The 70,959-nt window shown below is 49.9% G+C and overlaps 2 protein-coding genes and 1 long non-coding RNA gene across 3 annotated transcripts; 1 reads left to right on the forward strand and 2 right to left on the reverse strand.

The window, feature by feature from the left end:
• The first annotated feature begins 610 nt into the window (after positions 1 to 610).
• TICAM1 (TIR domain containing adaptor molecule 1) lies at positions 611 to 16,769 on the forward strand. Its single transcript, XM_069591430.1, has 2 exons — positions 611 to 763; positions 14,032 to 16,769. Exon 2 carries the CDS (start codon positions 14,178 to 14,180, stop codon positions 16,473 to 16,475), a length of 2,298 nt encoding a protein of 765 aa, XP_069447531.1. The 5' UTR covers positions 611 to 763; positions 14,032 to 14,177; the 3' UTR covers positions 16,476 to 16,769.
• Positions 16,770 to 23,403: 6,634 nt separating this feature from the next.
• On the reverse strand, positions 23,404 to 28,287 carry LOC138441053 (uncharacterized). Its single transcript, XR_011257228.1, has 2 exons — positions 25,164 to 28,287; positions 23,404 to 24,549 (listed from the first exon to the last, which is right to left on the reverse strand). It is a non-coding gene; the product is annotated as an uncharacterized lncRNA (long non-coding RNA).
• Positions 28,288 to 32,263: 3,976 nt separating this feature from the next.
• Positions 32,264 to 36,112, reverse strand: FEM1A (fem-1 homolog A). Its single transcript, XM_069591431.1, has one exon. The coding sequence runs from the start codon at positions 35,744 to 35,746 to the stop codon at positions 33,785 to 33,787; it is 1,962 nt and encodes a 653-aa protein (XP_069447532.1). The 5' UTR covers positions 35,747 to 36,112; the 3' UTR covers positions 32,264 to 33,784.
• Positions 36,113 to 70,959: the final 34,847 nt, after the last annotated feature.

Below are 70,959 nucleotides of genomic sequence, written 5' to 3' on the forward strand. Positions count from 1 at the left end.
GACCTTCCAAAAGGTTAGGACCCCTGTGAATTTAATTTTATGTGTATTTTTTATTACTTTTTTTGTTTGTTTGTGTTTGGTTACAGGCTTTAGTTAGTTCTGCTCCTGGTGAATTTTAAAACGTCACGTTTGCGGCTTCAAGATAATGCCCTCTTGCAAATTCCCTGGCGGTCCTCTGATTCCGACTCTGCCCTTTCATTGACAAGGGCCCAGGTTCAAGCCCTGCTGAGGGTACCAAGATCCCGCTGGGTGGCTGTCTGACCCTCTTCCAACCACAAAAGCGTCCCCAAACCCCTCCAGGGCGGCCATGATTCCCACCCTCACCCCTGCCCCCAATTATCCCATCCTTTTTGTTCATTTCCTGGAAAACATTAATTACCCATTGGGATGCACTAAATTGTGGTTCTTTCTCACTAGACTGTGGGTCCCCACAGACAGGGTTTTGTCCCTGTGGAGCCCCGCGGTGGTCTCCCGCGGCCGGGCCCCCGAAAGGTCCCCAAACACGGTCTACGTGGCAGCCGGGGAGGCAGAGAACATTGCTGGGGCGCCTCAGGGACTTTCCCTGTCCCGCTGGGAAAGCGTGATCTCACTCGGTTCCTCCCTCCTCGCCGGACGCGGAAGGGGCGGGCGGAGGCCGTGCGCCTGGGGCTACAGGCGCGCCCTCTGCGCTGTGCCTTGCGCGGGCATCGCCACCAGGCCGTCCGGCCACCAGCCTCCGCCCCGAGGACGCGAGGCGTGCGGCCGGTCGCTCCCACGACACCAGGTAGGTGAGGAAGGGGCGAGGGCCTGGGGGAATGGGAGACCCCCAAAAGCCTGCAGGGGCAGGGGGCCTGGCACCCCACAACCCTCGCCACGGTCAAGGCCAGCTGCCCTCCTTGGGAGCTTTGGACGTCCTGGCGATGCATACTCAGGTCTGCGCCCCAACGCTGCAGCTCCCCTCCCTGGCCCAAGTCCTCCTCCCCCCTACTCTTCCTCAACACACGGAGTCCTCCCCAGCAGGCTCTGTTTCCCTCCCAATACCCCTTTCCTCCTCCTCGTTTCTGATATCTTCTCCAAACGCGGGGCTCTCTCTGCCCCAGCTCGGGTTCCTCCCGCCCCGGGATCGCCACTCACACCGCCCTCTCCTCCAGGGCACCGAATTCCCACTTTTCCTAGCGGCTGCGGGGACCCCTTCCCAGGTGCGGCGCACTTCTTTCAGTGGGTCTCATCCATCAGATGGGTGCCATCCCATCCGGATGGGTGTCCGGGAATGATCAGCTCCTCATTCCCTAGACCTCCCCGCGGGGTACGGGGTTCGTTGGTACTGGCCCAGGATTGGATCCAGGTCTGCTCACTTGTGGCTGCTGGCACCACTCAGGGCCTGGCTGGCCCCAGACCTTCATCTAGGCACCTGCACTCCTTCCCTCTCCTTGTGGCTGAGCAGGGGTTTGGGGGAGGGGCGCCCCCAGTGACCTGGGCAGGCTGAGGTGTGAGTTCTAGAGTTTGGGGGAAGATTGGTGGAAGCCCCAGGCTCCAGAGCCTGCCTGGGCTTCTGTGTCCTCCTCCGAATTAGGGCCATTCTTTCATCCTTCAACAAACATTTATGGAGCACCTGCTGTGTGCCAGTAGACAGGGTTCAGTACTTTGGGCACACAATAGGGGCCAAATAGTGTCCTCATGGAACCACAGTGGGCAGAAACCATGACCCGTGTGTGTGCTAAGTGCAGGGGGCAGGTATCTGATCCCTTCTTTAGTGGACAGGCTTGATAATTCCTCAGATCCAGGCGTGGGAAGGGCACATAGTAGGTGCTCAGTGAATAAAGGGGGCTTTATTCTGACGGCTCAGATGGTAAAGCAATGCAGGAGATGCAGGTTCGATCCCTGGATCCGGAAATTCCCCTGGAGAAGGGAATGGCAACCCACTTCAGTATTCTTGCCTGGAGAATCCCATGGACAGAGGAGTCTGGTGGGCTACCATCCATGGGGTCGCAAAGAGTCCGATAGGGCTTAGCAACTAACACCCGCAATGAATCAAGGCAAGGACCCTGTAGCCAGGCTTTCTGGTTTAAATTCCTGCCTCTTTACTTTCTACCTGTGTGATCCTGGGCAAGTCACTGAGCCTCTCTGTACCTCCCTTTACCCCTGGTAAACAGGCGTTTTTTTAAAAGTAGTCTTAACTCACACGGTTGGCTTTTGCTTTGCAGAATGTGCGGTGTATAGCAGGTGCTGAAGAAACAGTTATTGAATAAATGCCCCTTGAGTCTTTTACACATTTTTCAGAGATAGTCTGGTTATGGTTTAACTTCCATATCTCTTTGGAACTTAAAAAAATTTTTTTCTTTCTTTAAAAAAATATCTATTTATTTGACTGTACCAGGTCTTAGTTGAGGCAGCTAGGATCTTGGGTCTTGGTTGCAGCATGCAGGATCTTTAGTTGCAGCAAACAAAAATCTTAGCTGTAGCATGTGGAATCTAGTTCCCTGACTAGGGATTGAACAGCTCCCTGCATTGGGGGTGCATAGTCCTAACCACTGGACCACCAAAGAGTGCTTTATTATATTGTTACTCTAAACCCTCACACATGACAAGGGCCCCTTTCCTGCTGGTTTTACACACAAGGAAACTGAGGCTGAAAAACAGGCTCCTACAAGCTGGCAGGTGGCAGAGCCAGGTTCCCCACTCCTGTGGCCGCTCCCCTGTCAGGTATGAAGTGGACTTTGCCCTGGAGGCCATGGAAAGTAGGGCAGAATGAAAGCCAGGTTTCCTGAAGGCTGGGGTGACCGCTGGGCAGGGCATATTGAGTGGATGGGGCACATGCTGGGGGAGACAGTGTCTAGGGAGGGGGCACTGAGTCTGGGCTTAGGCTGGCAGACAGGGAGATGGAGGAGAAAGAGGGTGTGATCTTAGGCAGTTTGCCAGGAGGGCTGCTTCTCAGTCTGGCTGCGCTGTATGCTTTCCCACAAACCCAGCCCTGAGCCTCTACTGCGGAGGCCTCTAGCCCGGGGCCTCAGCTGGGGCGGGAGGCCAGGGTAGGGCAGTCATCACGCACTTGAAGGCTCATGGAGCAATCAGGATGTGCCAGGCATTGGTCTATACCATCTCTACGTGGATTAACTCATTAGACCTATGACAGCCCTCGTCGGAAGGGCTTATCTTTGTACCCAATCCACAGAGGAGGAGACTGAGGCACTGACGTTTATACGGCCAGCCCAAGGTCATAACCTGGAGGCAGTACAGCTGAGATCTGAACCCCAAGGGCACGCTGTCTCTGACTGCTCTCTGTTGCCCTGGAGGTGACTCATTTCAGATGGGTGATCTGTAGAAGGGGATAGCCTTTGCTCCCAGACCAGTGCAGTCGGCAAAGTCTCGCTGACGGTCCAAATCCCGAGAGAAACCAAAACATCTGAGTTTCACACACAATCTCCTCTGTTTAATGTCAGCAGCTATTTCAGATGGGCTTCTCACACTGTTGCTGGTGAGGTCGGGAGTTGGTAAGTTTCTTTTTTCAAGATTTTTTTTTTTAATGCGGACCATTTAGAAAGTCTATTGAATGTGTTACAACATGGCTTCTGTTTCACATCTTGGTCTTTTGGTCATGAGGTTATGTGAGATCTTAGCTCCCCAGCCGAGGATTGAACCTACACACCCGTCATTGGAAGGCGAAGTCTTAACCACTGGACCACCAGGGAAGTCCCTCCTTTTAACATTTTATAGACGTAGAACCTGAATTCAGAATAGGACACAGATCCTAAGTATTGAACTTGAATTTTCAGAGTGAACACTGCATGAAATAGAACTTAATGTCCAGCCCCTCTCGTGTCCCAATCTTCACACTCTATCAGCTGTTGTCCTTTATCAGTTAAAAATTAGAGAGTGCATGTCAACACGTGTCTGATTTTTTTATCTTTTTTAAAATTAATTTTTATTGGAGTATAGTTGATTTACAATGTTGTGTTAGTTCCGGGTGTACCAGAAAGTGAGTCAATTCTACATATACATATAGCCACTCTTTTTTTTTTTTTAAGCTTCTGTCCCTGTATATGTCATTACAAAGTACTGAGTAGAGTCCCCTGTGATTTTTTTATTTTTAAGTTACTACACGCACAGCTGTTTCTAGGAGCCACTGAGAGGTGGAAAGAAAGTTGATCCAAGGGTCAAAACTGCAAGTAATTTGGATATTCCCATAAGTTTTGGCTGACTTGTGGGCCCATCTGAAAGTAAGATTATTGTCCTTTTTGATCCCATTTTGCTGATGATGGTAACTCACATCAGAGGTAGGAGAAAGTATACACTTTGCCTTTTTCGTACTGCTCACTCGTGCCTGCATTACAGCAAGTTGTCTGTCTTCCGCTTTCCTCCAGGACACTCTGGCCGTGAGATCATTGCATGGGCTATTTTAATTATAACTAGATAAATCTGTTTCTCAGGCCATGTAACCAGGTCCATGGAAGCTAGACTCTCTGGTGATACACTTTGGAGACCACAGGGTTAGTGGGTTTAGATTCAGGCAGCCTGGGTTCCCGTCCACCTGTGCTCCTTACATACCTTTTCTCATATGAATTCTTCCCCCCCGCCTAATATTTATTACTTATTTATCTGGCTGTACTGGGTCTTAGGACATTAGTTCCCTCACCAGGTATCAAACCCGGGCCCCCTGCCTTGGGAGCACAGAGTCTTGACTGCTAGGCCACCAGGGAAGTCCCATTCTTGTACTAATTCTTCAAGGTCTGGTATGTATTTTTTCAGAGCTCGACTCAAACTCTCTTTTTATGTATATGTATATAGTTTAAGTGAAATCTTAGCCTACTGAAACAAAGTTGGGTTTAACGGGGTAAAATTTTTTCTTTTTTTCACACTGCCCAACTTTTCCATTTTCAGTTTAGTTCAGTTGCTCAGTCGTGTCCGATTCTTTGCGACCCCATGAACCACAGCACGCCAGGCCTCCCTGTCCATCACCAACCCCCGGAGTCCACCCAAACCCATGTCCATCGAGTTGGTGATGCCATCCAACCATCTCATCCTCTGTCGTCCCCTTCTCCTCCTGCCCTTAATCTTTCCCAGCATCAGGGTCTTTTCCAATGAGTTAGCTCTTTGCATCAGGTGGCCAAAGTATTGGAGTTTTAGCTTCAACATCAGTCCTTCCAATGAACACCCAGGACTGATCTCCTTTGGATGGACTGGTTTGATCTCCTTGCAGTCCAAGGGACTCTCAAGAGTCTTCTCCAACACCACAGTTCAAAAGCATCAATTCTTCAGTGCTCAGCTTTCTTTATAGTCCAACTCTCACATCCACACATGACCACTGGAAAAACCATATCCTTGACTAGATGGACCTTTGTTGGCAAAGTAAAGTCTCTGCTTTTTAATATGCTGTCTAGGTTGGTCATAACTTTCCTTCCAAGGAGTAAGCGTATTTTAATTGCATGGCTGCAATCACCATCTACAGTGATTTTGGAGCCCAAAAAAATAGAGTGAGCCATCGTTCCCACTGTTTCCCCATCTATCTGCCATGAAGTGATGGGACCAGATGCCATGATCTTAGTTTTCTGAATATTGAGCTTTAAGCCAACTTTTCACTCTCCTCTTTCACTTTCATCAAGAGGCTCTTTAGTTCCTCTTCACTTTCTGCCATAAGGGTGGTGTCATCTGCGTATCTGAAGTTATTGATATTTCTCCCAGCAATCTTGATTCCAGCTTGTGCTTCTTCCAGCCCCAGCATTTCTCATGATGTACTCTGCATATAAGTTAAATAAGCAGGGTGACAATATACAGCCTTGACGTACTCCTTTTCCTATTTGGAACCAGTCTGTTGTTCCATGTCCAGTTCTAACTGCTGCTTCCTGACCTGCATACAGATTTCTCAAGAGGCAGGTCAGGTGGTCTGGTATTCCCATCTCTTTCAGAATTTTCCACAGTTTATTGTGATCCACACAGTCAAAGGCTTTGGCATAGTCAATAAAGCAGAAATAGGTGTTTTTCTGGAACTCTCTTGCTTTTTCGATGATCCAGCGGATGTTGGCAATTTGATCTCTGGTTCCCTTGCCTTTTCTAAAACCAGCTTCACGTATTGCTGAAGCCTGGCTTGGAGAATTTTGAGCATTACCTTACTAGTGTGTGAGATGAGTGTAATTGTGTGGTAGTTTGAGCATTCTTTGGCATTGCCTTTCTTTGGGATTGGAATGAAAACTGATCTTTTCCAGTCCTATAGCCACTGCTGAGTTTTCCAAATTTGCTGGCATATTGAGTGCAGCACTTTCACAGCGTCATCTTTCAGGATTTGAAATAGCTCAACTGGAATTCCATCACCTCCACTAGCTTTGTTCATAGTGGTGCTTTCTAAGGCCCACTCGACTTCACATTCCAGGATGTCTGGCTCTAGATGAGTGATCACACCATCGTGATTATCTGGGTTGTGAAGATCTTTTTTGTACAGTTCTTCTGTGTATTCTTGCCACCTCTTCTTAACATCTTCTGCTTCTGTTAGGTTCCTACCATTTCTGTCCTTTATTGAGCTCATCTTTGCATGAAATGTTCCCTTGGTATCTCTAATTTTCTTGAAGAGATCTCTAGTTTCCCATTCTATTGTTTCCCTCTATTTCTTTGCACTGATCGCTGAGGAAAGCTTTCTTATCTCTCCTTGCTATTCTTTGGAACTCTGCATTCAAATAGGTATATCTTTTCTTTTCTTCTTTGCTTTTCACTTCCCTTCTTTTCACAGCTATTTGTAAGGCCTCCTCAGACAGCCATTTTGCTTTTTTGCATTTCTTTTTCTTGGGGATGGTCTTGATCCCTGTCTCCTGTACAATGTCACGAATCTCTGTCCATTGTTCATCAGGCACTGTCTATCAGATCTAGTCCCTAAAATCTATTTCTCACTTCCACTGTATAGTCAGTCATAAGGGATTTGATTTAGGTCATACCTGAATGGTCTAGTGGTTTTCTCCACTTTCTTCAATTTCAGTCTGAATTTGGCAATAAGGAGTTCATGATCTGAGCCACAATCAGCTCCCGGTGTTGTTTTTGCTGACTGTATAGAGCTTCTCCATCTTTGGCTGCAGAGAATATAATCAATCTGATTTCGGTGTCGACCATCTGGTGATGTCCATGTGTAGACTCTTCTGTTATGTTGTTGGAAGAGGGTGTTTGCTATGACCAGTGCATTCTCTTGGCAGAACTCTATTAGCCTTTGCCCTGCTTCATTCTGTACTCCAAGGCCAAATTTGCCTGTTAAAATTGAATAAAATGTAATATTTACTTTCTCCTCGGCAACTTTTAGCCACATTTCCAGTGCTCAGTAGCCACACAGAGCTGGGACTGCCATAACAAAGTCCCTCAGGTGTGGGGCTTAAATACCAGAAATTTATACTCTCATGGTCTGGGAGCTGGAAGTCCAAGATGACGGTGTAGGCCGGGCTGGTTCCCTCTGAGGCCTCTCTCCTTGGCTTGCAAATGGCTGTCTTCTCTCTCTGTGTCCTCGAGAGATCCTCTGTCTGGGGTGTCTGTGTCCTAGTCCCATTTTATAAGGACACCAGTCTTATCGGATTGGGCTTCCCAAGTGGCTCAGTGGTAAAGTATCTACCTGCAAGGCAAGAGATGCAGGAGACCTAGGTTTGATTCCTGGGTGGGAAGACCCTCTGGAGAAGGAAACAGCAACCCGCTCCAGTGTTCTTGCTTGGAGAATCCCATGGACAGAGGAGCCTGGCAGGCTACAGTCCGTGGGATTGCAAAGAGTAGGACACGACTGAGCGACATTCCTGGGATTCTCCAGGCAAGAACACTGGAGTGGGCTGCCATTTCCTTCTCCAATGCATGAAAGTGAAAAGTGAAAGTGAAGTCGCTCAGTCGTGTCCAACTCTTAGCGACCCCATGGACTGCAGCCCACCAGGCCCCTCCATCCATGGGATTCTCCAGGCAAGAGTACCCAATTCAACTAATGACAGCCAGTTGGGATTCCCTGGTGGTCCAGTGGTTGAGACTGTGTTTCCAGTGCCGGGAGCAAGGACTCAATGCTTGGCCAGGGAGCTAAGATTCTGAATGCTGCATGGCAAGGCCAAAACAAACAAAAACAACCAGTTATGCTCCGTAATAATTATATGGACTAGTGTTGTTTCAGTCATATTCAGCTCTTTTCAATCCTATGGACTGTAGCCCAGCAGGCTCCTCTGTCCATAGGATTCTCCAGGCAAGAATACTGGAGTGGGTTGTCATTTCCTTCTCCAGGGGATCTTTCTGACCCAGGGAATGAACCCGCGTCTCTTATGCCTCCTGCACTGACAGGCAGGTTCTTTATCACTAGCACCACCTGGGAAGCCCATGTGGGCTCCAGTGACAGGCATTTTGGTTCTCGGATTAGAAACACCAGTGTCATAGCACTGTTCTGCCCATCCCTAGCTGTGCAATCGAAGTTTGCCCCTCTGTGGCATGGAAAAAGAAAAATCTTATACCTCTTTTGTAGCCCAGGTGTTGGCAGGCTTTTCCTGGAAAGGACGAGAGTATCTCTTGTCGTCTGTAGGGGCTACATGGTCCCTGCGGCAGCTACTCAGCGGAAAGCAGCCCTGGGCCCCAGGTCAATGAGTGAGCATGCCTGTGTTCCAGGACAGCTCCACTAAAACAGCCTGTGGCCTGGGCTTTGTGACCCCTGTCCTAGGCGGCTGTACAGTGTCACTGGGGCAGGCTTGACCAAAAATCTGATGGAGAAGAGGGAGTGAGCTGTGGGGATACACAGTGTTCTAGGCAGAAGAGCAGCCCGTGCAAAGGCCCTGAGATAGGACCGTGTCTGGCAAGTTTGAAGGACCACAGGAAGGACAGTGTGGCAATTAAGAAACATAATATACTAGGGTGGGACTTCCCTGGCGGTCCAGTGGTTACGACTCTGTGCTTCCACTGCAGGGGGTACAGGTTTGATCCCTGGTTGGGGAAACTAAGATCCCACATGTGGTGCAAATAAATACACTTGTTTGTAGATTATGTATATATGTGGCTTCGAGGTGGCTCAGTGGTAAAGAATCTGTCTGCCAATGCAGAAGGCCCAGGTTTGATCCCTGGATTGGGAAGATCCCCTGAAGAAGGAAATGGCAACCCACTCCAGTATTCTTGCCTGGAGAATCCCATGGACAGAGGAGCCTGGTGGGCTATAGTCCGTGGGGTCACAAAGGTTTGGACACAACTGAGCATGCATTTTTTTATATACATATACCTACTTTGTTGCCGTATATTACCATATATTTGCTCTTGACAGAAGTAAAAACATTTATGAAAAGAAAAAAGGAACTCTTCACAGTAATATATGGCTCATATTGGGTCTTTATGGAAAAATAATTCAGAAACCAAGGAAGCACATAAGCAATACTCATTCTCCTTTTTATAGTTATGACTCTACTTTAAAAATATATATTTCTTTATATATTATTTATTTGGTCGTGCTGGGTCTTAGTTGCAGCACGTGGGATCTAGTTCCCTGACCAGGGATTGAACCTGGGCCCCTGTATTGAGAGCGTGGAGTCTTAGCCAAGGGACTACCAGGGAAATCCCTTTACTCTTGACAAATGAAGCATGGAAATGTTGACCTTCAGTCTAGTGGACAGAAGTGGTTTTGTTGCTTTGCTTTTGTCATATATTATATATAATAATAGTACTTTATATACAATTTATAAATTGGACTGGATTGTCAGCTCCGAGGGGGAAGAGCATTCCTTTTTTATCCTTCTTTCTGTCCTGATATGATCAGTAGTGTCCAATACATGGCAAATGCTGGAAAATTACCTCTTGAATGAATAAATGAATGTTATGTATCTACAGTTTCCTCCTCTTCACAGACTTCCTTTATTACTTGCAATAAATATGTTTAGAGTTTTTACTTTGTGGATGGCACAATGGCTTGCCTTTTTTTTTTTTATTTTTTAAGCTCACCAGGTCTCTCAAAAATATCTGAATCAATTGCTAACTTGGCACAACTGAACAGATTCCTGAAAATCTGCATTTCTGGCTTGTCTTGAAATGTTAGCAAATGTGGTTCTGCTGAGCCCATTTGTCTTCTTGGAAATATGCATGAGGCAAGGCCACCACATTTAGACAGGTTGAGGTGGTTCTAGGTTTTTGAGTTAAAGCCCAAGTGCCCTCTCCCCGACACCCCCAGATCCACAAGACCCTGCGTCCCCTGCCCGTCCCCTCTCTGCCCTCCCCTCCTCCCTCTCTCCTCTTTGCTCACTCTGCTCCAGCTACACAGGCCTCCTCGATGCTCCTTCAACACACCAGACACAGTCCAGCCCCAGGGCCTTTGCACAGGCTATTCCCTCTGCCTGAATCTCTCTTCCCTCAGATGTTCGATGGGTGACTTTCTCCTCATGTTTGTGTCTCTTCTCATCAAGACCTTCCTAAACCGTGTTGTTTAAAACTGCGCACGGGACTTCCCTTGTGCTCCAGTCGCTAAGACTCTGCGTTCCCAGTGCAGGGGTCCCAGGTCAGGGAAGTAGTCCCACACACCACAGCTAAGACCTGGTGCAGCCAAATAAATAAATATTAAAAACAAAACTGCACACACCCATCCCTTGATTCTTGGGGTCCATGACCCTCCTCCCCTCCTTGTTTCTCTGTGGCATTTGTACAGTATAAATGTGAAATGCCGTGAATTTCACTCATGTCTCTGTTGACCACTTGTCCCCCCCACTAGGAAGTCAGCGCCACTTTTTGGGGTCTCTGTTATTTCTCCATCCCCATAAGCATTTCAACGTGTCAGGCCGCTTCAGTTTTCAGACCCAACCAGACGGCTGCTCACCTCCTGGTGGGTTTCCCCCAGCACCGCCTCATCCTCTGCGCCTTCTTGGCCACTTCTCCTCTGCCCACTCTGCTCAGTCACGTCTCCCTCAACCCTCCACCCTCTGGCTGTCTCTGCTCTGTGCCTGGCTTTCCTGGAATCATTGACCTTTGTCCTGGGCCCTATGACATTTGCTAAAAATGAATTTGCAAAAAAAAAAAAAAAAATGCTGAGTCATTTATACAGTGACGTGTGTGATTTGTCAATCGAGGGGGTTGATGGATGAATCAGCTCTTGATCCAGACCGGGGATCCTCCACGTCAGGGCTTAGCAGCATCTAGGGCCAGGTCACTCTCTTGGGGACAGGGGGGGTCATCCTTGGTGCTGTGGAATATTGAGCTGCGTCCCTGGCACCCACCCACTCAATGCCAGGGGCCTCCTTCGATGCAGTTGTGACAACCAGAACTGTCCCCAGATGTTGCCAAGTGTCCCCTGTGGGGATAGAGTTGTCCATGGTGGAGATGCACTGGTTTTGGCTCTTGGTGGGGGGGTCTCATCGTGGGCACCAGGGTGGAACAGGAAGTAGGCATAGTTGAGGGGCAAAGAAAGTGTTCTTAGCCCCCTGGACTGGGAGTGAGGCTGTGCATTTTTACAGGTCTGAATGTGATATACCTGGAGCACCTGGGGACTTAAATTTGGGGGTTTGGGACACTTTCCATGGTGTCTTGTTCTCTGCCCATGGGAGAAACCTTCTCTCTGTACATGACTTTCTTTTTTTTCGCCACACCATGTGACTTACGGGATCTTAGTTCCCTGGGCTGCTGTGCTGTGCTGTGCTGTGCTAAGTTGCTTCCATTGTGTCTGACTCTTTGTGACCCCCGTGGACTGTAGCCTGCCAGGCTCCTCTATCCATGGGATTCTCCAGGCAAGAATACTGGAATGGGTTGCCATGCCTTTCTCCTGGAGATCTTCCCAACCCAGGGATCAAACCCAGGTCTCCTGCATTGCAGGTGGATTCTTTACCAGCTGAGCCACCGGGGAAGCCCAAGAATACTGAAGTGAATAGCCTATCCCTTCTCCAGCAGATATTCCCGAACCAGGAATTGAACTGGGGTCTCCTGCATTGCAGGCAGATTCTTTACCAACTGAGCTATCGGGAAAGCTGGTGGTTGGGAGGCAGACAGAAAATGTAAAAGGTTTAACACACAGGAAAAGGTCACCCAGTGGCCAGTTCTGTTGTGGGGGGACATGGAGAAGACAGACTGGGATAGAGAACCAGGGTGGTCACGGAGGGCTCCCTGAGGTGGTGTCATTGTACCTGGGGGCTGAGGATGAGATTTGGGTCACCCAGGCAAAGGTCTCAGTGCTCCAAGCAGAGGGAAAGGTGTGTGAAAAGAGCCTGTGGTGGGAACCAACTTGGCATTTTTCAAGAAATGGAGAGATGAGGAAAGAGCCTCCAAAGGCTTGGCAGCAGTGTTAGTCATAGACCTGACCCTTGGTCATGATTAACTTTATAGTAATAATAAAACATGTATCAGTTAGCTATTGCTACATAACAAATTACCCCAGAACTTCATGGCTTCCAAACACAGACATTTATTATCTCACACAGTTTCTGAATATTAGGAATCTGGGGGTCAGATGAGCTGGATGGTTCTGTCTCTAGGTCTCTGATAAACTTGGCAGTCAGGCTGTCTTCCTGGCTGCATCATCTGAAGACTCAACTGGGGCTGGATTCTGAGACTGGCACCCCCATGTGGCTGCTGGTGGTGGTGGTTTAGTCACAGGTGGCTTTTCTCTCTGTACCGCTGTTTGGTGGTGGTGGTGGTTTAGTGGCTGGTGGTGAGAAGCCTCAGTTCCTCCCCAGGTGGGCCCTTTATATCAGGGTTTGCCCCTGACAGAGTGACAGAGAGAATGACTAAGAAGGAAGCTGGTGTCTTTTATGTATTTTTTAAAATTTTTATTTATTTTGGCTGTACCAATATGGCATGTGCGATCTTAGTTCCCCAACTAGGGATCGAACTCACACCCTCTGCAATGGAAACGCAGAATCTTAACCACCGGACTGCCAGGGAAATCCCAAGCCAGTGTCTTTCATAACCTAATGTCACAAGTAACACCTCATCACTTCTGCCATATTCTATCAAACTCACAGAACTCTAGGGCCACATTGGAAGGACCACCCTGGACTGTGAATACCAGGATGTGGGGTCACCGGTGTCACCTAGGAGACTACTTCCTGAGTGACAGGTATTGAGTGCCTGCTGACTTCCATTCATGGGACAGAATTTTCCATATGTTAACGCTACTCAGCTCCTTGAAACACTCCCTAAGTGGGCTTATTAGCATCCTAATAGGCAGTGTAGTCTTGTGGTTAAGCACATTAGCCCCAGCCTCTGGAACCAGACAAGTGAGTGAAGTGAAAGTGAAGTCGCTCAGTCGTGTCCCACTCTTTGCAACCCCGTGGACTGTAGCCCACCAGGCTCTTCCGTCCATGGGATTCTCCAGGCAAGAATACTGGAGTGGGTTGCCATTTCCTTCTCCAGGGGATCTTCCCGACCCAGGGATTGAACCCAGGTGTCCCTCATTGCAGGCAGACACTTTAATCTCTGAGCCACCAGGGAAGCTGAGCAGGGAAGCTGGAACCAGATAGCTGGGGTTCAGATCCCAGCTCTGGGATTTCTCTGGCTGTCCAATGGTTAAGACTCCGTGCTTCCACTCTAGGGGGTGCAGGTTCCATCCCTGTCTGGGGAACTAAAATCCCCTATGCCATGTGGCAAAATATCAAACAAACAACTAAACAAACAAACCGCAGATCTCTCACTGGCTGTGACTTGGGGCAAATGCCTTCACTTCTCTGGCTTACCTTTTTCCTCTGTGAATAGAAAAAATATTAGTTGCTCAGTCATGTCGGACCCTTTTCGACTTCATGGAATGTAGCCCGCCAGGCTCCTCTGTCTGTGGGATTCTCCAGGCAAAGATACTGGAGTGGGTAGCCATTTCCTTCTCCAGAGGATCTTCCTGGGAATGCCTACCCACTCCAGTATTCTTGCTTGCAGACTTTCCAATTGTGGCACTTGGGCTTCCGAGCCTGGGCTCAGTAGCTCTGCTGCACGTGGAGTCTTAGTTCCCCGATCAGGGATCGAACCCACATCCCCTGCATTGCAGGGCAGATTCTGAACCACTCGACCACCAGGGCAGTCCGGGTCTGCTGGGTTTTGGTGGCATTGGGGGGGTGACGTCTGGACTGCCTCTCAGAGCCCCCTTTCTGGTGATAAGCATGTCTTTCTGCTTCACAGGTCAGCTCTACAGCCCCCAGGGGTCCTGGTACCGGTGAGCAGGGTGGAGACACCGGGCCTGCAGCGCGGCGGGGCAGGGTGCGGAACATGACTTCATCATCCAGCGCTTCTCCCGCAGCCGCTGGAGGCCACGCCCACCTGAGCCCATGGCCTGCACCGGCCCTTCGCTCTCTGGAGCCTTTGACATTCTAGGCGCGGCGGGTCAGGACAAGCTCTTGTATCTTAAGCACAAACTGAAGACCCTGAGGCCCGGCTGCCGAGGGGCGTACCTCCTGCACGCCATGGTGCTCCTGAAGCTGGGCCAGGAGACCCAGGCCAGGATCTCCCTGGAGGCGCTGAAGGCGGATTCGGTGGCCCAACTGGTGGCCCACAGGTGGGCTGGGGTGGACAGTACCGAGGCTCCAGAGGAGCCCCCAGACGTGTCCTGGGCCGTTGCCAGGGTGTACCACCTTCTCGCCGAGGAGAAGCTGTGTCCCGCGACTATGCGGGAGGAGGCCTACCGGGCAGCCCTCTGCGCTTTCAGCTCTAGGGACGACCTCCAGCTGGGGGAGCTCCAGGAAGAGGCCCGGGACCGGTGCGGGTGGGACGTCCTTGGGGATCTGGGAGGAGTCCAAACACTGCATTCCGATCTGGGCTGCCTCCCGCCGTCCTCGGCCTCACTTTCCCGGACGCGCAGCGACCCGCAGCCCATAGAGCATCTTTCGGGCTGGAGCAGAGCGTGTTCCCTAAGGTCCACTGGCAGCCCGGCCTCCCTGGGCAGCAACTTGGAAATCAGTCAGTCGCCCACCATGGCCCTCCTGAGCGTGCACCACAGCCCCCACGGGCCCAGCAAGCTGTGTGACCATCCCCAGGCCAGAGTGGTGCCCGAGCCTGCCCCTTTGGGTTGCCAGGAACCCGAGGAGATGAGCTGGCCTCCATCGGTGGAGGCTGCTGGCTCCCCGGTGCGGCCTAGCAGCCCAGGCCCCGGGCTTCCCGAGGTGACCACCGATGCCTGCCCCGCCAGCCCGCACAACCCACCGGAAGTTCCGGAAATCAGCGCCCACTATCCGGTGGAGTGTACGGATGTGCCAGCAGCCCCGAAATCTCTCCCCTCGCCTTCCAAAAACGCCTGCCTAGTCACAGATCAGACGCCAGTCCAACTTTCAGAGGAAGACACCGCTTACCTGTCGGCTCAGCCACGCCCACCAACTCCTTCTGTGCCCCAAACATCCCCATCTTTTCCTTCCCCATCAACGTCTCCCTTTCCTTCCCCATCGACCCCTCCTACGGCTCACCCGACCCCTCCTACGGCTCACCCGACCCCTCCTACGGCTCACCCGACCCCTGCTATGGCTCACTCGACCTCTCCTAAGGCTCACCCGACCGTCTGGAACCCAGAGCCCCCTACTCCGGAGCTGGAGTCCGAGCAGAAATTCTATAACTTTGTGGTGCTCCACGCCAGTGCAGACGAGCACATCGCATTGCGCGTGCGCGAGAGGCTGGAGGCGCTGGGCGTGCGCGATGGGGCCACGTTCTGCGAGGATTTCCAGGTGCCCGGGCGTGGCGAGCTGCACTGCCTGCAGGACGCTCTGGACCACTCGGCATTCATCATCCTGCTGCTCACCGCCAACTTCGACTGCCGCCTGAGCCAGCATCAGACGAACCAGTCTCTGATGAGCAGCCTCACGCGCCAGGGATGGCAGGACTGCGTGATTCCCTTCCTGCCCCTGGAGAGTTCCCTGGCCCAGCTCAGCCCCAGCACGTCTAGCCTGCTTACCGGCCTGGTGTTGCTGGACGAGCACTCCAAGATCTTCGCCAGGAAGGTGACCAACACCTTCAAGCCCCAGATGCTGCGGGCCCGCAAGGCCAAGTGGAGGAAGGAACAGGATGCCCGGGCACTTCGGGAACAGAGCCAACAGCTGGAAAGTGAACGGCAGCACGCAGCGGCGTGGGGCGCGGCGTGGTCGGCTTATGTCCATAGCTACCTGGCCTACCAGACGCAGGTGGAGAAGCTCCAGGTTGCTTTGGCGAACTACATGCCATTTGGAACTCAGCTGCCCTTTGGGGGACAGGGGTCCCTGGGAACCCCACCATCACCCTTTCCCACCCTGCCGGGTCATCAGCCACCGCCCCTACCTCCTTGGCTGGGGGGCACACCCCCGCCGACCTTCCCGCAACCCCCGCCGACCTTCCCGCAACCCCCGCCAACCTTCCCGCAACCCCCACTGACCTTCCCGCAACCCCCGCCGACCTTTCCGCAACCCCCACCGGCCTTCCAGCAACCCCCACCGGCCTTCCCACAGCCCCCGGACTTCTCACAAGCACCACCTGCGCGTCCTCGGAGCCCTGGGCTCCAGCCCCTCATCATACACCATGCGCAGATGGTACAGCTGGGGGTCAACAACCACATGTGGAATCAGAGAGGGACCCAGGCACCCGAGGACCAGACGAGGGAAACGGAATGACCAAGTGACTGGATCCGATGGCCTCGGCTTTAACCACTCCCCTTCATCTCTAGGGGGCGGTGGAGCACGGGGTTGTTTGCTACTTTTAGGACACTGCAGGGGAGAACTTCCATCTCAGGAAATAGGGCAAAATGGGCCCCATGACTTTCTGGCCCTGGAGGTGGCCAGAACTGGATATGAGTTTATAAATTCTCTCTCTTGCCCTCTCTCTAGATGGTAGTGATGGGGAATGACCTGGGGGTATGGGTATGGTGTTTCAATTGTAATAAATATTTATTGAATGCTTTGATAGCACCATTGTACTCAGGAAGGCCTGCTCCTTGCCATTTGTCAAGATAAAAACGTGGCTAGTGGGACTTCCCTGGTGGCCCAGTGGTTAAGACTCTCCGCTTCCAATGCAGGGGGCACGGGTTCCATACCTTGTCAGCGAACTGAGATCCCACATGCCATGCTGTGTGGCCAAAAGCAAAACAAAAAAACAGGTGGCTATTATTGCCATAAAAGGAACAGGAGCTGAAATTTTGGTTTCACTTCATTGGTCAGGATGTAGTCCCCTGGACTACCCCCAGGTGCAAGGGAAGCTGGGAAATATAATCTTCTCACAGGCCATGTGCTTTGCCAAAAGTGTTGGTTCTAATTCTAGAGAAGGTGGAGAGAAAACACATTGAGAGTACATATAGCTGTTTCTGTTGCAGCCCTTTTTTGGGGAAGAAGGGTTCTGCATTGATGCTCTTACCTTGAAGGCTGGACTCAGATCACACTGTGTATTCTTATACAAGTGCCTTCACCTCTCTTGAGCCTCTGCTTTCTCACCTGTGAAATGGGTTTACGAGGCCATCGTTCCAAGGTCATCAGCGGATTGTGGGCGATTGCACTGAAATACCAGGGACAGTGTAAGTGCTTGTTAACTTCGTGTCTGGTATGAAGGGGATTAATCTTTTTAAGGGTCTCTTATTCTCTTTTGAGGAGAAGGCAATGGCACCCCACTCTTACTCTTGCCTGGAAAATCCCATGGATGGAAGAGCCTGGTGGGCTGCACTCCATGGGGTCGCTGAGGGTCAGACACGACTGAGCAACTTCACTTTCACTTTTCACTTTCATGCATTGGAGAAGGAAATGGCACCCCACTCCAGTGTTCTTGCCTGGAGAATCCCAGGGACGGGGGAGCCTGGTGGGCTGCCATCTATGGGGTCGCACAGAGTCGGACACGACTGAAGCGACTTAGCAGCAGCAGCAGCATTCTCTTCTGAGAATAAGAATAGAATTAACGTTTGTTGAGCACTTACTATTTATCCATTCTGGAGGCTTTACATATGTAAACATTCTAATCCTCAAAAATGACCTCCCTGGGACTTTTCCTGGTGGTCCAGTGGTTAAGACTCCAAAGTCCACTGGAGGGGATGTGGTTTCCATCCCCGGTCAGGGAAATAAGATCCCACATGCTCTGGGGTGCAGCAAAAAAAAAAAAAAGACCCTCCCCCGGGAGTAAAAGATTCTGTTACTGGTCCCATTTTGCAGATGGGGAAAACCAAGGCTGAGAGAGGTGAATTCTGGCCCCAAAGCCACACTGATTGTAAATGGGGAGATTGCAATGCCGTGGTCGGATTTCTGAGGGAGGAAAAGAGACCAGCCCAGGAAGGGTGTATGTGGGTCAGGTGTGTAGGCCTTCTCTGGCCCAACAGCAGGATTTGAACTCTGCCTTAGCATGCCCTTTCTTCCACCAGCCACCCCAAAGGGCGGGCCTGGTGTGAGTCACCCAGGCTGTCACGCACCGTTTGCTATTTTAGTAGCTGACTCAGATTTTGTCAAGGATCTGCTCCTAAACCGGCCTTCCCCCAGTGAAGTGAAATCTGGAAAGATTAGGTTTTTGGTTGGGGTGGGGGTCAAGGGAACAGATGGTTTCCCTTTTTTTCTATTCTTTTTGACCCTGCAGCACGTCTTACAGGATCTTAGTTCCCTGACCAACAACCGAACCTGGTTGACCCCAGTGAAAACGCTGAGTCCCAACCACTGGGCCACCAGGGAATTCCCAAACAGAAAGTTTCTGATGACTGAGGCTAGGGTCTGCCACAGTTCATCAGACACTTGCTATTTTTCCAGTTGACCAATATTTATTGAGCTCCTGCTGTGTGCCAGAATCATCCCAGATATTGGGGTGCAGTAGGGGCAAATGTGAACCGTCCCTACTCTATTTTCAGTTGCAGGCGGAGGTGGAGGGGAGGGAGCAGCGAATGAGTCATCAAATGAGGAAGTGAGGTAGTTTCAGTAAGTGAGGAGACTTCAGAGGAAATAAACAGGGCACCTAATGGTAGTGCCTCACGAGGAAGAACTTTGGCCCAGATAGCCAGGAAGGGCTTCTCTGAGGAGGTTGCATTACAGCCAATATCTAGAGAAAGAAAAGGAGCTGGTCATCATGGGAAGAACTTGGAAAGGAAGGTGATCTTTGGGGCAGAGGAAACAGGCTGTGCAAAGACCCTGGGGCAGGACCGTACATACCGTTGCATGAACAGCAAAGACAGACAGAGTAGGTGAGGGGGAGAGAGGGAGGAGGTCCGGGAGAGAGGGCGCAGGCAGGTCGTGCAGGGCTTTGTGGGCTGCAGGAGGACTTCGGTTTTTGCTCTCAGGGAGTTGCGAGCCCTGGAGGGCTATGGGCAAAAGAGGGGCGGAGTCTGACTCAGGTGCTCACATGCGCCCTCTGGTGGCTGCTGCAGGGAGGGCAGACTGGAGAGCGAGGCAGAAGCTGCGAGTCCAGGCCAGTGAGGCTGGGGGCTAGACCCCGGTGGAGGGAGAAGAGGGCACATTCAGAACGTGAGCTTTTATTTCGTCCCTGAAATGTTGTGAGTCACAAGTCACAGCCCTTTTCTGGGCCGCATCTTTCTCACTTGTGCCATCGACCTGGCAAGCTTCGGTCTGGAACTCTGGTAGGTACATCACTGCATCAACCCAAATGTATTTAAAAGATGATCGTTTTGAAAGCCCTGAGCTGAGGGCTTCACGTAGTGGATGGCACCCCAGGTGGCTCAGTGGTGTAGAATCTGCCTGCCAATGCAGGAGACATGAGTTTGATCTCTGGGTTGGGAATATCCCCTAGAGGAGGAAATGGCAACCTGCTCCAGTCTTCTTACCTGGAAAATTCCATGGACAGAGGAACCTGGCAGGCTAGGTCCATGGGGTGGCAAAGAATTGGACATGACTGAGTGACCGAGCTTGCAGGCCTGCACTCACTTCATTCTCTCAATGGCCATGGGAACTAGAAACAGTGTTCCCAGTTTACAGATGAGGAAACTGAGGTCAGGAGGGGTGGCGTCATTTATCTAAGGTCATACAGCTCAAAAGCAGTCTTTGGGGGCAGGATAAGGAGCCAGGTGTCTCTCTACTGGATTTTAGCAGCTTGTGAATTTATGGCCTTGATTTCAAAAAATTGTTTGAACTATTCCTGTTCACTTCATTACTTGCTAATTTCTGGCTTCTCCACTACAGCCTGCCCACCCTGAGGGAGCTTGGGGCTGATCTGTCTTGGTCACTGCAGCATTTTCAGAACCCACCGCAGACCATGGCACACAGTAACTGTTCAGTAAAGTGAATCCTTTTGACTGACAGTTGGTGAGCACGTACTGTGGGCAGATCCTGCTGAGCACTGTGGTCACAGGCCTGGTCCCTGCCCCCATGGAGCTTACTGGGCAGTAAGTGGAGAGGATGTGGATTCTTCCATCCATTTAGCCAACCGACATTTATTGAGCTGCTACAATGTGCAGGCCCTTGGACACAGGGCTGACCGAGTGGTCACCCCCTTAGGTGACCTGAGACACCTCTGTGCTGTCCTCCCAGGGGTCATGGAGCAGTTTCAGAGACAGAGTTACAGGGTGGTCAGGACTGTGATAAAGTGTAGGGGGCTCAAAGGGGATGCTTGACCAGCTTAGGGGGGATTAAGAGGACCTTCTGGAAGGAGGAAGTCAGCTGACACCAGAGGCTTATGTCAGAATGAACCACTGGTGGGCAAAAGTGTCCCTGGGGTTGGGCACAGCACTGGCAAAGGCCTGGAGGAGAGACCCTGTAGGAACGGTCAACTTCACCGGAGGCCACGATTCCTGCTGCTCCAGCGCCCCCTGGTGGCCACCTCCGGCTCAGAGACCAGCCCACCTCGCATGGCTCCATGGGCCTGTGGGTGCTTCCTCTAGGCCAAACAGCCCTGAAGGGAAAACAGAGGAGGGGCTTGCCTGGTGGTCCAGCAGTTAAGAATCCACCTTGCAGTGCAGGAGACACTGGTTTGATCCCTGGTCCGGGAAGATTCCGTATGCTGTAGAGCCACAACTACGACCAGCCACAACTACTGAGCCCGAGTGCTTTAGAGCCTGTGCTTGGAAACAAGAGAAGTCACGGCAATCAGAAACCTGAGTGCTGCGACTCGAGAACAGGCCTGCTAGCCATAGCTAGAAAAAGCTCTTCTGCAGGAGCCAAGACCCAGTACAGCCGCCCCCCGAAAAAAAAGCAAAAGGGGAAGTTTTTCCAATTTTTTTCCCTTTTTAAAAATCTAAAGCTTGAATTTATTTCCTATGAGAGTTATCTTATTTTTCAGTGTACACTTCAGTGGTTTTTAGTATAGTCAATATATTGCAAAGTCATCACCAATTCCAGAATGTTCTCATCACTTCTTAAAGAAGCCACATCCCCAGTAGCAGTCACTTGGCAGGGCCCTCCTCAGCCCCTGGCAACCATGAATCTGCTGTCTGTCTCTGGACGTTTCGTATCAATGGTATCACACAGTATATGGTCTGTGGCGTCTGACTTCTTTCACTCGGCAGAGCGCGAGCATGCATTCTTAGGCCGCCCCTACTGTCAGGAGCACAGGCTAGCGCTGTTTGCTTGGTCTTACTCTTTTTCATGGCTGCATAGTATTCTCCCCCCTCAAAGCCCCTTCATAACCAGTATGAGAAGCACTCTTGGAAGCTGGATAGCTAGAGCAGTGGGGTGCCTCGGGGTTGATCAAGCCATCCATTGCAGGGTGGAATAAAAATAGAAGAAATCATACTTTTATTTTTTATTTTCTGGTTGCACCATTCCCACCCAGTGATGGCTGTGGAGTGTCGAGGCTCTCGCCTTAGGTGAGGTAATGGACAAACACATGCCTGGGCAGAGATGTCCACCAGGGTGCTGGTGTGGAGGTCTGCAGACAGCCCGTGATGAAGCAACCAGTGTCTTGTTTCTTCTAGAAGCATCTGCTTCCTGTTCAGGTCTGGCTCTGTCCTGGGCCTTTGCCAGAGGTTGTGATGCTGGTTACCCTGACCCATAACCAGGCCAGACAGGCCCTCGCTTGGGAAAATGAAAGTCTAGTGGAGTCAGAAGAAGGAAGTTTCTGGAGGCTGTGTAGCCACTTCCTCCCCCTCTCCTCTGCCCATGCAAATGGAGGGCCTTCTAGAAAGGGGGCCCAGGGTGGGGTCTTTCCTGAAGTGCTTGCTCCAGAATCAGCCCTCCTTCCTCCCAAGGCTGCAGAAACTGCCCTAGTCTAGGTCATTAGTACTGAGCTGTTCAGTCCAGCGATCACTTCTCTGTCCTCCTCCCCTTGTCTGAAGTGTCTACGTGCCTGTTGGCCTCCAAGACCTCCGTCCTCACATGGCTTCAGGGCCCATATTCTCTCCCCCCTTCATGCCCCACGCCATCCCTCCCCACTCTCCTGGACCCCCTGGGGTCTCTCCCCTCCTCAGTGGCCTCATCTATGTACTCAGCCCCGTCTCCAGCTCAGACCTCCCCTGAGCTCCAGGCTCCAGAAGCCCCGAAGTCTCCAGGTGCTGGGGGTTCATGGTGGGGGGCGTCTCACACTCAGCATAGCCACGCTGTGTCTGACCAGCCTCCTTAACCTGTTCCCCCCACGTCTCTTCTTTGTGGATGGAAGCTCTGTCCTGGGAGTTGCTCAGCTAGAAGATGGCAGGCACCCTCGACTGACCTGTCAGTTAAGGTTTCAGCTTCTGCTTTCAAAAAACTGTCCAGAGCCCACCCACTTCTGCTCCCACTTGGACCTGCAGCCTGGTTCCTAGACTCCCAGGCTCACTGCCACAGTCTGTCCTCCCTGAAGCATCCACAAGAGGGCAGGCCCTGCCCCTCCTCCGCCCTTGGCCCTCCGGGGTCTCACCTCCCTGAGGGTAAACCTCCAAGCCCTACCTGCACGACCTGTGCACCTGTGCGTTCCCTCCGTGCCCTCCGCTCCTCCCTGTCTCCCGCTCGCCCACTTGACTCCAGCCATACAGACTTCCTTGCAGTTCCTCTAACACGCTAGGCACAGTCCTGCCCCAGGGCCTTTGCACATGCTCTGCTCACTGCCCAGGGTCCTTCCTTCACACTCTGAAATAGCTCCTTCTCTCACCTTCTCCATATCTTTGCTCAAATGTCACTCTCTCAGTAGAGGCTTCTATGAGGTCCCCCCATTTAAAATTCATTTTCAGTGGCACCCACCAACCCCCCTGACTCTGCCTTCTTTTTCCATAACTCTTAGCACTTTGGGACAAATAGAAGTTACCTAGTAGTCACACACATTGTTATTGGTCTTCTTTTGAAGGACACAACGTTTGTCTGACTTCACTGTACCTGGCACACAGTAGGCTGTCAACAAGTGAACAAACAAACCTGGTTGTATCCTGTTTCACTTTATTGCCATCCACAAATATTGCATTTTTTTAAAAAACAAATTGAAGGTCTGGGGCAACTTCGCAACAAGCAAGTCGATCAGCACCATTTTCCCAACAGCCTCTGCTCCCTTTGTGTCTCGGTGTCACGTTTTGGTAATCCACACAAAATTTCAGACTTTTTCATCATGATTGTATTTGTCACGATGAGCTGCGATCAGTCTCTTTGACTACTGTAATTTAGAGGATGCCATAGAAGACTGTGAACTTAATAAATATGTATGTGTTAAAAAAATTTTTTTTGATGTGGATCATTTTTAAAATCTTTATTGAATTTATTACAATATCACTTCTGTCTTATGTTTTATTTTTTAGACTGCCTGACCAGGGATCAGACCTACAGTCCCTGCCCTGGAAGGCAAAGTCTTCATCACTGGACTGCCAGGGAAGTCCCCACTGTGCGGGTGTGGGGATGTTCTGATTGCCCCACCCGCTAGCTGATTCCCCCTCTCTCCCCCTCTCCTTGGGCCCCCTTATCCCCTGAGACACAAAAATATTGAAATTAGGTCAGTTAACAACCCCTCAGTGGCCTCTACATGTTCTAGGGAAAGGAAGAATTACACATCTCTGTAAATCAGAAGCTAGAGATGAAGCTCCATAAGGAAGGCATGTCAAAAGCAGAGAGCGGCCGACCGCTGGGCCTCTTGCTACAAATAATTAGCCAAGTTGTGAGTGCAAAGAAAGGAAAAGGCTTTGAAGGAAATCAAGTGCTACCCCAGTGAATGCACGAATGATAACAGAAAGAAATAGCCTCACTGCTGACAGCGAGAAAGTTTTTGTGGTCGGGGTAGGAGATCAAAGCAGCCACGGCGTTCATTCCTGTAAGCCAAAGCCTCATCCAGACCCCGGCCCTAGCCCTCTTCAGTTCTGTGACGGCGGAGGGAGGTGAGGAGACTAAGGAGAAAAGTGTAAGGGCCGCAGAAGGGGGTTCATGAGGTTGAAGGAAAGAGGCCACCTTCATAACAGAACAGCGCAAGGGGAAGGAGTGAGTGCCAGCATGGTAGCTGCCACAAGTCCTCCGGAAAATCTGGCTCAGATCGTTCAGGAAGGCCGCTACACTAACCCAGAGAACTGCTGCAGACTTTTGTTTTTATTTATGTTTACTTTTGGCTTGCTGGGTCTTCATTGTGGTGAGCAGGGATTACTCTTCGTAGCAGCGCGCAGGCGTCTCATGGCAGTGCCTTCCCTTGTTGCAGAGAACAGGCTCTAGGGGCACTCGGGCTTCAGCGATTGCAGCCGGTGGGTTCAGTAGTTGCAGATCCCGGCCACAAGCTCGATAGTTGTGAAGCACGGGCTTAGTCGCTTCTGAGGCATCTGTGGGATCTTCCCGGACCAGGGATGGAACTTGTGTCTCCACTGGCAGGCAGACTCTTCACCACTGGACCACCAGGGAAGTCCTGCACATTTAATGGAATACAGTCTTAGTGTAAATACAACTTACATACGCTGGGAACTGGAGAAGGGAATGGCAACCCACCCCAGTATTCTTGCCTGGGAAATCCCGTGGACAGAGCAGCCTGGTCCACGGGGTTGCAGAGTCGGACACGACTGAATGACTGAGCACACACACGCGCGTGCACTGGGAAACCTCAGCATTTGTGTGACTTGGTTTATTATGATATTCACTTTATTGCCATGGTCTGGACCCAAACTTACAGTGCCTCTGAGGTCTGCCTGAATTTGAATTACTGCTTAAGTCTGTGTTTATCTTTAAAACAATCTCTTTTTCTGGTTTACAGCAAGGTGATTCAGTTATACATGTGTATATATTTTCATGTTATTTTCTGTTCTGAATACTGAATACAGTTCCCTGTGCTACGCAGTAGATCTTTCTCTACTTTATATATAGTAGTTTGCACCTGCTAATCCCAAAACTCCTGATCCATTCCTCCCCACCCCCTTTCCCCTTTGGTAATCATAAATTTGTTTTCTGTGTCTGTGTGTCTGTCGCTGTTTTGTAGATAAGTTCACTTATATTTTAGAATCCATATAGAAATGATATGACATTTACCTCTGATTTATTTCACTTATTAGGATCCTCCTCTCTAGGGCCATCCAGGTTGTTGCAAATGGCATTATTTCGTTCTTTTTTATGGCTGAGTAGTCTCCCATTGTATACGTGTACTGCTTCTTCTTTGTCCATTTATCTGTTGACGGCTACTCAGATTGCTATTGTAAATAGTGCTGCTATGAACATACGGGTGCATGTATCTTTTCGAATTAGAGCTTTCTTCATATATATGCCCACCCATGGAGTTGTAGGTTGTTCTATTTTTTTTTTTTTTGAGGAACCTCCATACTGTTCTCCATAGTGGCTGCACCAATTGCACATCCGCGCCAAAGGTATAAGAGGGTTCTCTTTTCTCCACGTCCTCTCCAGCATTTGGAGAGCATTTTTGATGATGGCCATTCTGACCAGTGTGAGGTGGTACCCTATTTTAGTTTTTGATCTTCATTTCCTTATGATCAGTGATATTGACCATCTTCTTATGTGCCTATTGTCCATCTGTATGTCTTCCTGGGAGAAATGTCTGTCTAGGTCTTCTGCCCATGTTTAGATTGGGTTGTTTTTGTTATTGAGTTGTATAACTGTTTGTATGTTTTGGAAATGAAGCCCTTGTCAGTCGCATCATCTGCAGATATTTCCTGGTAGGCTCAGGCTGTCTTCTTCTCCTTTTGTTTGTGGTTTCCCTTGCTGTGCAAAACAGACTCTTTATACTGCATCCCCTTCTTTCCCGCTAGTGAGTGTTCCAGTCATTCATTCACTGAACAGTGTCTGTTGGCGCTTAGGTATGTCAGGGGCTGTTTCAGACACACTGTGGATTAAAGCAGACCCTGTTTCTGTGCACACATCTGTGGGGGAGATAGATATTAGACCAAGTGGTTACAACCAAAAGGGTCCCTGGGTGTGATGGGACATGGTGGAGGGGGAAACAGGGATGAGTAGCTGTGGGAGGCTTCCTGGAGGGGCTCATTCCAGGGAGAAAGGGTGTTCTAGGTAAGGGGCACAGCCCAGCATAAGGCCTTGTGGTGGGAAGGAGCATGGCGCTTGGGAAGGGTAGGGCAGAGCCAGTGTGGTCCAACCAGGTACATAACTGTGTCCAGCAGTGGGGGGGCAGGGGGGAGAACAGGATGGTTCCTTTATTTGTGGGGATCCAGAGTCACTGACTCAATGGACATGAGTTTGAGCAAACTCCAGGAGGTAGGGAAGGACAGGGAACCCTGGCACGCTGCAGTCCATGGGGTCGCAAAGAGTCGGACAGGACTTAGTGACTAACAAGATGCTGCGATGAGCATTCACTGACACTAGGGGGCACCCTTGAACAACAGCTCCTGCCTCTCCTCCTTCCTGGAGGCTTGGAAAGGGCTTCTTCCTAAGAGAAACCAGGCAGGGAGGGAGTCAGAACCGCCAGAGAGTGCCAGCTTCCAGGCCGTGCCAAAGGCCACTCTCCCTGTTAACAACCTCTGTAAATAAGATCAGCAGCTGTATAAATATGCCCATTCACTGGATATTTGGAAATCGTTCAGTGTAATGCTATTGGGTACCAGAGGCCAGAGAGGGCAGAGGCCAGAGAGGGCAGACACCTGCCTTAGGTCACACAGCAAGACCTACTCTGCCTTCTCTACACAGTGTCTCCTCCCAACCCCAAATGCCCCTGGGTGGGGATCTTTTATTTTTAACCTGGTCAGTGGACACATCGCCTTTTTATAGCCCTGGAAGGCGCCCAGGGTTTCCAATTTCCAAAGGAAGTTTAAAAAAAAAAATGGTCCTCTTCCTGTGAAAAGGAACGGCCTGATCTCTCAGAGGGCCCTGGTCCCATCTCTTATTTTTCCCCGAGGCTCCCTGGGGTTCCCCCAGACCCCTCAGCGGGTGCTGTACACATTCGCATCCCTGGAGGTTCTTAGAGGCCCCTTCTCTCAATCTGGGCCATCATGCCTTCTCAAAGCCTCCTGGGGATTCACAGACTTTGCTTACCTGTCTACCGTCCCCAGCATTGCTACTAGCCATCTGCCCTCTTACTTAATTTCTATTCCTTGAGTCGTTTAATATTTTTCTTTAAACAGATTTAAAAAGCAACTTTTTTTTTCTTCCTGGAATTAGATAGGGGTGATGGTGGCATCCTTAAGATTACACTAAAGCCACTAACTGTACATTTAAAGTGATAAAACTTGGGACTTCCCTGTTGGTCCAGTGGTTAAGCCTCCACATTTCCAATGCAGGGGAGGCCGGATTGATCCTTGGTGGGGGAACTAAGATCCCACATGCCTCGTGATGCAGCCAAAAATAAATTTTAAAAAATATATAAAAGCAAAAAAAAAAAAACCACCCCAAACCCTTAAAAGAGTCATCTTAAGATTTTTAAAATAAATAAATAAAATGGTAAGGTTTTATCTCAGAAAAAGATTGTAAAAAAATATGAACTCGTCTTTATTTTGAACTTTTCAGTATTAACATCTATGAATTCACATATTGGAAATAGAGGGCCTAGCCATACTTTGTTCCCCAAAACACATTCAAATAAATGCATAACTACTTAACTTTTTTTACAGGTCATCTGTGTATTGTTATGTATAAAGGAGTGTGCGGGCAGTAGGCACCTATGACAGCTTCGCTGAGCACTTCACTGTGTGCCAGGGTTTCTTGGACAAACTCATTTAATTCTTCATGCCCACTCCAGTATTGTTGCCTGGGCAGAAGAGCCTGGTGGGCTACAATCCCCGGTGTTGCAAAGAGTTGGACACAACTGGGTGACTGAAGCCACTGCTCTGCAATGCTGGTAGGCAGCTGCTACCACCAACCCCATTTCACAGATGAGGAAACTGAGGCTCAGGGAAAGGAAGTACCATTCCCAAGGTAATATGGCCTGTGTCCTAAAGCACCACACCACACTGCCCAGTGAACATGTTCATTCTGAGTGAGGAAACTGGACTAAATCGGAGGATTGATTGCAAGGTGGTAACCCCAGGGCAGAATCTAGAACCCCACCCTACCAGCCCATCTGTTTCATTCAATATTTTTTTATGTGGGCCAATTTTAAAGTCTTTATTTGTTACAATATTGCTTCTGCTTTATGTTTTGTGTTTTTGACCTCAAGGCATACGAGATCTTAGCTCTCTGACCAGGGATTGAACCCACATCCCCTGCATTAGAAGCACGGTCTTAACCACTGGACCACCAGAGAAGCTTCTGTGTTTCATTCCATTTTATTAAACTTTCTAAAGAACCAGCTTTGCTTTCATTGGTTTTTACTCTATCATTTGCCCATTTCTATTTTGTTGATTTCCACTCTGTATTTTTTGGATTTAGTTCGCACTGAATTTTCTGGCTTTGTAAGGTGAGATTTTAGATCAGGCATTGGCATGCTTTTGTCTATAAAGGGCTAAACATTCTATTAATTATTAATGTATTAATATTAAGTAAATATTTTACGCTTTGGGGGCCAGATGGGTCTCTGGCATAACTTCTCAGTTCTGCCACTGCAGCGTGAGCGTGGCCACAGGGAAGGTGTGAGCACAGGAATGCGGCTGTGCCAGTAACACTTGATTTGTGAAAATGAGGCTGGATTGGGCCGGGGGGCCATAGTGTGCAGATTCTGCTTTTCTGGTCTTCTAGCGCAAGCACTTAAGGCTACACACTGCCCTCTAAGCACTGCTCGAGCTGCACTGCACACATGAGCATGCCTTGTGCTGCATGAGGGGTCTAGCAGGTTCTAGTCCATGGCGTCGCAAGAGTCAGACACGACTGAGCAACTCAGCAACAACAACAAAACGCTCAAAGAATTCTCTAGTTTCCTTGGTGATTTTTTCTTTGACTGGAGCTGCCAACCCACCAGCTCACTCACATGCCTTCCCCAGGGGTAGAAGCCTTTTAGTCAACACATAGTGACTGAACTCCCACTACCTGCCAGGCATTTTCCTAGGTACTGACTAAACAGTGGTTTACGAGGCCGCTCCAGGGGAGCTCCCATCAGGCCCTGGAGTCACCCTGAGTCAGCAACCCTGCTCCATTTGTCCCTGCCCCATTAAACGGGCCCACCATCCATCCACTTATTGATTCTGGCCAAGAAACTCAGGAGTCACCTCAGACTCTTCTTCCCCAAACCAATTCATCGAGTCCTGCCAGCCCTCCTCCAAAGATCTGAAGTATGTTCATCTCTCTGCATCCCACCGCCTCCCTCCAACCTGTTCTTCCAGCTGCAGCCAGTGATCTCAAGGCTTAAACCAGGCCATGTCTCTCCTTGGTGTGAAATTCTGCTTCGGTTCCCCACAGCCCTGAGGGTAAGTATTACTCTGTTCTTTAGGGCCTTAAAGCCCTACACCATCTGCCTGTGTCCACCAGCTCCTCCTGCACTCCCCCTTTTTTTTCGGCCACACGGCACAGCTTGTGGGATCTTAGTTCCCCAGTAATGGTTTAGACCCGCATCCCTTGCAATAGAAGCTCAGAGTATTAAACAGTGGACCACCAACGAAGTCCAGTCTCTTCACTCACTCTGATTCAGCCGCACAGAGCTCCTTGTTCTTTTTTTGAATGAACCATGTGAGCTCATTTATTCATTCAACAAATGCTTAATGAACTACTGAGTTAGGCCTTCTTCTAGGTGCTATGGATGCAGCATGGGATGAACTTGAGTAGCTGCCATTCTAAGGAAGGGATGTGATGAATAAACAAGGAAACAAAGAAAAAGGTGACAGGGTTAACGTTTTAAGGATTATGAGGCAAGTACACAGGAGGATGGGGTAGAGGTTGTCTGGGGCCACATTATTGATGATGATCTGGGAGGGTTTCATGGAGGAGGTGACATTCGATCAAGAACATTGCTTGACAGGCTTTTAATAGAAGACATCAGGACTCAAGTCAGGGGGAGATGGCTGCACTGGAGGATCTCAAATGTCCTGTCCACTGTGGAGGGTCACTGTCTCTTTTGCAACCTACTACAAACACAGATGCTCAGGCCAGAGGAGGGAACACTCCCTCCCCCAGATCCCCCCCTGCCCCCAGGACGGGCTGGGTCTTTGCTTAACACTTGTTGTGGCAACCACTGGGTGGGTCCCCCCCAACCCCCCTTTACCCAGTCCTAACTGAACCTCCCGAAGGACTCCACACCCCGTAACCGTTCTGTAGGGACACGGGGTCAGCACCCTGCGGTGCCAGCCGAGTGCCACCATCCTGGGGGCTGGCCTGTCATCTCCTTTTGGGCCTGTGATGTGAACCCCTGAGCTGTGCTATCTTTAACCTCGGGCTGGGACGCTCTGCTCCCTGTAAACACTGCTCAGATGACAGTCCTGGAATCCCGTGGGAGCAGCAGGTTCCATGTGTGGCAGAGCCATCAGGGGCTGCTCCCCAGTTGTTAGAGGGGGACTGGAATCTCCAGAGGCGACAGGCATTGGTTCTTTCACTCACCACAGGCGTCACTCAGTGGGGACCAGCACAGACACTCCCAGGGTTCCGTAAGAGCTGAGGCAGGCATTAACTGAAGAGATGAGTCAGTGAGCAGAACTTCAGACTGACTCCAGCTGTGTGGAGGCCAGAAGTGGGGCAGGGGTGACACTGAGAGGGGCAGAGGCTCCCCCTGGTGGGGTGGGCTGCACACTTTCAACGCCCTCAACCTTGGGTCTCAGCCTTGGCCCCTGGTGAGCTCAGGCAAACCCTCCTCCCTCTGAGCCTTGGTCTGCTGCGCGTACCAGCGAGGCGGGTCACCGGCCTGGCTGTGTGACCTGGGGCAGACCACTTGGCCTCTCTGAGCTTGTCTCATCGCTGATAATTTGCACGTAATAATTGACCTGGGCTTCCCAGGTGGCTCAGTGGTAAAGAATCCACCTGCCAATGCAGGGAATGCAGATTTGATTGCTGGATCTGGAAGATCCCCTGGAGAAGGAAATGGCAACCCACTCATATGTTCTTGAGGAGCCTGGTGGGCTACAGTCCAGGGGATCAGAAGAGTCGGACACGACCTGGTGGCTAAACAATAACCGACTGTCAGCACGACCCGTGCCGGGGCTGCTGCGGCTCGTCCAGTCCCAGTGAACGCCGCGACGCTGGCTGTCACGTGGCCTTCTGCTGGCCACCATGTCAGGACCCGGGAGGAACCGCGTCTTTCCTAATTCTGAGCTGCTGGGTCCACCCACGCTGCAAATCTGCCTGAGCTTTACGATGGCTTTCTCTGGAGAGTCTCGGGCTTAAGTCACAATTCTCAGGCGTGAGCTTTTAAAGCAAGCAAGCATTTGGCCCGCAGGGGTTCCCCTCTTTGGTGAGTCCTGTCACACCACAGAACGGGGCCTGCCATCCAGCCGGGGTTCAGTAACTGCTGCCAGGGCAGGTGTCTCCTGAGAGGTTGCTGAGCACCCAGACTCGACACCCACTCCTCCGGGGTGACCGCCATGTACTCACACAGCCGCTGAGTGGGTGTGGGCTGCTAAGGGTCGTTGGGTCCCCGCGAAACCAGGAGCTAGAGAACCCTCCAGCCCATTTCACCACTGGACGTGAGACGGCCCCGAGGCACAGTCTCCCTGTTGTCTCAGGTGAGGATGTGGGGAGATGCCTGCCTCAGGTATGGCTGGGTCAATCCTCTCCTCTACGGGGGCTTGAACCCGGCCTGGTGCAGGGCAGGCCCTGGGGAAACAGTCAACGTCGGACTCCCAGGACGCTGCTGTGGGTGAGGAGTTGACCGACCATGCCAGTGCAGAGAAATTCAGAATTTAACAACATGGCAGGACAAAAGGAAAGGGTGGGACTTTCCTCTGGGAAACCCAAGTTCATGCACAGACCTCTTGGGCCAGTGGGTTCATAGGCTCCATCAGGGTCTCAGGGGAGCAGGGCTGAGTTGGGGGTCTTCCTGTTCCCTTAGACCTTCCAGAAGGTCAAATCATGCCATGCTCTCCTCTGAGGCAACCCTCCTGCACAGCAGAGCTGACGACTAAGCCAGTGGTTTTATGTTTTTTCTTCAGGAATACATTTTCCTGACTGACTCTGACACTAAGCCCCAGGACATAAACTGGGATGGGAGCCGTGCAGAACCCTCCTCCCACCCCCCCAGCACTCCCTTCAGCGTCCCCCCACCCCGCCCCGCTGCAGTCGTCCCCTGAACACAAGGGTGAGCAACAGCACCGCACTTGCAGTTGACACTCCTCCTCTCTTTATTCCGGGCTTCAGGGGGGACAGTGAGGGCGGTTCCCGCCTCGATGGAAGGCAAAACCTGGTCTTGGAAATAAAGAACGTCCTAACTAACACTGCAAATCCAAAGAGACCTGGTTCCCTCGGTGGGGGCGGGGCACCCGGGGTCCCACTGTGCCTGCGGAAGGCTTCTATCCCTGTAGCTGCCCCTCGACAAGGCTGCGGGAGGGGCACCGGCTCCAGTCCCCTTCCGCTCTCCCGACAGGCCGGGAACACTCTCCTGTTGGCGGCCAGGGCCATGGAGTATAGGCCCTGAGAATCCCACTGGGGAGGATTCTCTGGCAGGAGAACTAACAATTCCCCTTTCCCAGGAGCCTCCAGTGACGGGAGGCTGAGATTTCCTTCCACCTTAACTGGCAACCCGTCTCGACACCCACTGTCTACCTAGCTGACACAATGGGTCAACAGTGTACCTGGCGTTGCCTCAGGGTCACCTGCATCCAGGTCTCCAAGCAGCTAAAAACTGGACACAGCCACTCAGGATGCCAGCCACGCACCTGTGCCCTCGGGCGTGACTTGTGACGTGGAAGCAGCCTGCGGTTTTTAACTCATAAATTGTGAAAACCAAAGCCCAAACTGACCATGCTAGGTTTTGCTGGGTGAGAAGCAGCCTGGCCCCTAAGAAAGGCTGAGTGAACTATCAGAAAGAAACATACTGTCACCTTCACTCTGGGGACGGATACGTGGGGCTGGCACCTCCCTTCCTTAACACAATAAAGCTCACCTCTGCCGGCTGGGCCACCTCGGGCACGACAAAACCCTTGCTGCATGAAATTAACTTAGCGAGTCTGACAAACCAAAAATTTTAGAAAAAGAAAAAAAAATGATATGGCAGCAAAACTTCAGGACTCCTGCATCACACCTGTAACCTGCCCGCTGAGTAAATAAACAGAACACCAAACCACGAAAGCTACGCAAAGGGCAGGCTGCCCCTCCCTGGGTGGAGACCCTTACCCACTGCAGGGTGGAGGGAGCAGGTGCGAAAGTGCTAGAAAAGGCAGGTCTCCCACCTTCCCCTCGGGGCCGCCGTCCTAACCCTGCACTGGGGGGGTCTAGGTCTATCCGGAGGCCGGACCAACTCTCAGCTTCTTCCTGCGTTTCTACGTGGGGGAGGACGGCAATGGCTTCAACTCATCCGCCTCTGAGTCAGAAGGCAAGACCCTCCTTAACCCAGGCAAACGGGGCGTGTGAGCGTCTTCTCCCGGCCAAGGATGGGTGCACAGGCTCCTGCAATAAAGTCCATTCTCCGAGCGGGTCACCCAGAAGGCTTCTAGCACCGACAGCTCGCTCACTCCTATCCCCACTCCCTGCGGAGGGGAGGGGGCCATGGAGGCGGGAGAGCCCCTCCCCTTTGTCGCTCTCCCAGGTTTCTAGCCACCGGAAGTGCTCCCAGAGAGAGGGCGGGACCGGTGCGGGCCCCGCCCTCCTGGGGTTCGCCTCTCCCACTGTGGTCAGTGCGGTCAGTGCAGCTCGATGAAGGCCTCCAGCTCCTCAGGGATGAAGCCCTTGTAGGGGATCTTGTTCTTATCCAGGGCGCGGGCCGCAAGGCACTGCAGGGTCACGTAGTTGAAGGGCTGGATGGTGCTCTTGGCCAGAAGCTTTTCGTCCAGCAGCTCGTAGGCCGTCTTCTTGAAGGCGTTGGTGGCGTCCATGTGGGCCCCCGCCTCAATCAGGGCGTTCATGATGCCCGGGCAGTTGTTCTGCGCTGCGATGTGCAGTGGGGTGTTGTTGTCGAAGTCCCGGCTGTCTGGGTCGGCCCCGCAGTCTAGCAACACCTTGACCACCTGCAGGGAGGGGAACCTGCCCACCGGGTAGCGGCCCACGTTGGTGGTCTCTGCGTCCACAGCCATGTGCAGAGGGGTGAAGCCGTTCTTGCCGCGGGGGGCGCACTTGAGCAGCCGGTAGACGGTCTGGTGTTTCAGGTGCTCCTGGTCGGGCGTGCACTCCACCTTCTCCAGCAGGTAGAGCAGGTGGAGGATGATGGCCAGGGCCTTGGTAAACTGTGCCGAGTCCCCGGGCTCCTTGGGCAGCTGCAGGGCCCGCTCCACTTCCCGCACCCCTTTGCACAGCACCCCCATGAGGTCTGCGAAGCCGATGGGCGTGCCTAGGCTGCCCTTGGCCGAGCGGTCCTGGAGCACATAGGAGAAGAGTTCGGCGAAGGACAGGAAACTGCTGGCCGTCATGGGACTCAGAGGCTCCAGGTTGTTTTGCTGCATGTCCAGGGCATACTTCCACAGGCGGATGCAGCGCTCGAAGTTGCCCGAGTCGGCATACACCGCGCCCCGGTAGCGGATGTAGTAGGACGTGTCCGGGTGGGAAGGACCTAGGATGCGCTCTCGGATCAGCAGGGCCTGCATGCGCATCTCATCCGGGTCGGTAATGAGCGCCTCCAGTTCCTCGGTGGTGTTCACCTCCCTCGAGTAGTCATAGGCCAGGACCAGCTGCGGGGGCTCCGGTTTAGGTAGATACTCGCCCCCCTGGTGCCGCAGCTCCATCGCCCGTCTCCAGTGTTTCAGGGCCCCGAGCAGATCCCGCTTCTTATCCACGTAGGTGGCTCCCAGCAGCTCCAAGGCTTCCACGGCGGCTTCCCTGCTGGTGGGGCAGCAGCTCTCGTAAGATTCACCGGTCGGGGGCTCCTCGGGGGACGAGTGGGCGCCCTGGGGCTGCGCCCTGGCCAGCCCGGGCTGCGTCTGCTCGTCCCCAGCAGGCTGCTCCTGGATGAGGTACTCCACGATGTTGGTGTGGCCCGTCACGCTGGCCGCCAGCAACGGTGTCATGCCGTAGCCATCACGCTCCATGCGGGCGTTGCAGCCGAGCAGCAGCTGCAGAATCTCCAGGCTGCCAGACTCGGCGCAGTCGTGCAGAGCTGTGTTGCCCTTGGCGCTGCGCCGGTTCACCTGGGCGCCCTGCTCCAGCAGGTAGCGGGCGATCTCGCGGTGGCCCTTGTAACAGGAGATCATGAGGCACGTGTGCCCGTGCCGGTTGGCCACCTCCAGGTCCGCCTGGTGCTCGCCCACCAAATAGCGCACCACCTCCAGGTGCCCGTCGAAGCAGGCGGCGCGCAGGGGCGTCGAGTTGGTACGCGTGGTGCGGTTCACCGAGGCCCCGCGGCGCAGCAGGCTCCGCACCACGTCCAAGTGGCCGGCGGCCGAGGCGGCCCACAGCGGCGGCGCGCCCTCGATGATCTCGCCATCAAAGTGCACCGAGCCGCCCGCCTCCACACTCGCGCCGCACCGGTCCACCAGGTACTCGACTACGTCCAGGTGGCCGTAACGGGCGGCGATGAGCAGCGGCGTACCCCCGCTGGCCACCTCGCCCGTCAGCTCTTCCAGCTCCTCCCGGCTCCGGCCGCTGAGCAGCTTCTGAAGGAGCTGCAGCTTGCCGTCGCGGGCGGCATTGTACACGGCGGTGTGGAGGTCCATGATCTGGGCCTCCGCCAGGCCATGGGCCGGCCGCCGGGGGACGAGGGGACCGAGGGACGGCGGACTAGCGCCCCGGGGGGCAGGCGGCAACCTTCACCGTCTCCCCCACCGCCATCTTAGGTGTTTCTGAGGCGGAACAAAATGGCTGCCGCGGCCTGTTTCCGTTGAAGTATGGAAATATGCAGGGAAATGTAGTTCTCTGAGCGGGCACACCCCGTGGGACAGAAGAAGAACTGTAACGTGGTAAAACTACAACTCCCAGAATGCTTCGGGCCAGCCGCGGCGAAGTGGGAGCACGATGCATGGAGGGAATAGCAGTTCCAATCCCAGCCAATTGTGACGGAAACTGGCTGCTTGAGGACTACGACTCCCGTCATCCAACGCTATCGCAATGACTTCTGGGACCCAGGGAAGTTTGGTTACGTACTTCCGGTGGCTGTCAGTGCCTGAGCTGACAGGAAACGCTGACTCCAGTCAGAAGACTACATTCCATAAAAGGCAGGGCGAGCGACTTGGAGCCAACCAGAAGCGAGAACGAAGGCGAAGCCAGGCGAGTGGTCTGATTTGGGCTTCGCGAGGCCAAACCTCTCACTGGCAGGGGGCGCTCAGGAGAGGCAGGAAAGTGAGTCGGAGTGCGTACATTTGGAGAGCAGAAAGTACAGGTGGCCCTAAGGGTCCGTGTCCTGCGCGCTTGTTCATTTCTCATTCATTTGTTCGTTCATTCACACACTTATATATTTATTTACTTACTCATTAATACCCTATTAAAAGTTTAGTTTTCCTTCATTCATTCCTCAGCACCCTCAATGTTGTTGTCCGGTCGCTCAATCGTGTCCAACTCTTTGCGACCCCATGGACTGCAGCACGCCAGCAGCTTCTCTGTCCCTCACTGTCTCCTGGAGTTTGCTCAAACTCGTGTACATTGACTCGGTGATAATTTGCAAGGCCCAGTGCAAATGGAAAATGTAGAGCCCCTTGTCCAAAAGTGATTAAAATTTTTCCAACAAAGACAGCAGGGCATTAAACAAACCGTCAGGCCCTTCTGAGTGAGGGGTCCCAGATGACTGCTCACGTGGACACCCCTGTGAAGACCGAACCCCACCCTCAAAAGACAGACCCTTACCTCCAGCACTGTCTGACTTCCATTTTGCGGCTGCCTGCCCCAGGGTTATTGAGGATAATGGGAAAAATGAGGAAGTTGCAATGTTCTGTTCAGTTCAGTTGAGTCGCTCAGTCTGTCCGACTCTTTGAGACCCCATGAATGGCAGCACGCCAGGCCTCCCTGTCCATCACCAACTCCCGGAGTTCACTCAAACTCACGTCCATTGAGTCAGTGATGCCATCCAGCTATCTCATCCTCTGTCGTCCCCTTCTCTTCCTGCCCCCAATCCCTCCCGGCATCAGAGTCTTTTCCAATGAGTCAACTCTTTGCATCAGGTCGCCAAAGTACTGGAGTTTCAGCTTTAGCATCAGTCCTTCCAATGAACACCCAGGACTGATCTCCTTTAGGATAGACTGGTTGGATCTCCTGGCAGTCCAAAGGACTCTCAAGAGTCTTCTCCAACACCGCTATGTTCAGGAATGTTCAAGGAATGCATGCTGTTCTCTACATCTCCCAACTTTTGTGTGTGCTGTTCTCTCTGCTTGGAATACTGTTCCATACCTTCTTCACTTGGCTACCCCGTAGGCCTTCTTCGGGACTCAGCTGAGACTTCAGGTCTTCCTGGATGATTCCTTGACCTAAGGCTTAGTGGGTGTCCTCCCTGGCACCATTGGCATTCTGATCCCTGAATCTTAGTGAAACACTATGTTTTGATCAATTCAGCGTGCTGTGATAAATACCACAGGCTGGGTAGCTATATTAGTTAGGAATCTCCAGAGAAACTGGAGAAGGAAATGGCAGCCCACTCCAGTATTCTTGCCTGGAGAATTCCATGGACAGAGGAGCCTGGTGGGCTGCAGTCTATCGGTTGTAGAGAGTTGGACACGACTAAGTGACTTCCACTTTTCCAGAGAAACGGAACCCAATAGGCTATATATATATTATATCCATATTTATATCTACACACAAACACATATACACACATTACATTACCAAACTCAGGATTTGGCTGCTGATCACTCAAAAGCCAATAATCTAGTGGCAAGTGTCAGTAGAAAGAAAAGATGGTGTATTTGGAAAAGCCAGCAGTTTGGGAAAAAGGTTAACTTATGTCTAGAGCCCAACTCTGCAGATTCTGCTCAGCCATGACTATTTTTAAAGGGAAAAAGAGAGGAGTCTCAGTTAATCATTATGGAAAAAGCTAAGATTCTTCATCCTTTTTCCACTGTGTGCAGACCACTGACTTCTCCTGATCTTCCTTTTTTTTAATTTAAAAAAAAAATGTAGTCCTTTTTTCCAAACCCTTTGGCCACACTGCCTGTGTCTGAGATCTTACTTTCCAGACCGGGGATTGAATCAGCACCTCCTGCTTTGGCAATGTGGAGTCTAACCACTGCACCACCAGGGAAGTCCCTCCTGATCTTTCTTTGGATGCTGTCTTGCCTGCATGGTCCGCCTGCAGATTTGCTATGGGGAAGCTGGGAGTAGAGAGCCAGTCATTCTTTAATCCTTCATTCTTAACACCTTTTAATCCAGGAAAGGAATCAACAGGTTAAGCAAGGGAATTGTATACATTCTGTAAAGCAAGTCAGGAATGCTACCCAGTGATCTAATTTTTATGATTAAGGTTTAAGGGGAACAGAAATAGATAAACAGGAAAGAGGCAAATGAGATGCTTATAGATCCCCACTTGTCAGACATCATTCCACTTCTGTGAGATCAGGGGCAGAGGTCCATCTCCTGTGACTTCTTCATGATGACATAGAGTGCTGTGTTTTCAGAGAGGAAGATGTTGACACAGGTCTGTAGCATATATTTGCCAACAGTTTTAGTTGCCTGCTTACATATGTGGGCAGAGCAAGCTATAATTATTCTAATCCCACAAAGATGTAGATTATTATGAGCAATAGTGTTAATCTCATTCTTTCATTGGACACTGAGACTGTGCCTCTAATATCCTACTCTGTGACTGCCTGAGCCTGCTCTTTTGTGACTCAGGGAGGCCCAGGAGACTTCAGCTCTTCTACAGACAAGAGGCAGGGGACATAAAGGGGCTTTGTATTTGGGGAGGGCCCTGCAGGGCCCCTGGGAACTTTCCTTCTCCAGTTTCTCTGGAGATTCCTGACTAATATAGCCCCTGAACTCATGTGGCTATGGAGTCTGAGAAGTTCTGTGATCTTCCATCTGTAAGCTGAAGAACTAGCAAAGCTGATGGTGTAACTCAGACTGAGTCTGAAGCCCTGAAACCCAGGAGCTCTGATGTCTGAGGGCAGGAAATATGGATGTCCCAGCTCAAGAAGGAAGAGAATTAACCCTTCCTCCACTTCCTTGTTCTATTCCTGCCCTCCTTGGATTGGGTGAATCAAGTGCTAACTAACCTCTTCCAGAAAAACCCTCACAAACACACCCAGAAATATTTTACCTGCTCCCGAGGCATCTCTTAGCCCAGTCAAGTTGACACGTATGGAGTTCCCTGGTGCTCCAGTGGTTAACTTCTACTGCAGTGGGGCATGGGCTTAGTCCCTGGCTGGGGACGTTCTGAATGCTGTGTAGTGCTGCCAAAAAAAAAAAACCCCACACACACAAACAATCGACACATAACAATTAACCATCACAGTGGCTTAAAGAACGACATGTATTTTCTTACAGTTTGGAGGCTAGAAGTTGAAGGTTAGGATGCCAGCCTGATTAGGTTTCTGGTAAAGACTCTCTTCCTGGCTTGTAGACACCTTCTCACAGTGTCCTCACGTAGAGGAGAGAGAAAGAAAGAGAGCTCCAGTCCCTTTATCCCTTTCTAAGTGCCCCGAGGACTTGCTGGTAATCCAGTGGCTAAGACTCTGCGCTCCCAATACAGGGGGCCCAGGTTTGATCCCTGCTCAGGGAACTACATCCCACATGCAGCAACAAAGATCCTGCATGCCCTAACTAAGACTCGGTACAGCCAAAAAAAAAAAAAAAAGAAAAAAGAGCTAACTGTTAAATTGTCAAGGTTTTTGACAACCAGAGATTAAACCCAGTATTGAACATTAAAACACAGAGATTTAACACTTAACAAATCATATAAAAATAAAAGTGACTTTAAAAAAGAAAAAAAAAAAGTGAAGGTGCAAGTTGCTCAATTGCATCCAACTCTGCAACCCCAGGCCAGAATCCTGGAGTGGGTGGCCTCTCCCTTCTCCAGGGGATCTTCCCAACCCAGGGATTGAACCCAGGTCTCCGGAGTTGCAGGCAGATTCTTTACCAGCTGAACCACAAGGGAAGCCCAGTAAAAAACAAAGGTGACACTCAAAAACTCATCACCTCCTGATTGTTCACTAAGGATTGCTGTTGTCCATCTTTCAAGGTGACTTATGCTCTGAATCTACATAGCAGAAATACCACACAGTGGTGTGGGCCTGCCCACCTCTTTCCAGTTTTCATCTCTATGACTCCACTGGGTAGCTCAAAACCATTGATAGGAGCATCTACATTCTCAGCAACCTTCCTCCCAGGGCCCCCAACCTGGCTCTGTTTTATTATTTTCTGGCCCCTATGTGGGATCTTAGTTCCCCGACCAGAAATGGAACCAGTGCCCACCTCCCCAACCCCCTGCCCGGCACTGAAAGCACAGAGTCTCAACCGCTGGACGGCCCGGGAAGTCCCACCTCACTCTATTTTGTTTCCCACAGCACGTTTCAGCTTGCTACCTAAGTTCCTATGTCATTTGCGTGTTTATGGCGTGTATCAGTCTGCCTGCTTACCGTGCCAGCCCAGACAAGCCAGGGAGGTTGGCTGTTTGGGTTCACTGCTGTGTCCCGGTTTCTGGCAGCACACAGTAGGCACTCAATAAATATGAGTAGCAGTAAATAAAGAGGCCACTCCAGGAAACCCATGTTAACCACACCTCCACCCTGCCTAGGGATTCTCAGGTGGCTCAGGGGTAAAGAATCTGACTGCCAATGCAGGAGACTCCCGTTCGATCCCTGGGTAGGGAAGATCCCCTGGAGAAGGAAATGGCAACTCCCAGTATTCTTGCTTGGGAAATGCAATGGACAAGAAGGACCTGGTCAGCTACATACAGTCCATGGGGTGGCAAAGGGCACAACATAAGGGCCAAACAACAACCACCCTTGCTAATGTTTCCTGCCTCTGGCAGGATCTGCCTCCTATTTCTGATACATTGGGGTTGGCCAAAAAGTTCGTTCCTGGTCATCCATAGCACGTGGCAGAGAACCCAACCGAGCTGTTTGTCCAACTCCACTATTTCTGCCGCCCAGCAGGCTTCCAGGGAGGGAGGTATGATGGGGGCCGCTATTTGGCAACGACGGTGGCCCACCCAGGTGGCGGCCCCTTCTCTCACCCCTATGCATCTGGGGAGCCTGTTCTCCCAGCGCCTGTCCCCGCGCCAGGCCTGGGCGGCTGCAAACGTCCGGGCCCCCATGCGCGGGCACATCCCGGGCGGCCCGCCAGGTGCGCACCGCGGGGCGCCCGCAGCTGCGCGCTTGCCCTCCCGCTCAGCCTAATCGCGGCAGCAGATGCGGGCCCACGGCCGGGCCAGCTGCGCGGAGAAGCAAGGAAGCCGTGGGGACCTCTGGGGCTGGCCAAACCCCAGCTGGGGGGCTTTCATCATAGGGCGCTTTAAAATCTTTCTAATGAGAGAATATTCCAAACGTTCAGGAACAGAGGGAAAATAATATGAGAGACCCCCAAGATAGCAATGCCAAAGATGAGGCGTCCTCATTCAATCCCATAAATATTTCATGAGGTTACCAGTCGGTTTGGCATTGTTTTAGGAGCTGAGACACAACTGGGAGAAAAATAGACAAACTCCCCTTCTCTCCGGAATCTGGTTCAAGGAGGGAGAGGCTGGTATGAAATTAAATAACTGTGTTCATTTATAGGCATGTGTTACGGGCTGTTTTGTGCCTCCGTCCATCCCCAAATTCATATGCTAGCCCCCAAAGGTGATAGTATTAGGAGGTGGGGTCTCTGGGAGGTAATGAGGTCGTGAGGGTGGAACCCTCCCTAATGGGATTTTGTTGTTTATTCGCTCAGTCATGTCTGATTCTTTGAGACCCCATAGACTGTAGCCCACCAGGCTCCTCTGTCCATGGGATTTCCCAGGCAAGAATACTGGAGTGGGTTCCCATCCCCTTCTCCAGGGGATCTTCCCGTCCCAGAGACTGAAGCCTCGACTCCTGCATTGGTAGGCGGTTTTATACCACTGAGTCACCAGGGAAGCGCCCTAGTGGGATTCTTTCCCTTATAAAGGGGCCATAGAGACTGCTCTTCCCCCTTTGCCCAATGAGGAGACAGCGAGAAGACCCAGGAAGGGAGCCCTCACTGGACTGTGCTGACACCCTGATTTTGGACTTCACAGTTTTCCCGTGAAAAATAGATTTCCATTGTTTATAATAGGGGTCTGTGGTATTTTATCAGCCCAAACTGACTAAGACAGAGTGGGCGCCTTAAGCAACAGGTTGTTTATTGTATCACCTTCCGGAGGCTGGAAGTCCAAGGTCAAGGTGTTGGAGGGCTGATTTTTCCTGAAGCCCCACTCCTTCCCCCTCCTCCTTCCTTGCTACTTCAGTAGGTGTTTGTGGCATTTCTGAAATGTGACCCCCACAGTCACTGACCCTTCTCCCATCGAGAGGTGAGGTCAGTGTCTGCTCCCCTTTAATGTAGGTGGACACATGCCTGCCTCGACCTCTAAAAGAAAGCAGAAGTGGCACTGGGATTTCTTCTTTTTTTCTCCTTGTCTTTCTTTCTTTCTTTTTTTTTTTTTCAGTTCTCTGTGCTATACAGTAGGTCTTTGTTGCTTATCTGTTTCATTTTTTAATTTTTTGGCATGACCACGTGGTGCACATGGCATCTTAGCTCCCCGACCAGGAATGGAACCCACATCCCCTGCATTGGAAACTTAGGACCTTAACCACTGGACCACCAGGGAAGTCCCTGTGCCGGGATTTCCGAGGCTAGGACACAAATGGTCACCAGCTCCCCCGGTTCTCTTGAGGTACCGAGTTTGAGAATTCAGCTGCCAGGAAAGAAGTCATCCCCCAAAGACCATTATGCTGAAGGCACATGTAGACCCTCTGGTCTGCTGTCTCCACTGATCCCTGCCTTCCAACCCTTTCCCTTTAGGATGTCCCCCATCTAGGAGGTCATCTAGGACCTTCCAGACCAGCCATCCACCTGACCCCACCCACAGGCCACAGAAGCTGAGTCTGCCCAGAGTCCTGACCTGAGATACATAAATATCCAAGAGATATACGCAAATGACTGTTCTAAGCCTGTACGTTTTGGAATAGTTTGATGCGCGGTAATAACTGGAAAAGCATTACATGTAGCTTGTGACTTTAATTTGCCTGTCTGTAATTACTGAGCGGATCACAGAGTTCCCTCCCGAGAGTTTGTTTACTGTCTGCTCCCTCTTGGGGGCACTGCCTGTTCATCGGTTAAGATACCACAATTTAGTTTCTAAGAGGCAGCCTCAACGTGCCTCTCATCCCCAAAGGGATAGATAGATTGATGTTGTCTCTCACAGCCTGAGGGCTTATGTCTTCCATTCATTCATTCAGCCGTGCTGATTTATATTCTAAGCACTTACTGAGCAGCGGGCCTGGTGCTGGAAGCCTGGAAGCTGCATTGAGAGAGACACACAGCGTTCTCAGGAGCCAGGAGTCTGGTGAAGGGAGAGAACTTGAGTCAGGGGCTGTGGTCCAGGATGCAAGAGCCCGGAGACCCGTAGATTAGAGCTGACTGGAGAGGGAATGAGGAAGTGGAGAGGGGCTTCATTCATGGACAGGGTTTTTCAGGTAGAGTGTTTGAATGAAGCAGTGTTCCAGATCACTCGAGTTGTCCATTTTGGCTTAACAAACTACCTCAAGCCTAGTGTCTGCTGGGGACTGAATGGGTCCTCTCCAGATTCTTACACTGAAGCCCTAACCCCTGAAATTGAAAGTGAAAATGTTAGTCACTCAGTTGTGTCTGACTCTTTGCGACCCCACGAACTATAGCCTGTCAAGCTCCTCTGTCCTTGAATACTAGACATGAATACTAGAGTACCTAGGCATCGAACCCAGGTCTTCTGCATTGCAGGCAGATTTCTTTACCATCTGAGTTACCAGGGAAACCCTAACCCCTAACGTGACTGTATTTGCAGACAGAGGAAGCATGCAGCCTCAGAAGTCACTTAGCATCACTTCCACCCCATTCTGTTTGCTGGAAGGAAATTGATAAAGCTTGCCCTCGTTGAGGGAGAGAGGGGCTTCACAGGTGGCTCAGTGGCAAAGAACCCACTCCCAGCAAGAATACTGGAGTGGGAGGGCATGGCAGCCCACTCCAGTATTCTTGCTGGGAGAATCCCCATGGACAGAGGAGCCCAGCGGGCTATAGTCCAAAGGGCCACAAAGAATCGGACACAGCTGAAGCGACTGAGCCCACAGGAACGCATTCATTCAGTGCCTCATAAAGTCGTTCCACACCCACAAGATAGAAGTTCAGGGACATTTGTTGCCAAGGGTGAGGGGACACTCTTCTCCTTAAAAGCCCCCGAATTAATCACACAATGGGGCCTTTTTGTAACACAGTGAGTGAGACTCAGAGTTAAACACATCTATCCAAAGCACATTTCAACAAAATCCTCATTTTCCTCTCAAGATAAGACATCTCTGAGTAATAAACCGACATCATCCGTACTACTTTCCTAGCTGCCTATGAGGACATGTCTATTTTTTCAAATGGCAGAAGTCTGAGCTGTAAAGACCATTCCCTAACACTAATTAAAGTGTATCAAATGCATTTAGTATGTTTACTGTGTTCTGCAGCTGTCATTTTTATCTCATTTCAAAATATTTTCACCAGCCTCAAAGACAGCCACATCCCATTAGCAGTCACTCTGCACCCTCTTTCCGCCAAACCACTCTGTGCGTCGGTGGATTTGCCCGTTCCGGATATTTCGTATACATGGAATCACACACTGTGTGGCCTCCTGTGCCTGGCTTATCTCACTGAGCATCCTGTTTTCAAGGTTCATCTGCTGCTGCTGCTGCTAAGTCGTTTCAGCCGTGTCAGACTCGTGCATCTGCATTACAGCAAACGCCACTTTTTCTTCCTTTTTCATCACGCCTCAGTAATAGTCCATGGTGTAGATGGACCACATTGTGCTTATCCATTCATCCACTGATGGACATTTGGGTCATTTCCACATTTTGTTTCCCGTGACTAGTGCTGCAGTGAATACTTGTGTATAAGACTTTGAATTTCTGGTTTTAATTCTTTGGGGTATAGAGGAAAGAGTGGAATTGTGGGATCATATGGTAATTCTATGTTTAATGTTTGGAAACAACACCATACGGTTTTCCTACGTCTCTGTTTAAAAAAAAAACAAAAACACAAAAACAGTTTTGCCGGGACTTCCCTGGTGGTCTGGTGGCTAAGACTCCACGTTCCCAATGCGGGGAGGGGGGCGGGGGCTGGGTTTGACCCCTGGTCAGGGAACTAAGTCCCACATCCCACAACAAAGATCAAAGATCTTCACAGTCAAATAAAAATGAATATTTTAAAAATGAATATTAAAAATGGCTTTACTAAGTAAAGTTTGCATATGAGAAACTAGACATATTTAAAATGCACAATCATGTCCTCCACAAGTAAAGGCAGCTTTTCTTCTTCCTTCCAGAGAAGATGCTGTTTGCTACAGGTTTTCATAAGCATCCTTTCTTGGGTTGAGAAAATTCCTCTCTATGACTAGTTTCCTGAAACTTAAGAAAAATCAAGAATAGATGTTAGATTTCATCAAGTGCTTCCTCTGCACTTACTGAAATGATCATGTGGTTTTTCTTTTAGTTGTTCATATAGTAAATTATTTTGATTGGTTTTCAGGTGTTAAGCCAACCTTGCCTTGTTTGTAACTTTTTGTGCTCAGACTGTGCAGTCAAGTCCACTCTTTGTGAACCCATGGACTATAACTCTCCAGGCCCCTCTGTCCATGGAATTTTCCAGGCAAGAATATTGGAGTGGGTAGCCATTTCCTTCTCCAGGGGATCTTCCTGACCCAGGGATCAAACACATGTTGCCTGCATTGGCAGGCAGATTCTTTACCACTGAGCCACCACGGAAGCCCAACCTGTATTCTGGGGTCTGCCAGAGAGCCCTTCTCTGCCCCGAGGAGCCAATTCTGTAACCTGTGTGGTCACTGTCAGTTAAAAATCTTACCTTGTCCCCAGCCCTGTTTACCACTTCCACCCCAAAGCTTTCCCCATCCCCTTTGTTGGCTAGATGCGTGTCCAGGAAAGCTCGGGTGACGTGGAGGCCCCTGGGGCCACCTCCTCCCCGTGCCTGTCCCTTCTGCTTTGCTTTGCACGTGTGCCTGGTGTGTGCTGTTTGCGTCAATCCCTCACCGCCCTGGGGCTGGGCCAAAGAGAGGGAGCTCTGAGCATACCTGTGGGTGTGAGCACTGACCGCCCACACAGCTGCCCTCTCTGGGCTGGGCTGGGCACCAGCTGGGATCCAGAAAGGTAGCGATGGGAGGGAACAGATTCCTGAGCCAGCTGTGAGTTGGGGGAGGAAACTCAGCCATCTCCTTGCTATGCTGCCTGCTTGTTGTCATGGAAACAGAAGCCACTCTCTTTTGAAGGCCCCATTAAGGTACAGGATGTAATCGGCGCTCTCTCTGGCCGACCCCCACCCTCCCTGGTGGGAGGCGACCACCCTCTGAACAGCAGCCCCTAGATGAGGAAGCATCTGAGTTCTGCCCTCACCCTCCCTCTCCAGCGCTGGCTGGAGACCACGTGTGGTGTGACCTTATTGGCACCTCGGCAAACTCCCCCATGGAGATGACAGGGACGCGGCGCAGTCACCACACTGTCTCTGTGTACTATGCTATGATAGGGTAGTGGTTCCATATGCATACCCTGGTCACAGAGTACCCAAGTTCAGCTCCTGGCTCTGACACCCACTAGCTGTGCAACCTTGAGCAACTTGCTTGACCTCTCTGGGCCCTAGTTGTCTCTCCTCTAAAATGGGGTATAATAATGGTACCCGATTGAAGGCAACAAGAGAAGGGGGCAGCAGAGGATGAGATGGTTAAATAGCATCACCGACTCAATGAATGTGAGCAAACTCCAGGAGTAGTGGAGGACAGAGGAGCCTGACACACTGCAGTCCATGGGGTTGAAAAGAGTCAGACGTGACTTAGCAACTGAACAACAACAGCCTCATAGGAGGTAATGTAGTTAAAGTTGTCAAAACAGTGTCTGGATGAAGAAAATATGGTATATTCACATCGTGGAATATTACTCAGCCATGAAAAATTAAGGAAGCGCTGATACACACTACCTTGAAAAAATTATGTTCAGTGAAAGAAGCCACACACCACATACCACATGGTGTATGATGCCATTTATATGAAATGTCCAGAACAGATAAGTCCTCAGGGACAGAGAACAGATGGATGGTTGCCAGGGGATGCGGGGAGAGGGAAGTGGGGAGTGGCTGCTTAATGGGAATGGGGTTCCTTTTAGGGTTATGGAATGTTCTGGAAGTAGATAGTGGTGCTGGCTCTGGATCTTTGTGGATGTACCAAACGCCACTGAATTGTTACTTTAAGATGGTTGAAATAGGGAATTTCCCTGTGGTCCAGAGGTTAGGACTCTGTGTCTTCACTGCTGAGGGCTCAGGTTCAATTCCAGACAAGGAACGGAGATCCCATCCCACCAGCTGTGTGGCATGGCCAAGGCAGTGGGGCCGTCCCTACTTGCTGTCCCTAGTTGCTGCTAGTTCCAAGAGAAGGGGGCAATCAGAGCAGGTGTGCGGTGGCCCTTGAGTATGAGAGCTGATACAGGAAGTGATCCAGGTGTGGACTTAGGCCGTTTCTCAAGGACTGGATCAGCCTCTGTCCAGGCCCTGAGAAATGGGTCCGTCGCTCTTCCTTCTTTCCTCTCTCCCTCCCTTTTCTTTCCTCCCTCCCTTCCTTCTCCCTCTCTCCCTTCCTTTCTTCCTTCCTTCTTCCTTTTCTCTTGTCTATCAGACCATCGTTTGTCCCTCTTTATACTTTTGTCAGCATCATTATTTCCTTGGGATCATTTCCTGAGTCCATGGTGCCGTGCGCTTACACACACTATCTCCTTGATCTTTATAACAGTTTGAAGAACGAAGCCATAATCACTCCATTTCACTGACAGGGAAACTGAGGCTGACAGAGGCAAAGCACTTGCCCAATGTCCCTGCTCAGCATCCTTTACTGCCCTGCCCCATGCCTTGGAAAGGCTTCTGATCCCATCAGTGTGCTCAGCTGCTCAGTCGTGTCCAGCTTTTTTCGACCGCATGGACTATAGCCCACCAGGCTCCTCTGTCCATGCGGATTCTCCCAGCAAGAGTACTGGAGTGGGTTGCCATACCCTTCTCCAGGGGATCTTCCCAACCCAGGGATCGAACCCAGGTTTCCCACACTGCAGGCGGATTCCTTACTGTCTGAGCAACCAGGGAAGTCCATCTAATCCCATCAGAGAGCAATAAATTATTTTTTTCTGACAGACCCTGTGGAAGGAGTCACTTTCTGTTTTGTAAAAAATATTTATTTATGTATTTGTTTACTTGGCCACGCTGGGCCCTAGTTGCCGCACTCAGGATCTTTGATCTTCCTTGCGGCATGTGGCCTCCTAGTTGTGGCGTGTGGCAGCTACTTCCCTGACCAGGGATGAAACCTGTGTCCCCTGCAGTGGAAGCAGGGGGTCTTAATCAGTGGACTGTCAGGGAATCCCCTGCCAGTTCTTAAATATCATGTAAATGGAATCATGCAGTATGTATCCTTTTGTGTCCACCTTCTTTTGTTCTGCGTGACTTTTCATCATCTGGGCTGCTGCCTGTATCATCAATTTGTTCCTTCCCCCTGCACCCGGAGAAGTATCCCGTGGTGCGGCTCTACCAGTTTATCCATTTGCCAGTAGTTAGTTTTTAGCTATTCCCAACAAAGCTGTCATGACTGTTTTTGTGAAATTTGCTCTGTGGAAATATTCTTTTCCCTTCTATGTAGATCTAGGCATTAAATTGATGAGTCAAAGGGAAGAAAATAAGCTTCCATTTTGTTAGAAGAACTCCACTGTCTTCCTATAGATTGGTGTCTCCGCCTTCTTTGCCTCGCTCTGGTTTCTTCACGTCTGCTTTCTTGGGACTCCCTTCCAAATAAACCAAACTCGTCTCAGGCTCTACTTTCATGGATTTTCCAGATGAAGCTAACTGGACACTGATGAAATACAATAAGGTGGCTCCATGGGTTGTATCTTCTGCTCCTATGTCCACAGCACCTCTGGTGATGGACGGACATCTTTATAGGTATATACGGGTGATGGCTCATCTTTGTAGGTACATGTGGCCCCCGTGCTTTTGTGTCTGATGAATGTGACAGGGTTTCATACATTAGCATCTCAACTGAATACTTATTAGATGCTAGCACAGAGCTGGGCATAGGGGGGCTACAAAGATGAAACTGGTGTGATTAACTGGGGTTCCCCCCTAAAAGGTTGGTGTGTTTTTGTTTGTTTGTTTGTGCCATTCCACAGAATATGGAATCTTATTTCCAAGGCAAGGGATTGAACCCACATCCCCTGCAGTAAAAGCGTGGGATATTAACCACTGGACCACCAGGGAAGTCCCCAGACTAGTGGGGCTTTTCTTTTTTTAATCAAAGGAAGGATTCCCCTAAATAAGAATCAATGGGGAAGCTGCTCAAAATGCAGATTCCTTGAACTACCCCACCCCTGGCTTACTGAAACTGAGAGGATCCTGGGAAGGTGAGTTTCCTAGGGGAATCATCCTCATATTAAAATTGGAGAATTCAAGCAAGAAGTGATAGTTGGCAGGCTAGTTGTTGAGTATACCTGGTGGGAAATGATAGGCTATTACTCTCAGCAAGGAGGGGCAAGATCATGCAAGTCATGTGAGGATATTTGAATCTTATCCTGCAGGTGATGGGAGTCTTGAAAGAGTTAAAGCAAGGGTGGGACATGGTCAGATATGCGATCTAGAAAGACCCCTCACTGTGTGTGGGGAATAAAGTGGCTGTGTGTGTGTTTTGAGAGAAGAAGGAAGAGACTATGAGATGACCAAGTAGTGATGGAGGTAGGGGGCTGGAGAAGAGGACAGATATGATGAGAATGACTTTCCCTGGGGAATATGGGAGAGGGTGGGTCTCTGGGATGTGGAGAGCCTGCCACGTGATGGGGGCCTGGAGGGAGGGGCAAGTTTGGAGTTGGGTGGATTGGGCATTCAGCTTGACATTACTAATTTGGAGTGATGGAGAGACACTCAGGGATAGGTATTCATAGGAATACAAAGGCAGAACCTCCTCTTTCACTAGGGTCCCTAAAGGGCAGTCTCTGTGTGCCTTTCATATCTGAAAGCTCTCCCATTCCCAGAGAAGAATTCTAAATATACCAGAAAGTCTCTCACAATTAGCCTTAACCCAGATATTGAACTCTCTCTCCCCTCCCCATTCATGAAGAGCCTCTGGCATTTAGATATCTCGTAATCCTATTTTCTCTGCTTGTTAATGGACCCACTGAGGCAGTACTCCTGGGAAAGAGAAAGATTTCATTCGTCTGGGGCTGAGGAGGGAGACGAGGTTGCCAGAGCTAATGAGGAATCAATGCCTTGTAATTGCTAATTAAACGAGCCTGGCTCTCTCCTGGGGCTATTAGTTGGCTGGCTGGCCCTTGAGTGTCCACAAATTTAATTATTCTTCCCAATAAACACCTGCTGCAACCATCACCCTCTGGTATTTCTTCAAGGGGAGACCAGAGAGAAGTGGGGTCTTCATGTATGTTCCAAAACTATCAATTCATTTATTGATGGGTATTGGTTTATTCCCAGATGCCTTTGTTGAGTCAACAGATGTGTTTATTGAGCACCTGCTGTGTACCAGGCCCTGGACTGGGTACCAGGGACACAGCACTGAACAAACAAGCACAGTCTCTGCCCTCATGGAGCTCACAGTGTCGTTGGGAGACAGTTCTGTAAATAGCTAGCACAAAAACAATTAGACCAAGTGCCAGTGGGAGCTTCCCCAGGTCTGCGAGAATGTATAATGTAGACTGGACATAGGCAATGGTCAGGCAACAAAGAAAGATTCCCTTGATGAAATGAGGCTTGGATGAAGAGGCAGAATGAGCCCTGGGGCACTCTGGGTGGCAGGGGAGGCACAGAGCAAAGGTGAAGGCTGTTCTGAGACTGAACTGAGTTCAATATGACTTAACTGGGGGGTCAGAGAGAACTGGGGGTGAGCTTCAGTGATGCCACAACCCACCTACCAGACAAGTTTGTACGTGTTCCTGTAATTGGTCTACGGAACTGATGGTAGGGTTGGGGAGGAAAAAAATCACTCCTCAGAACTTTTATTGAGAAGTCTCTGTAAAACCCTAACCTAGGGAGGCCTTCAAATGCCATTCCATCGTTGATCCCCCAGGGAGGTGTAATGAGAGGGTTAAGAGCCCTGAGCTCAGTCAGGTGTTTTGCATTTCCAGGCCTGTGGGTGCATCTGAGGGACATGGCCAACAGCATATATCGCCATATGTTCTTGGGGTGGATGCCCCCTATATTGTTCCCTCCCCTGCCCTTGTTTCATGGTATTAGTCAGCCCAACCCCTGGGTGGAAGTGATTCCTCCCTGAGTCCCCACCCCCAACACTTCCTTGTTCATCTTGGGAGGAGGTCGATGGGAGTCCACGCTGTGAGGAAGCTGTGACTTGTTGTCATAGTATATCAGAACAACAAAATCACTAGTCTTCCACACAGCACTAGACCACAACCGCTCCAGTCTTCTTCGCCACCGTCTGCCCCATGTCTTTGATCCCCACCGAGTTATCTCCCCTCACCTGAGCTAAGCCATGACACCTGTTATCCACTGTCTCCTGGTGTGCATTTCTGGTCCTCCTGGAGAGAGGCAGGGTCTGATCCCCAAAGGCCCAACTCCCAGCCAACTATGTTGGAAACATGGAATTTGGAGTTGGGAAGCTGTGGGGTTGACTTGCAGCTTCACTCTTGGGCTTGTTACATACATCCTTTCCCCTCTTTGGGTCTCAGTTTCCTCAACTGTCACCTGAGCGTAACAAAAACTCATGTCCCAGGGCCAAAGAAGGCAAGATATAATGTACGTAAAATGCTTGGCACTATGCTTCTCACAGAAGTCTGGAAAGAGGACACTAATGCCATGTTGGCAGGCGCCTGACCCCCCCCCCCCACACACACACCGTACTACCGATTGGCCATCTCACCTGTTGTAAATTAGATTTGTGTGTGTGTGTGCACTTTTATCTCACCTCCTTGTCTGAAAAATAATTCGTTGAGAGATTCATTAAATGAAGAACAAGTCTCCAGAAACGTCAGACACTTCAGACCACCCTCTATACCACCCCCCGCCCCACGCCACCCGCCCCCCACCCCCACCCCGCCCCTCCTCCTTGTGAGTACGAGGGCTTCCCGGTACCAGGGAAGCTATCCAGCCTCTTGGTCCTGAAATGAAGTCGGCCCCGAAATCCCTAGGAGCTGTCCGGAGCTCTGGTGCTGAAGCAGGTTGTGGCTCGCTTCCTGGACCCCGAGTGGCGCTGTCCGGAGTCTCGGTGCTGAAATAAATAGCAATTTCCTTCCGTGGTGAAGAAACTTGATTTGCTTTCCTCTCCTCCCCAGGTCACTCCAATCCCCTCTGTTCTCCCTCTTGGGAACCAGTTTTTTCCCCTCCACTCCTTCCAGGCGCGCTTTCCGGCGGTAGGTAGGGGAGACACGGAGAGGTCTTAACTAGGACTTATGCCTGCACCCCACCTCGTGGCATGATTCCAGAACTTACCTCTCAGATAGCGCGGCTGGCCTCTGCTTTCCAGACCGTCAAACTTCACAGTCTTCGTCGCCTATTAGGAAAATGCCCATGCCCTGACCTGCAAACCAGCCCCATTCACAGGAACCCGGGTCCCTCAGACCACCCCCTCCCCCCACGCAGCTTCGTCCAGCCCTGTGTGCCTCACCTGCTTTCAGTCCTGTAAGCAGTTGCAGGTGTCCAGTGGCTGCCTAGGCGGGGGACCTGCGCTTTTATGAGCTTCAGGAAAGGCGGGGCGCCGGGAACCTGGGGGAGGGGCTTCGCCAACCTGCCAATGGGACTCCGCCTCGAATGCAACTCCGAAGATTACCTCATAGGTTGTGGCCTCGGCTTCAGAATAAGAGTCTTGCATCTGCCCAAAACCTGGGTTAGAGGTTTTCAGGAGGGGGAAGGGGCACTCATTGTGTTCCCCAGGGTCTTCCCCCAGGGCCCAACCCCCTCCTAGGTCTCTGAACTCTCTGTCAGCTCAGGAGCCCTGGTCTGTATCTGCTTCTCCCCATCCCCAGCTTGTGCTATTGCTGAATCAGGAGAGAGAAAACTAGTGCACAGTGCAGAACATTTAAGTCCAGTTCCAGATAAGGAAACTGCAGTCTGTGGGACTAGAGGGCTCCGAGGAGACTGGGGCTGACCTGAGATTAAAGCCGAGATTAAAAAAAAAAAAAACTTGCTAGGATTCTTTAAATATATATATTTATTTATTTGGCTGCTCCTGGTCTTAGTGTAGCATGTGGAATCTTTAGTTGAGGCATGCAAACTCTTAGTTGCAAGCCTAGATCTTTTTATTCCTTGATTCAAAACCAAACTCATAACTTTAGTTTATTGTTTTGCTTTCCTGAGCAGGCTCTGAGCCAAAACACACACGAACTTGGCTTCAAACTCAGATTTTTCTCCTTGCTGTGGGTATTCCGGTACAATCAAACCTCTTCATGCTTTAGTTTCCTCAGTTGTGAAATGACGATGATGGTAGTACCTTCTCAGAGCATTGAGATGAGGAATTAATGATATTCTTGTGGATTTCATGTTGGAAATAAATAATCAAGACTGGGCTAGGGTGAGGGAGCCAGTGGCCTCAGATGCAAAACTTAAGGGGCTACCAAAAAAAAAAAACCCTCAGTAATCCAGTGTTTTATGAAATAAAAATTAATGCAAAAAATCCACAACGAACAAAATACCTAACTCTAAGTAAAGACATGATCAGCATTACTGATTTCTCCTCTTGCCTCAGGCTCCAGTGCAGCTTGGCATGGCACTAGAAATCATGTCTGAACATGATATGTTTCTCAATAGTGTAGCTATGATCATTTTCTGAGACATTCCACTCACTTACTGACTCAACAGACTATTAGAGAATGAGGACACATACATGAATTCAGCAACCAACACTACCTTTACGGAGGAAGACATGAAGATGTAACTATGCTTAGAAGTACTACGTGTGACAACAGAGGGACTTGTGTCCTGGCTTGTGCTGTCCCTAGTGTGAACGTCCCCTGAAGGAGATTCCATTGTGTGGAATCTGAGCTCACAAGTGAGCTACCTGGAGATCCCCTGTAAATTCAGGGGCATCAGATAAGGCACCTAGTGTTTGTCAACAAAGTGCCAAACCAAAGGTTAGCCCCATCCATGCACTGGGGAAAAGTTCAGTCAAACCCATAGGGATGGGGCTCCCCTGGTAGCTCAGTGGTAAAGAATTCTGCCTGCCAATGCAGGAGACACAGGTTTGATCCCTGGTCTGGGAAGATCCCCCATGCTGCAGAGCAACTAAGCCCAGGCACAACAACTATTGAGCCTGTGCTCTAGACCCCGGGAGCTGCAACTACTGAGCCTGAGCACCACAATTACTGAGCCTGAGTACCCTAGAGCCTATGCCCTGCAACCAGAGAAACCACTGCAGTGAGAAGCCCAAGCACCGCAAGTAGAGAGTAGCCCCTGCTCACCACAACTAGGAAAAGCCCACACAGCAACAGAAACCCAGCACAGCCAAAAATGAATCGTTAAAGCAAAAACCATAAGGATGGATGCAGAAGGGGATTCTGACACATAGTAGATTCTCAACAAGTTCACTGTCAGCTACATGCCTTGTGGGAGTGCAGCTGAAACACTCTGCCTTAATTCTTCCATTCTGCCTCCCACGTGGAGGACAGCTCTGACTTCCCAGCTCCAAAGGAGGAGCGTGGAGCCTGTCGTGAAAGGAAGAGGAAGAAACAGGAATGAAGTCTGGGGGTGGCTACCTCATTTATTTGTTCTCCTCTTAAAATTTTTTATTTTTTAAAAAGAAATTCAAACCCACAGGAAAGTTGCAAGAATAGTGCAATGAACTCTCATCTTTACCTGGATTAATCCACCCATTGTTAACATTTGGCCATGTTTACTTTCTTGGCATCTGGTCCCATCACTTCATGGCAAATAGATGGGGAAACAGTGGCTGACTTTATTTTTCTGGGCTCTAAAATCACTGCAGATGGTGATTTCAGCCATGAAATTAAAAGACGCTTACTCTTTGGAAGGAAAGTTATGACCAACCTAGACAACATATTAAAAAGCCAACAAAAGTCCATCTAGTCAAAGCTATGGTTTTTTCAGTGGTCATGTATGGATGTGAGAGTTGGGCTGTGAAGAAAGCTGAGCACCGAAGAACTGACGCTTTTGAACTGCAGTGTTGGAAAACACTCTTGAGAGTCCCTTGGACTGCAAGGAGATCCAACCAGTCCATCCTAAAGGAGATCAGTCCTGGTTGTTCATTGGGAGGACTGATGCTGAAGTTGAAACTCCAATACTTTGGCCACCTGATGCGAAGTGTTGACTCATTGGAAAAGACCCTGATGCTGGGAGAGATTGACGGCAGGAGGAGAAGGGGATGACAGAGGATGAGATGGTTGGATGGCATCACCGACTCAATGGACATGGGTTTGAGTGGACTCCGGGAGTTGGCAATGGACAGGGAGGGCTGGTGTGCTGCGATTCATGGGGTCACAAAGAGTCGGACATGACTGAGCGACTGAACTGACTGACTGACTTTCTCTTTGTCTTTTTCTCTACAGATATCTTTGCCTCTGTTCCAGTCATGCAAGCTGCAGACACAACTGCTCCTTCATCCTAAATACTTGAGCACACATTCCCCAAGATCAAGTCTACTATGTAACTTAATGCAATGATCCCAACCAAAAAGTTAAAGCTGTTACAATACCACTGTCTAATCCAAACTCCACATTCCAGTATCACCAGTTGTCCCAGTCCTGTGTGTTATTTTTAAAATTAATATAATTGCTTTACAATATTGTGTTAGTTTCTGCTGTACAACGATGTGAATCAGCCAGCCATGTGTATACATATATCCCTTTCCTCTTGAGCCTTCCTTCCACCTTCCCATCCCACCCCTCTAAGTCATTACAGAGCACAGAGCCGAGCTCCCTCTGCTATACAGCAGCTTCTTGCTAGCTAGCTATTGCCAGTCCTGCCTTTAATGGCATTTCTTCCCAAGCCAGGATCCAGTTCAGAATCATGCATTGCATTTCATTGCCCCATCTTCCATTTCTTTTGCAAAGGGGTGGTCTTTGTAATAAGAAGATGAGTCAGACTCCAGGCTCTTCCTTTCAACCCTGACACTTGGCCCCACTGCTATCTTCTACAAAGGTGTGCGTGTACACAGTGTCTGCCACACACACACACACACACCCCATTTGTGTGCTTAGTCACTCACTCATGTCCGACTCTTTGTGACCTTATGGGCTGCAGCCTCCTAGGCTCCTCTGTCCATGGGAATTCTCCAGGCAAGAATACTGGAGTGGGTTGCCATGCCCTCCTCCAGGGGTTCTTCCCAAGACAGGGATCTAACCCAGGTCTCCTGCATTGCAGGCAGATTCTTTACCAACTGAGCCACCAGGGAAGTAGGGGTTTGTTTAGAGGATTTCTTAAGTCCCCTCTCCTCCAAAATTCTGGAAAGACATGACCAGATCTGCACCTCACCTCCAAAACCTACTTGATACATTCATCTACTCCAGAAAAAAAAATTTTTTTTTAATATCTGCTATATACCAGCTACTTTCCTGGTGGCTTAGACAGGAAAGAATCTGCCTGCAATGCAGGAGACCCAGGTTTGATCTGAGAGTCGGGAAGATTCCCTGACGAAGGGAAGGGAATGGCAATCCACTCCAGTATTCTTGCCATGGACGGAGGAGCCTGGTGTGCTATAGACCATGGGGTCACAAATAGTCAGACATGACTGAGCAAGTAACATACACACAAGTGCTAGGCACTGGGAATGTAACAGCAAACCAAGCTAATATGATTTTTTTTGCCCTCCGTTTAGTGCACAAGATAATAAGTAAAGAAATAAAGGAACAGGATAACCTCACACAGTGATGACTGCTATGAAAAAAAACAGACCAGGGGTTTGTGATAATGCAGCAGTGAGCAAACTTTTCTGTAAAGGGCCAGAAAGTAAATATTTTCAGCTTTGCAAGCCAGCCAGTCTCTCTCATGGCTACTCCCCTCTGCTCTTGTTGCTCAAAAGCAGCCTTGAAGAATATATAACTGGATGAGTGTGACTGTTTGCCAATAAAACTTTATTTGTAAAATAAAGTGGCAGCTGCAGAGAAATTTAAAGGATAAACATGGGACTGAAGGAACAGTTGTTGTAAAAGCCCTGGGGGCAGGGGAACTGGTCCTGATGGATGTCTTGGAGGATGACCAAGGGTGGTATTAGGAGATATAATCAGAGAGAGGAGTCCAGGGGTCTGGTCACTCAGGACAGGAGCAGATCACACAGAAAAGCCTCCCTGACCTTTCTTCCTCTCCCTCCTCAAGCTTTTACTTTGTGCAGGGTTCTGTGCCAAACATTCTACATGTCAAGTATTTCTAAGGCCTTGGGACAACCCCATAAGATATATACCATTGTTGTTCCCAATTTACAGATGAAGAAACTGAGTCTTAGAGTGGCTAAGAAGCTAACGCAAGGCCACCCAGAAAGCAAGTGAGCAAGTGACACACTGGAATTTGAATATAGTTCTGACTCTTGGTTCCAAAGCTCATGCTCCTCTCCACTGCCCCTCCACATTCCCTTCTTTTTTTAAGAAAAAAAATTATTTGGCTGTGTTAGGTCATAGTTACATGCGGGATCTTTAGTTGCAGCTTGTGGGATCTAGTTTCCTGACCAGGGATTAAACCTGGCCCTCCTGCTTTGGGAGCTCAGAGTCTTAGCCATTGGACGACCAGGGAAGTCCCTTCTCCTCCTATTTTTTAAAACATCTAAGGAAGCATTCTATTCAAGCCTTGCAAAATCCTCTTTTTTACTTACTAGCATGTGTGGAAGAACAAGACATAATCTTTGACAAAACATCCAAGAGAGACAGTCCCAGGATTTTACAGCTCCAAATGAACAAAGCTGTGATGGAGGAGACTTGGGCATTGTGGGAACTCAGAGGAGTCACCTACCCCCATTCAGGCCAAGGAAGGAGGAGTAAACCAAGGAGGGCTTCCTGGAGGTTGCCCCACTGTCTAAACCCTTAGGTTGAGGAGGAGCAAGCTAGGTGAAGTTGCAGGAAATGCATTCCTGATGGGGGAAACAGCATGTACAAAGGTCAGGGGAGAATATGGACTCTGCACGTTTGGAGTCAGGACCCCTGATTCCTCCTCTTCACCCTCTGAGCCTGCCTTTCAGTCTGACAGGTCCATTCAAAGAGATGGGGCCACTTTTCCTTGCAAACACTGGCACCTCAGGAGGCTGCATTCCGCCTTCCAGAATTCATCATAGCTGGCATTTAAAAATCACTTACTGTGCCCTTGCTCATTGGAGCGCTGCCCTTGTCAGCTCGCTGGGAATCTCAGCTTCCTGGAGCTGAGACCCCTTTGTTCCGCCTGAGGCTCCTGGGTCCCCAGGATCCTCCCTATTTGCATGTGCCCCAGGCAGGTGCAGGTGGGCAGAAATGGATGAATCTCTTTAGAAAACGTTCCCCGGGAGACTCCAGTTAGGAACAGTAGTAGCTCATTATCTCTGGGGATAATAAGCCAGCAGTGAGAATTAATTAATAGCTCATCATGGCAGAAATAAAGGTTTAGGAGTAAGGGTTAAGGGTCTGGGATGATTCTTCCTCCCTGTCCCCTGCCTTACACACACACACACTCACGCACACACACAAGCACAGAGAGGCACATGCACACACAGCCCCTTCCTCAGCCGTTACTATAGAGACCTCCTTCCTGCCACCCTCATGAGCATTTACAAACCAAGACTGCACAGATGGTGGCCTCAGCGGGCCCGCTGTTCTCTCTTCTAAGGACAGGCTCTGGAGCCCTGAGGATTAAGGAAACAGGGCTACTCTGGACAACATCTGCCTGGGGCCCCGAAACCTGACCCTGAAGCCCAGGCAGGGGGAGATTAATGGAAGCCTTTATCCAGAAGGGACAGTGTGCACAAACAGGACCACACACAGGTCGCCCTCCCCACCTGAGGCCACCGGGGAATCCCTCATGAAGGTCTCAGTCCACCCCCATCCCCTCAAGGGAGAATCACCCCAAAGGTCAGGCAGTTTAAACATCAGACCCTGTGACAAAGGCGAGCAGCTTGCCATGTGTGTCCTGGAAACTACTACAGTAATATTACCTAGGGTTTCCTGAGCATCTATTGTGTGTCAAACACCGCACACTTTATATGTAATAAATGCATGGTGTGTGTGTGCACGCGTGCTTAGTCACTCAATCGTGTCCAACTCTTTGTGACCCCATGGACTGTAACCTGCCAGGCTCCTCTGTCCATGGGATTTCCTAGGAGAGAATACTGGACTGGGTTGCCATTTCCTTCTCCAGGGAATCTTAACAACCCAGCAATCGAACCGGTATCTCCTGCATTGACAGGCAGATTCTTTACAACTGAGCCACCTGGGAAGTCCAATCACAATGATACTAGTGCTCATTTATCTGTCATTAACTATATGCTTAGAGCTTTATAAGGGGAAGGATCTTGCCCACTTGCTATTCTTTTCTTTTAAAAATATTTATTTATTTGCACTGGGTTTTAGTTGCAGCACGTGGGATCTCTGTCGTGGCGCGCAGACTCTCTAGTCGTGGCACACGGGCTCCAGGGTGTGTGGGCTCTGCTGCTCCACTGCATGTGGGATCCTAGCTCTCTGACCAGAGGCTGAACTTGCATCCTCTGCATTGCAAGGCAGATTCTTAACCACTGGACCAGCCGGTCTGGCCCATTTTTACCTCAGTGTGTATTTCCCAGTGCTCAGAATTGATAGCCATTAAGTGAATGAATGAATGATTGAATTTACTCCTCTCAGCCACCCTGCTGCATAATTACTGAATCCCCTTTTTTTCAAAAGTGGAAACAGAGGCTAAGAGAAGTGGAGAGATCCCTCCAAGAACACCGAGGAAGTAGGGAGCAAAGGAGGGACTTGAAAGGAGGTCTTCCTATTGCAGAGACCCCCTATGACTCATTTTAAGGAGTCTCAGAGAGGGAAAGGAACTTTCTCCAGCTCACACAGGCTGTCAGGGACACCAGCCAGGACTAGAATCCAGCTTTCCCAGCCCTCTCTCAGGTGCTCTTTGCCTTGGCTCTCCCGTAGTTCCTTGTAGTCCTGGCACTAAGTACAATGACTGGAAAACATTGGGCCACAAGAGATATTTGTGAGGGATGCTGTGGGCCTTCCAGAACTTTCCAGAACCCTTCTCAGGTGGTTATCGCCTCTGATCTCACACCCTTGCCTTCCAGGTGGCCAGAACTTGGAGTTTTGTCCCTGTCTGAAAGATGAGAGGAGAGGGAAGCACAGAGCCTCCAGATGGCTAGCTCATGGTCACACTCGAGGGTGAGGCTGGGGCTGGATGTCTCCACCATAGGTCATCCTGCCACTCCTTTGAATGGCTCCTCTCTTGGTATCCTCTTGTTTTCAAAACCAGTTTTCTGCTTACTGAGCACCTACTAGTTGTGGGATCTTTCTGCTTCATCTCATCCTCATGGTAATCTTCCAAGCTCTCTGCTCTTAGCTTCTTTTCCCAAAGACAGAGGCAGGCATAGAGGTCGAGACACTTGCCAGAGCACACGGGGCAGGGAAGAAGGGAGGGCTGCCGTTTAAATCGAGTCCACAGGCACGGCCGCATTCTGGGTTTGGTGTTTGTGTCCTGAGTGGGACCAGCCCCCAGTCTCTGAAGGGGGGTTCTTGGGCTGCTGAGTCGAGCAGTATAGCCCAGTCAGTAAAGACCTGGTTTCCCCTTCAGCCCTGCGTCCTGGAAGGACCCTGAATTAATGCTGTCTTCTCCCGTCTCAGCTTTTGGACATGTTTCAGAAACTGTATGGAAAAAATTTCCCATACAGCCCTCCCCACAACTGTCCTTGCTCTGACTGCCTGACCTAGCATCCTACTGGCCATGGAGGAGGGGACAGGAACAGAATTCCTGACTGCGGCAGTGGTGGAGGGGAGTGCACCAAAGCGAGGCAAAGAAGAGATAAACATGTTTCAGGAGGCCCCTCCATGCAGGAAAACACAAGCGTTCATCAGTCAGAGGGTGCAAAGGCCTGGAGCGGAAACCAGCCCTGGAGAAACTGAGAAGAGGCCAGATACAGCCCTCCCATCCACTGAGATCCTGGGTCATTCCCTGTGGTCCATGATAGCATAGGTCTGTGGAGCCTCTGGTCTCTGTTATGAGGCTGAGAATTCAAACCCGCAGCAGAGCCCAGTACACAGCAGGGGCTCAACTAATGCTTGTTGATGAAAGAATGAACAAAGCAAAGAACTGGAAGGAACTTAAGAGACTGGCTAGTCGAAGAATGGAAAACTCAAGTGCCTACAGGAGTGTTTCACGTTAAAAACCTCCAATTTGGGCTCTTTTAAAAAGAATTATTCAAAGAAATGAACTTCAGTGGCAGCCAACTCGCCATGAGGTCCCTTATCCAATCCTTTCATATTATCTATGGAAGAAACTGAGTTCAGAGCCATTGAATGACATTTGGAAGGTCTCACAGACCATAACTGAAAGCTGGGACCATGATGAATAGCTTCCTTTTACTGAATGCTTACTATGTGCCTCCCATACATTCTCTCAATGATACTTAAAATCCCCATGAATAGATATTGGGATTTTCCAACTTGCTTTTTAACTGATGGGGAATCAGAGGCTCAGAGTGGTTAAGGGAGAGTCACACAACGCTAAATGGAAGAGATGGGATTTGAACGTGTCTATCCAGAACTGAGTCTGTATACACTCCCTTCAAGAGCGTATTTTCCATATTTTTCATACAGAAGGAAACCGAACTCAGCGGAGGGTGGGTGGGAGGCGGGGGTTCGTGTGTGATTCAATACGCCAACCGCTAAATTTTAGGAATCAAACCCATTGATCTGATTCGCGCCCCCAAACCCAGAAATACCTAAGCAAAAGGCTAGGGTTCCCCACCCCCACCGCTAGCGAGCTGACCCTCCTCCATTACAGTAGGTGTACACAGTAGGCGCTTAATGAGCGCTTTGATGACAATTATGGAGGCAAAGGCGAGGTTGCTGAAGTAAGAAGGTCCTGTTTCTCTGCCCTGCATGCTCAACCTCTCGGGGCCTGCCCAGCCCCCAGCCCCAGCCCCCGCGCACTCGGGAGCTCTCCCACAGCAATTACGGTAATTAGCTCTGAGCGGCTGGCGGGGGAGGGAGGACGGAGGGAGGCGGACTTTGGCCCAAACTGACCTGCTTCCCGGCGGACGCTCAGATTGGTCTGCGCCAGGCACGTGGCACCCGCCACGGACTTGTTGCTGGGCATCCCAGCGTTGTCAAGGCAACGCCTGCCGCGTGTCCTCTCTGCCAAGAGCCGGGGAGAAGTGGCTGTGCTGAGGGTCTCGAGACTCACAGGAGGCGAGGAGGGGGGATCCGAAGAGCGAGGCGAGCTGCCTCTCTCCCCCAGCTCTCTCCAGGCCCAGTCCTACCCCCATCTCCCCACAGCCCAGTTGCTCTTAGGCTCCTGGGAACGCGTCATCTATAAAGATGGACCCAGCAGATTCAAGGTCGCGCAGGTGGAGCCAGGGGACTCGCAGAACCCTTGCTACGGACTCCCCCGTGCGCAGACAGGGTACATAGGCAGAATGGAGGGGCACAGATCCTGCATTAACAAGCACACAGTTGCTGAAAGCCCTCCAGCCTCATATCCTGTATTCAGAGGGGTGACACCAGACAAGGCAGAGATGAGACGTTTTTGTGCCCCCAATCATTATTCTCATCACAGGAGCCCATGCAACTGACGACTCCCACCTGGAGAGCCTCAGCTAAGCACATCACCTGCATCTCATCATTACCTGCCTATATTAATCCCATTTTACAGATGAAGAAACTGAGGCTCCGAATGGGGCAAACATCTAGCCAGGAGGCAGGGACTCCACTCTTCAAGGGTGTGCCTATTAAAGCCCATATAATTCTTCCATTTATAAAGTTAAGCTAATGATAACAGTAAAAGTAGTAATAATGATAGTATATTAGCCATTGTGGTGTAACAAATTACCCCAAAACTTAGTGGCTGAGAACAACAATATGTATCATCTCACAGTGTCCGTGGGTCAGAAATTTGCATGTGACTTGGCTGGGTTCTCTGCCTTAGAGGCTTTCCCACTGAATTCAAGGTGTTGGGCAGGGCTGTAGTCTCATCTGAGATTTGACTGGGGAAGGATCCACTTCTAATTCATGTGGTTCTGGGCAAGACTCAGTTCCTAGAGGACTGTTGACTGGAGGTGGCTGTCAGTTCTTTGCCATGTGGGTCTCTGCATCACAGTAGATTGCTTCATTAAAGCACTTTAGCCCAGGAGACAACAAACAGTCTATTAGCAAGATGGGAAGTTAATCTTTTATAGTATAACCTAATCACGAGATGACGTCCCATTACTTCATGTGTGTGTATGCTTATTGTGGTAAAATATATGCAACACAAGATTTGCATTTTTTTAACCAGTTCAAGTGTATGTTTCAGTGGCATTTCAGTTCAGTTCAGTTGCTCAGTCATGTCCAACTTTTTGGGACCCCATGAATGGCAGCACGCCAGGCCTCCCTGTCCATCACCAACTCCTGGAGTTCACTCAGACTCACGTCCATCGAGTCAGTGATGCCATCCAGCCATCTCATCCTCTGTCATCCCCTTCTCCTCCTGCCCCCAATCCCTCCCAGCATCAAAGTCTTTTCCAATGAGTCAACTCTTCGCATCAGGTGGCCAAAGTACTGGAGTTTCAGCTTTAGCATCCTTCCTTCCAAAGAAATCCCAGGGCTGATCTCCTTCAGAATGGATTGGTTGGATCTCCTTGCAGTCCAAGGGACTCTCAAGAGTCTTCTCCAACACCACAGTTCAAAAGCATCAATTCTTCAGCACTCAGCCTTCTTCACAGTCCAACTCTCACATCCATACATGACTACTGGAAAAACCATAGCCTTGACTAGACGGACCTTAGTCAGCAAGGTAATGTCTCTGCTTTTGATACATTCAAAATGTGGTACAGCCATCACCACTATTTCCAGAACTTTCTTATCACCCCCAAACAGAAGCAAAAGCTCCCCATTCACCTTTCTCCTCAGCCCCTGTAACCTCTAATCTACTTCCTGTCTCTATGAATTTAACTATTATAGGAACCTCATGTGTAATAAATGGAATCCTAGACTATTCTTTATTGTCTGGCTTATTTTACTTAGCATAATATTTTCAAGGTTTGTCCCTGTTGTAGTGTGTGTTAGAATGCCTTCCTTTGAAAAAGCTGAATAACATTCCATTTTAAGGGGTGGGTCACATTTTGTCTATCCATTCATCTCTCAATGCACACTTGGGTTGCTTCCACCTTTTGACTGTTGTAAATAATGCTGCTAGAACATGTGAAAATATGTCTTTGAGACTCTGCTTTCAGTTCTTTTGGATATATACCCAGAAGCAGGACTGCTGAATCATCTGGTAATTCTATTTTTAGCATTTTTGAAGAACCTACATACTGTGCATACAGTTTTCCACAGAGGCGTTACCATTTTATATTACCACCAACAGTGCACAAGGGGCCCCACTTCTCTACATCCTTGCCAACTCTTGCTATTTTCTCTCTTTTTTTGGGTGGAGATTAATTTTATTTTTTATTTGTACTTCACTTTTTGGCTTTACCACGTGGCAGAGGGATCTTAATTCCCCAACCAGGTGTCAAACCCATGTCCCCTGCAGTGGAAGTGAAGAGTCTTAACCACTGAAGAGCCAGGGAAGGCTCTGCTTGCTATTTACCTTTCTTTCTTTTTTTTTTTTTAATGCTAATGAGTGTGGCAGTTGGGTGCATTTTGCATCAAGGTCTTTCCAGGTGAGTTTGAAAGGCTTGAAGGACAAAGAGTGATTAAGGACAGGGGGACTCAATCAGTCAACGTGTTGGTCATAAGACAGGCATTACAGGTTCACCCCAAAGCTTTGGGGTCATGTGGAAGGATACCAAGATGATTATGGGATAAAAGGCAGAGAGGAAAGCTGTTGGAAGAGTTTGTTGGAGTGGTACGATATTGTGATTTATCTGAAAAATTAAAAAAAACATATTTTTTGGCTGTGCCACTGGCATGTGGGCTCCTATTTCCTTGACAAAGGATCAGATCTGCTCTTCTTGCACTGGGTTAGCACTGAGTCCTAACCCCTGGACAGCCAGAGAAGTCCTGATAATCTGACTTATCATAAGACAGATACAGATATCTACTGGTCCATATAGTCAAAGCTATGGTTTTTTGAACTGTGGTCTTGGAGAAGACTCTTGAGAGTTCCCTGGACAGCAAGGAGATCCAACTAGTCCATCCTAAAGGAAATTAACCCTGAATATTCATTGGAAGGACTGATGCTGAAGCTGAAGCTCCAATACTTTGGCTACCCGATTCGAAGAGCCGATTCATTGGAAAAGACCCTGATGCTGGGAAAGATTGAGGGCAGGAGGAGAAGGGGATGACAGAGGATGAGATGGTTGGATGGCGTCACCAACTCAATGGACATGAGTTTGAGCAAGCTCCGGGAGATGGTGAAGGACCAGGATTCCTGACATGCTGCAGTCCGTGGGGTCACAAAGAGTTGGACACGACTGAGTGACTGAACAACAATAACAGATACAGACATAGATATATTTGGTCTTTCCCCCTGTTCCTGGCACAGAGCTGCTAAAACCCTTGGAATTTCCTAAATGGTAAGAGCAGTTAAAGGTAAAATGGCTGTTATCCCAACAGCCAACAATTTTATCAGTTTTGCCTACATAAAAGTCTCTATGGGTCTGGAGAACTTGCAGGTCGATGACCCCATGGAGATGCTGGGCGGGCGGCACCCCCCAGAGAGGGTGCAGAAGACCCTCCCCTCCTCCACACCTTGCCCTGTCCATCTCCTCCATCTGACTGTTGCAGTTTTTTCATAATACTTGTGTCATCTAGTAAGTAAGCTAAGCAAAACAATTCCCTGAGTTCTGTGAGCCACTCTAGCGAATTACCTAACCTGAGGAAGGCATTGAGGGAGCCTTATTTATAAGCTGGTTAGTCAGAGGACCAGGCGATGATGGCCAGGACTTGGCGATCAGCATCTGAAGGTAGGGGGCAGTCTTTTGGGATTGGGTCCTCAACCTATGGGATCTGATGCTATCTCAGGGTTTGTGTCAGAATTAAGTTGAATTCGGGGCACCCAACTGGTCTCTGAGAACCATTTTGTGTGTGATAAAACCTGCACATTTTGGTATCAGAATTGAAGTATTAAGAGCAGTCCTAGAGAGGAAACACAGGAGTTCTTCCTTCCAGGTGGAGTTTCAATGGAGGAGCTCTGGTTTCCAGCAACAGAAGCCACACCAGTGAGCCCCACAGAAGAAACGGGTTGTTCACGGGGTTGGCTGAATATAGGACCCAGAGCAGTTCTGGGGATCTGGGGAGCAGGAGTCGGTGGATGGCCCCTTGAGGGAGCTTCGGTCACCATGGTTGACTGAATAATGCTGCAAAGGCATTATTCATCCTGACCTCCTCCCACTCAGGGGGAAAATTCTGAGAAATTTCTGCTAATTGGCTCAGATTCATGAAACTGTCCCCTGCTTGAGTGGGATGTGTGGATTGACAGCCTATCCAAGACCCAGCATCTAGGGAAGGAAGTGTTCCCCAGCAGTAAATCTGGGTGCTGTGAAAAAATGAAAGTGTTAGTTGCTCAGTCATGTCCAATTCTTTGCAACTCCATGAACTGTAGCCCTCCAGGCTCCTCTGTCCATGGAATTCTCCAGGCAAGAATACTGGAGTGGGTTGCATTCCCTTCTCTAGGGGATCTTCCCAACCCAGGGATCAAACCCAGGTCTCTCTCTTTGGAGGCAGATTCTTTACCATCTGAGCCACCAGGGAAGCCCTAAAAATCCCACCAGTTCACTATAAACAGTGCCCCAGGAACCCAGGGACTGGGACAAAGAGGAACGAGCTGACCCTCACGCCCAGAAGAAAAGCGTCTGTGGTCAGAATCGCCGAAGTCATATAGTCTTATAAGGTTGATTATGTTCTTCCCCTGCTCTAAGCTCTTCCATTGCCCCCTATTGCCCTCAGGATAAATTCCATGCCTCAATGTGCTCATCTGCAAAACAGAGCTATTGTTCTTTTTAATAGAATCAGCCTCCTCAAGATATAGTGAGAATAAAATGAGTTACCATAGGGAGTGGGCGTAAAAAGTGTCAGGCATGTAGTCACCACTTAAGAAATGAAAGTGACCACGGTGATAATTAAAGGCTTCCCTGGTGGCTCAGTGCTAAAGAATCCGCCTGCCAGTTCAGGAGACCCGGGTTCGATCCTGGCATCAGGAAGGTCCCCTGAAGAATGGAATGGCTACCCACTCCAGTATTCTTGCCTGGAGAATCCCATGGACAGAGGAGCCTGACAGGCTACAGTCCATGGGGTCCCAAAGAGTTGGATACGACTAAGTGACTAAGCACGTACACATGTGATGTTAATTATCTTCATGACGGATATTATAAAGTCTCTTGCGAGCTTTCACATCCCCCTGCTCAAACACCCCCAGAGATCCTGATATGCTTTCCTTCTGCTCAAAAAACTCCCATTATGCCTCAGAAACTATTTCTGCTTCTGTGAGATGGACACAGTGTCGCGAACCCCCCACCCCCCACCAACAGGTTTGTTGTTGTTCAGCCACTGAGTTGGACAGGTTGTGGGGCGTATATTTTTAAACCCACGTGTCAAATGCTTAACCAGTGCTGGGGACATGGAAAGGGCCCAGAATTTTTTATTTTTTAAGAAAACATTTATTTATTTATCTGACTGCACAGAATCTTAGTTGCAGCATGCAGAATCTCTCTCTCTCTCTTTTTTTTTTTTTTTTACCAGTTGCGGCATACAGGATCTTTAGTTGAGACATGTGGGATCTAGTTCCCTGACCAGGGATCAAATTTGGACCTCCTGCATTGGGGGTTCAGAGTCTTAGCTACTGGACCACCAGGTAAGTTCTAAAATTTTTAGACAGTATTACATACCTTTTGTGAAACTTTTAATTTTGTTATAATTGTAGGTTCATATGCAGTTCTAGAAACACAGCAGGGTCTGGAGTATCCTCTACCCAATGACTATATCTTGCAAAACTATAGATGTATATCCAGAAAATTGACATTGAACACTTCTGACACTGTGGGGGGCCCTCCTGTTGATCTTTTAAAGCAACCCCCAACTTCCTTCTACTCCATCCTTGTTTTTGGCTCAGCATGTGGAATCTTAGTTCCCCAACCAGGAATTAAACCTGTGTGCCCTGCATTAGAGGTGTGGGATCTTAACCACTGCACTACCGTGGGATCCCCCTTAGTTTACCCTCTCAACCCCTGGCAAGCACTAATACGTCTCCTATTTCTCCAGTTTTGTCATTTCAAGAAGGCCCGTTAGAGGAACACATACAATGTGTGAGCTTTGGGGACTGGCTTTCTTTACACAACATAATTTTTTGAAGATTTATTCAAGTTGTTGCGTGTTATCAGTCATTTGTTTCTAGTAACTACTGAGTAGTTCCTTATATTAGATTTTCACTTTTTCTTTTCGAAAGAATATCAAAGTTTATAAGACGGGTACCATGACCTCTTGGGTACCCATTGCTCCACCTCACATTTTGGTGTTCACATTTTAATAGATACATCTTACATTGTCACCAAGCTCCAGGGGATTTGGCACCTCTAAGAAAAAGGCCATCCTCTTACATAATCATACAACAAATTCATGCAATTTAACAGCGAGTCAATGTTATTATCCAATATATGTAATCCATATTCAGATTTCTCCAACAGTCAGCATTTGTTTGTTAGAGCCCTTTCCTTTTCCAATCTGGGGTGTACTGAGAATCACGCGTTGCATTTGGTGTTCCTGTCTCAACCAGCTGTCATTGTCTTCCATGACATTTGAAGAGAGCAGAAAATTATTTTTGTTGTTGTTGTTTTTTTTAAGGTTGTACTGTGTGGCATGTAGGAGCTTAGTTCCACAACCAGGGTTTGAACATGTGCCCTCTGCATTGGGAACACCAAGTCTTAACCACTGGACCACAAGGGAAGTCCAAAATTTGTTTCATAGATGGAATTTGTCTGATGGAGTCTCTAATTCACTTCATTCATCCAGCACACACTTATTGAGCATCTCCCACGCCAGGTGGTCTTCCCAGGTGGCACTAGTGATGAAGGACCCACCTGCCAATGCAGGGGACCTAAGAGACACAGGTGTCATCCCTGGGCCAGGAAGATCCTCTGGAGGATGGCATGGCAACCCACTCCAGTATTCTTGCCTGGAGAATTCCATAGACAGAGGAGCCTGGCAGGCTACAGTCCACAGGGTGGCAAAAAATCAGACAGGACTGAAGCGACTGAGCACGCAGACACGCAATGATTGAAGCAATCCATGATTAAGACACCAAGCCTTACATATCTACTCAACCAAGGGTTGAACGATGCTGAGGAATATAGCCAACTGCTAAGCATGCAAGGGCCTCTGGTTCCACAAGAGTAAGATTTCCCAGGCTGTGGTCAGACTCTCTGCTTTTTGCCCAGCCCACCTGATCCCCAGATCTCGACCCCTGGCTCATCTGCACTGTGCCTCTACGGGTCTGGATGCACCTGCCTGCCCAGCCTCTATCGCCAGCCGTGGCTGAGAAGAGGAGCTCAGGTTTCTGCTAAGAGCAGCTGCTAGGAGGCCCTGGGCAGGTGAGGGACTTGGCAATGAGGCCTTGCTGATGAGGAAGGAGTCAAATAATCCCTGCGTCACTCTTGTCCCTTGCAGTATCCCTGGTCACCTGTGAGAGCCAGCTCAGGGGTCTGAGAACCAGGGAGAGCATGTGTGGATGGGTAGGCATATAGAAACAGTCAGGGGCAGTCAGCTGGACTGGGGGGTTTGCCCCCCTCCTGAGGACATTTGGCAATGTCTGGAAACATTAAAAATTTTTTATGCTTTCATTTATTGATTGATTTAATTTTGGCTATACTGGATCTTTGTTGCTGTGCATATGCTTTCTCTAGTTGCGGCAAGCAGGGGCAGCTCTCTAATTGCGATGTGTGGACGTATCGCTGTGGGTTCTCTTGTTGCGGAGCACAGACTCGAGGGCACTCAGGCTTCAGCAGTTGTGCCATGTGGGTCCTCGAGCACAGGGTCAGCCGTTGCGATGCTTGGGCTTAGTTGCTTTGCAGCACATGGGATCTTTCCTACCCCTGGGATCGAACCCATGTCTCCTGCGCTGGCAGCTGGGTTCTTTACCACTAAGCCACCAGGGGAGCCCTAGAGATATTTTTGATGGAGGTGTTGCTGGTGTGTAATAGGTAGAGGCCTGGGATGTCCCTAAACATCCTGCAATGCACAGGACCATCCCTAAAAACAAGACTCATCTGGCCCCAAATGTCAATAGTACTGAGTGGGAAGAACCCTGATCTGTGAAGATGGAAAGGGGTTCATTTCATCTCACCTTTGCAGAAATAGTCTTCCTTGTTGTCTTCTTCTTATTACATGAGTGCAAGTTGCCTGCAGATAATTTAAAGATTGGAGAAAAACAACAAAGAACATAAAAGTCACCCACAAATACCCCATGCAGAGGGAATTGCTGCTAGCAATTTTTTAATATCCTCGCCTCTAATATATCTGTGTTCTCATTCATATATGTACAAAAACTGAATCACTCAGCACACTATTTCACGTAATAGCTGGGAAAATCTTTTTGCATCTTAAAAAAAGTTTTTTTTTTGACAGCTCCCCTTAGCATGCGGGCATCTTAGTTCCTTGACCAGGGATGGAACCTGCACCCTCTGTAGCGGAAGGCAGAGTCTTAACCG

This window comes from Ovis canadensis, chromosome 5, assembly GCF_042477335.2.
Source record: "Ovis canadensis isolate MfBH-ARS-UI-01 breed Bighorn chromosome 5, ARS-UI_OviCan_v2, whole genome shotgun sequence".
NCBI classification, from domain to species: Eukaryota; Metazoa; Chordata; class Mammalia; order Artiodactyla; family Bovidae; genus Ovis; species Ovis canadensis.

Excerpts from the sequence above, each read along its gene's own strand:
- TICAM1 (XM_069591430.1), top strand. The coding sequence starts at position 14,178 with ATGGCCTGCACCGGCCCTTCGCTCTCTGGAGCCTTTGACATTCTAGGC.
- FEM1A (XM_069591431.1), bottom strand. The coding sequence starts at position 35,746 with ATGGACCTCCACACCGCCGTGTACAATGCCGCCCGCGACGGCAAGCTG.